Source organism: Spinacia oleracea, chromosome 4, assembly GCF_020520425.1.
Source record: "Spinacia oleracea cultivar Varoflay chromosome 4, BTI_SOV_V1, whole genome shotgun sequence".
Classification (NCBI taxonomy): domain Eukaryota; kingdom Viridiplantae; phylum Streptophyta; class Magnoliopsida; order Caryophyllales; family Amaranthaceae; genus Spinacia; species Spinacia oleracea.
In genome coordinates, this window is record NC_079490.1 from 72468890 (window position 1) to 72540978 (window position 72089).

Below are 72089 nucleotides of genomic sequence, written 5' to 3' on the forward strand. Positions count from 1 at the left end.
TTTTCGCTCTATTTTGTGTAGGGATAGTCATGTATATCAATGCCCAAGAGTTGGTTCTAGTTTTCTTACTATACTGTAACTAAAGCCATAAAACATCAACAATTCAGTCATTTAGTTATTCAAGCTTGCAATTAGAAAACCATAACATGATAACTATAAAAATGTTATTAACTAGAGAATTAGGGAAACTAACAAGCTTATTGGACACTTTGTCTTATATTCTCATAGATCTTCCACTCCTGTAAAACAGTACACGAGTAAAGTTTATAGGTCTTGCCTTTCAATCACGTTTGACGAGCTATAGGTCTAGCTTTTTAATCAGCTATCCTTACTCATACAACGAGTTTTTAAACTCGTATCATTTGTGGTATCAGAGCCAGGTTTGTAATTCTTACGAGCTAAAATGGATTTTGACGATCCTCACTTTCTACAACATCTCCAAGAAGCCTTGAAGAACGTTCGAGATGGGGGATTTCGAAGGCATCCTAGACGTTATCCACTACGGGTTGTGGATGAATTCAAAGTCATGGAACTTCCTGAATTTGTTGGTGGAACAGATCCGGAAACTTATTTGGAATGGGAGCGCAAGATAGAGCGAATGTTCGATTTCAAGGACATTAATGATGAGAAGCGTTGTAAGTATACCATATTGAAGCTAGGACGAGGAGCTTCATTGTGGTTCGAAGGACTGAAATCCAAGAGAATTCGAGATGGGAAGGAGAAAATCACCTCTTGAGAGTCTTTGAAACGTAAGCTACGTAAAAGGTATGTGCCAACAACTCATAGAATAACGACTTATCGTAAAATTGCTAAATTGAGGCAAGGGAAAATGAGTGTGGCTGAATATATTGATGAGTTTGAAAAGTTGTCCTTAATGGGGGAAATTGAGGAGATTGAGGAACAAAAACTGTCTAGATTTTTAAGGGGTTTAAACTACAATATTGCCAATACCGTAGACCTTTATCCATATTTTGATTTTGATACTCTTTGTGGACTTTTTTTAAAATTGGAAAACCAAGGGAAAGAAAAATATGGGGGAGGGTCAAGTATGGATAGTAAGGCCAAGTCTTGGTGTAAATCCGAACCTATCTTGAAACCAAACACATCACCTAGTACCGTAGGTTCAAGTAATTCTACGGCTGCCCAAAAATTAGTTAACTAAACCAAAGAAACAAGTCTGTTCAAGGTGCGTTGTTTTAAGTGTCAAGGGTTTGGGCATTATCAAAATGCGTGTCCAAATTAACGGGTAGTGACCTTGAGAGAAGTTGTTGAATGCCGTGAGGAGTTGTTTGAAGAGGAGAAGAGGTTGGGGGACGTATTTGTGTTTGATGAGAGTGGCGATGAAAAGGAGGAGGAGGTGTATGAGGCTCCAGTTCATGACACTAATCTGGTTCTTAGAGCTCTACAAACCCAAATTGCATCTACTGATTCGGACCAACGAGATCAGTTGTTTCATACTAAATGTCTAGTGAAAGATAAGTGGTGTAGTGTGATTGTTGATGGGGGGAGTTGCACCAATGTTGCTTCTAGTGAGATGGTTTCGAAATTAGGCTTAATCACTACAGCCCATCCTAGGCCATATGCACTCCATTGGCTCGATGATGGTAATAGTGTGAAGGTGTCGAAACAAGTAAGGGTTGGTTTGACTATGGGTTCGTATGTGGATGAGATTCTTTGTGATGTTATTCCTATGGATGCTTGTCATATTTTGTTGGGTTATCCTTGGCAGTTTGATAGGGACGTGGTTTACAAGGGGAGAAGCAACGAGTATGAATTGAGAGACAAAGGCAAGAAGATTGTGCTAAAGCATATGTCATCACAAGCGGTTCGATCCATGAGTGAGCAGCAAAAAAAGAAGTTGAATCTCACCATGTTGGCTTGTGAACGAGAGATTGAGCAAGCTCTAGATCATGGAGAGTTGGTGTATTTGCTCGTGGCTAAGGAAAGTTCGATCAAAAGAAAAAATTGGAAAGAAGGCAGTCCCATTGCTGAGTTGCTTTTTGAGTATAAGGATGTATTTCCCGACAAATTACCACCAGGTTTGCCTCCTATTCGTGGTATTGAACATCAAATTGATCTTGTTCCAGGAACTTCTTTGCCTAATAAGGCTGCTTATCGTTGCAATCCGGAGGAAGCAAAGGAATTGCAAAAACAAATTGATGAACTTGAGAGTCGAGGGTATGTTAGAGAGCTTAAGTCCATGTCTTGTTCCGGTGTTGCTTGTGCCTAAGCAAGAAAGGACATGGTGTATGTGTGTTGATAGTAGGGCTGTGAATAACATTACCATCAAGTATTGTTTTCCAATTCCGAGACTTGATGATATGTTAGATGAGCTCCATGGTTCGAAGTTGTTCTCAAAATTTTATTTGCGGAGTGGTTATCATCAGATTCGGATGCGTGAAGGAGATGAGTGGAAAAAGATTTTCAAGACAAAACATGGTTTGTATGAATGGACCGTCATGCCATGTGGTCTCACTAACGCTCCTAGTACGTTTATAAGGCTAATGAACGAAGTGCTTAAATCATTTTTGGGCAGATTCATTGTGGTATATCTCGATAACATCTTGGTGTAAAGTAAGAATGAAGAGGAGCATCTGATTCATTTGAGGGATGTTTTTGAAACCCTTAGAGCTCAAAAGCTCTATGGGAAGCTAGAGAAGTGTTCGTTCCTTGTTGATAATGTGGTATTCTTGGGCTATGTGGTTTCGAAGGATGGGGTGTCCGTGGATCAGTCCAAGATCGAGGCTATCAAATCATGGCCTAGTCCTAAAACTATAAGTGAGGTGCGTTCATTTCATGGTCTTGCTTCATTTTATAGACGTTTTGTTCGTGATTTCAGTACCATTACTAGTCCTATTACTATTTGTTTTAAGAAAGATGTGTTTGTATGGGGAGAGGACGCTCAAAAGGCATTTGATGTAATTAAGGAGCGTTTGTGTGCTGCTCCTATTTTGGCATTGCCGTATTTTTCTCAACCTTTCGAGGTCGAGTGTGATGCTAGTGGTGTGGGAATCGGTGCTGTTTTGATCCAAGGTAAGCGTCCCCCAGCTTATTTTTCGGAAAAGTTAGGGGGTGCTCGTTTGAATTATTGCACTTATGATAAAGAGTTTTATGCCATTGTTAGAGCTTTGGATCATTGGAGTCATTATTTGCGTTCTAGTCACTTTGTCTTTGCATTCTGACCATGAATGTTTGAAGTTTATTAATGGGCAACAAAAATTGAGTTCAAGGCATGCTAAATTGGTTGAGTTCTTGCAATCCTTTCATTTTACTTCGAAGTACAAAGAAGGTAAGAGCAATGTGGTGGTTGATGCATTATCACGGAGATATACTTTGCTTGCTACACTTGATGTTCGTCTATTGGGGTTTGAGACCTTGAAAGGCTGATGGTTACTTTGGAGATGCATTTGAGAAATGTGCAGTTGGTGCCTATGGAGAGTACATGTTGCAAGATGGGTTTCTTTTCAAAGGGAATCGTCTTTGTATTCCCAAGCACTCAATCAGCCAACCCTCCACCACGAACATTGTGGGTAAGTGCGTGACTTGTCATATGGCCAAGAGTTCTTTCAAGCCCGGTTTGTACTTACCATTACCAGTTCTGGTTCGTCCTTGGGAAGATGTTTCTATGGATTTTATAGTGGCTTTGCCTCGTACTCAAAGAGGTAAGGATGCTATCATGGTCGTTGTTGATAGATTTTCCAAGATGGCTTACTTTGTTTCTTGTCACAAAACGGATGATGCTTGTAATGTGGATGATTTATATTATAAACAGATTGTTCGTTTGCACGGAATTCACAAGACTATTGTTTCGGATCGTGATTCCAAGTTTTTGAGTTACTTTTGGAATACATTGTGGAGAAAGGTGGGAACCAATTTTTTCTTTAGCACTTCACATTACCCTCAAACTGATGGGAAAAGGAGGTTACAAATCGAACCTTGGGAACGTTGTTACGAGGGTTGGTAAGAAAGACGCAAAAGGATTGGGATGTCAAGCTGGCTCACGCTGAATTCGCTTATAATCGTTCTCCTACTTATGCTACTGGTCATTCTCCATTTGAAGTGGTATATGGGATTAATCCATATTTTCCATTGGATCTGATTCCATTGCCAAAAGATGAGTTGGTTCACAAAGATGCCGATGCCAAGTTGAAATCTATGATGAAATTGCACCAACAAGTTCGTGACCTTGTTGAAGCTATCAATGCCTTTTATAAACAGAAATCAAATAAGAATCGCAAGCCTCGGGTGTTTGTCGAAGGTGATTTGGTTTGGGTTTAATTGAGGAAAGCGTTTTACAAGCAAATGCAAGAACAAGCTTATGCCTAGGGCTGAAGGTCCTTACAAGGTGGTTGCTCGTGTGAATGATAATGCTTACAAGATTAAGCTTCCGGAAGATTATGGTGTCCATGCTACTTTCAATGTAGGAGACCTCTCACCCTATCTTGATGATGATGGCCTTGTTGAATTGAGGTCAATTCCTTTTAAAGGGGAAGGGGATGATAAGGTCATGGATGAAGGTGATGGTCAAGGTGTCGGTCTTATGCTAACAATTGGAACCAAAGCTGATTTAGATTTGATGGCTCATTTTGTGTGCATGGAGACTTGGATTGAGTGAGTCTTTTGATGGTCTGTTTAATCAAATGTGTTTGATGGTCCGTTTAATCATGTGCGTTTGATGGTCCGTTTAAGCTTATCTTTATTTGTTTTCGTTTAACTCAGTTCAATAAGGGGACAAATGTTTTAATCCCATTTAAATTCAGTCTTGTACTTAGCTTTAAATATTGTTGTTTGTAAGGAGGGTTTTAAGCCTTTGTAACCTCCAAATTGGTGACTGAATTAGGAGGCTTTTAGACCTTTGTAACCACCGGTTTTAAAGGCTCCTAAATGGCTTTTAAATGGCTGTTTAAAGCTCTTGTAACCACCGGTTTTTAGCTGAGTGTTTAGGCTATTTATAGCCAGCTTGTTGAATGGAATAAAACAACCAATTTTGAAGAATAAACACTTGTTTTCAGTTTACTTTGAATTATTGATTATTATTCAACCTTTTCTTTGTTTTGGACGTATTTCCTACTCAAAGAGCCGATTGTGAGTCAATAGGTCTTGCCTTTCAATCACGTTTGACGAACTATAGGTCTAGCTTGTTAATCAACTATCCTTACTCATACAACGAGTTTTCAAACTCGTATCATTTGTGGTATCAGAGCTGCTGTTCGTGATTCTTACGAGCTAAAATGGATTTTGACGATCCTGACTTTCTACCAGATCTCAAAGAAGCCTTAAAGAACGTTCGAGATGAGGGATTTTTTAGGCATCCTAGACGTGATCCACTACGGGTTGTGGATGAATTCAAAATCACGGAACTTCCTGAATTTGTTGGTGGAACAGATCGATGATCTTATTTGGAATGGGTGCGCAAGACAAAGCGAATGTTCGATTTCAAGGACATTGATGATGAGAAGCGTTGTAAGTATGCCATATTGAAGCTAGGACGGGGAGCTTCATTGTGGTTCGAAGGACTGAAATTCCAGAGAATTCATGATGCGAAGGAGAAAATCACCTCTTGGGGGTCTTTGAAACATAAGTTACGTAAAAGGTATGTGCCAACAACTCATAGAATAACGACCTATCGTAAAATTGCTGATTTGAGGCAAGGGAAAATGAGTGTGACTGAATATATTGATGATTTTGAAAAGTTGTCCTTAGTGGTGGAAATTGAGAAGGTATAGATTTTTAAGGGGTTTAAACTACAATATTGCCAATACCGTAGACCTTTATCCATATTCTGATTTTGATACTCTTTGTGGACTTTGTTTAAAATTGGAAAACCAAGGGAAAGCAAAATATGGGGGAGGGTCAAGTATGGATGGTAAGGCCGAGTGTTGGTCTAAATCCGAACCTATCTTGAAATCAAACACATCACCTAGTACCGTAGGTTCAAGTAATTCTACGGCTGCCCCAAAATTAGTTAACTCAACTAAAGAAACAAGTCTTTCCAAGGTGCGTTGTTTTAAGTGTCAAGGGTTTGGGCATTATCAAAATGCGTGTCCAAATAAACGGGTAGTGACCTTGAGAGAAGCTGTTGAATGCCGTGAGGAGTTGTTTGAAGAGGAGAAGAGGTTGGAGGACGTATTTGTGTTTGATGAGAGTGGCGATGAAGAGGAGGAGGAGGGGTATGAGGCTCCAGTTTATGACACAAATCTGGTTCTTAGAGCTCTACAAACCCAAATTGCATCTACTGATTCGAACCAACGAGATCAGTTGTTTCATACTAAATGTCTAGTGAAAGATAAGTGGTGTAGTGTGATTGTTGATGGGGGGAGTTGCACCAATGTTGCTTCTAGTGAGATGGTTTCGAAATTAGGCTTAATCACTATAGCCCATCCTATGCCATACGCACTCCATTGGCTCGATAATGGTAATAGTGTGAAGGTGTCGAAACAAGTAAGGGTTGGTTTGACTATGGGTTCGTATGTGGATGAGATTCTTTGTGATGTTTTTCCAATGGATGCTTGTCATATTTTGTTGGGTCGTCCTTGGCAGTTTGATAGGGACGTGGTTCACAAGGGGAGAAGCAACGAGTATGAATTGAGAGACAAAGGCAAAAAGATTGTGCTAAAGCCTATGTCATCACAAGCGGTTCGATCCATGAGTGTGCAGCAAAAAAAGAAGCCAAATCTCACCATGTTGGCTAGTGAACGAGAGATTGAGCAAGCTCTAGATCATGGTGAGTTGGTATATTTGCTCGTGGCTAAGGAAAGTTCGATCGAAGGCCAAAATTGAAAAGAAGGTAGTCCCATTGCCGAGTTTATTTTTGAGTTCAAGGATGTATTTCCCGACGAATTACCACCAGGTTTGCCTCCTATTCCCGGTATTGAACATCAAATTGATCTTGTTCCAGGAACTTCTTTGCCTAATAAGGCTGCTTATCGTTGCAATCCAGAGGAAACAAAGGAGTTGCAAAAACAAATTGATGAACTTGTGAGTCGAGGCTATGTTAGAGAAAGCTTGAGTCCATGTGTTGTTCCGGTGTTGCTTGTGCCTTAGAAAGATGGGACATGGCGTATGTGTGTTGATAGTAGGGCTGTGAATAACATTACCATCAAGTATCGTTTTCCAATTTTGAGACTTGATAATATGTTAGATGAGCTCCATGGTTCGAAGTTGTTCTCAAAAATTGATTTGCGGAATGGTTATCATCAGATTCGGATGCGTGAAGGAGATGAGTGGAAAACGGCTTTCAAGACAAAACATGGTTTGTATGAATGGACAGTCATGCCATTTGGTCTCACTAATGCTCCTAGTACGTTTATGAAGCTAATGAACGAAGTGCTTAAATCATTTTTGGGCAGATTCGTTGTGGTATATCTCGATGACGTCTTGGTGTATAGTAAGAACAAAAAGGAGCATCTGATTCATTTGAGGGATGTTTTTGAAACCCTTAGAGCTCAAAAGCTCAATGGGAAGCTAGTTCCTTGTTGATAATGTGGTATTCTTGGGCTATTTGGTTTCGAAGGATGGGGTGTCCGTGGATCAGTTCAAGATCGAGGCTATCAAATCATGGCCTAGTCCTAAAACTATAAGTGAGGTGCGTTCATTTCATGGTCTTGCTTCATTTTATAGACGTTTTATTCGTGATTTCAGTACCATTACTAGTCTTATAACTAGTTGTTTGAAGAAAGGTGTGTTTGTATGGGGAGAGGACGCTCAAAAGGCATTTGATGTAATTAAGGAGCATTTGTGTGCTGTTCCTATTTTGGCATTGCCAAATTTTTCTCAACCTTTCGAGGTCGAGTGTGATGCTAGTGGTGTGGGAATTGGTGCTGTTTTGATCCAAGGTAAGCTTCCCATAGCTTATTTTTCGGAAAAGTTAGGGGGTGCTCGTTTGAATTATTGCACTTATGATAAAGATTTCTATGCCATTGTTAGAGCCTTGGATCATTGGAGTCATTATTTGCGTTCTAGTCACTTTGTCTTGCATTCTGACCATGAATCTTTGAAGTATATTAATTGGCAACAAAAATTGAGTCCAAGGCATGCTAAATGGGTTGTGTTGTGGGGTTTTTCCGATGAGATACCTTGGAGGTTTTCCGGTAACTTTTGAGGATTTAACAAGATTGTATTTTTATAGAGAGAGAAAGTAGAGAGAAGGCAGAGCAGCAATTGCCCTTGAATGTATTGATTGTCACCCCTTTTCTAGGGAAGTGGGACTATTTATAGTACTAGGTTTTTGTGGGAATGACCTAATATTCCCTTAACATGATTGGCTGGGGAATGGGAGGAGGACATGTGTCCTTTCTCCTTACAATTCTTTGGCCCCTTTTGGCAATAGTGGGCTATTTGGGCCTATTGCTTAGTCATTCACTTGGGATACATACTAATTAAGCCCCTTTCCGGGTATAGGTATTATACATACATTTATACACACTTAAATACATACATTGTAGATACCTAGATTAATACTCATGCTCCGGAGTAGACTTCGTATGATTTCTGCTCAGGGGGCGTAATACGTGCCATGTGTCACATCCTCATTGGTACACGAAGGCATGGTAATTTTGCCCACAACATTTGCCCCTCAAGAAGGGCATTTCTGGAAACACTTTCCGGGTATCGCTTCTTGACCTTTGATTTGCATCTTCATCTTTGGGTCAGGTGTTGAGGTGGTGACACGTGTGACCTTTCTCCATTTTGCCCCTCCCTATATATAGAGGGGGGTAAATTTCATTTTTACGTTTCGTTTTCACAGAGCTGTCTCATAGGCGATTTCCGGCGTATTCCCACCACCATCAGGCGATTTCCGGCCACCGCAAGACTCAACCTTTTCTTCGTCAAACTCTTCCTGTTCTTCGCGAAACTCATCCTGTTCTTCGCGAAACTCATCCTGTTCTTCACCGAGTACTTCGCAGATCTTTCAAGGTTAGTTTTCGCCTTTCTTTCTTGTTTTTGTTATCCTCTCGTCATTTTTCTCTTTGTTAGCGGCCGACCTCTTAGTACTAGGTAAGGGTTTGAAGGTTTTATTTAAGATTTTTCCGCCGTTCATCTTTTGTCGGGGCGGACGTCCAATCGCGTCTTTTTCTTCATTGTTGGTCACTCCTAAGCCGTGCTTCGTTCACTATGCAGAAGGCATGGCTAGAACCAAGCAAACGGCAGATCCTACGCGCCTGCGCTTGCGGGAAGAAGCATCGACACCCCCTAGGGAGAGATATTCTTCCACCGCCCAGCAGTCGACGAAGAATATGCCGAACTCTTTCAAGAGATCGACGAGTATGTCGAGGCGGGGGAGCAAGCGGCAAGCTCGTCAGAGGGTACAACGAGCCAGGCAGTGGGGAGTCAAGCGTCGCTCCATTGTCATCGGCCGCCGAGGAGCAAGAGGCTGCTCCCCAGCCTATTAGGCCCAGAGGGCGGGAGGAGGCCCAATTGCTTCCGTCGGAGATTCACCCAGACGTGGGCTGGATGCGGTGGCTAGACAGGCACGGAGCCAAGATGAGGGATGACCTCTGCGTGGGGGAAGGGTACCAAATGCGCGTGCCGGCCGGTCTGGACTCGACCGTCAGCCTGCTTGCCGAGGGAGAATTCCCTGTGTATGCCGCGTCAATCAAACTCGGCATGAGATTCCCTCCACACCCCTTCGTTGTGGAGGTGTTAGATGGTTTTAACATTGGGGTGGCCCAGCTGACCCCCAACTCATGGGCGGATATCTTTGGCTATATTGCCAAATGTGCGCTGAACGACGTGGAGCCGTCTTTCAACGCTTTTCTGCATCTGGTCTCCCTCTCTCGTTCCCCCAGTGCCGCCAAAGGGTGGTTTAATCTGAGCAGCCGTGGTACCTACCAGACAGTGGTCGGCAAGCTCAGCAAATGGCATATGTGGAGGAAAAGGTGGGTCGTGTTTTACACGGACGACCAGGAGATGTATGAGAGGATGAGCCGCTGGAACTGCAACGCCAACTACATGGACCGTGACGAGCCCCTTCCACCCCTTACTGCCGAAGAGTGGGATCAGATAATGGTCATGTTCAGGGCCAACACTTACCACTTAACAGTGGACAAGAGTTTCCATGTGCCGGCCGAGTGGTTGCCGCACATTAGCCAGTTTCGGAACGAGGCCTTTCTAGCGGCCGTAGGCTTAGGATATTCTATGACTCGAGGTTGTATGCCAATTTATGTGTCGTTCCGCGTTGGTCTATTCATTTTTCTAACTTTGGATTTCTTTTGTTCACAGAGGAAGGAATGAGCAAGTTATCGGCGGCGGATACTGGGAAGGGCGATATGACCGATTGGATGGCGGACATCTATGAGGCCAAGATGCAGAAAGCCAAGGCCGAGTTGGAGGAGAAGGTGAGTATTCTCTTAGGTTGTTTTTGCAAGTTAAGCTTCTCCCGTCAGTGTCTACAGTGGACGTCTTTTTAGTGACGAGCCGATATCCTGACATGTGACCCGTGTTTGCTAAGGTAGGCCTCGTCACTTTTTAATGACGGGCCCCTTAGTTAGTGTTTTTCCTGCGGTTGCCAAGGTGCGCCTCGTCACCTTTTAAGACGGGCGTCCTCTTTTTTTTTTTTTTTTTTTTTTTTTTTTTTTTTTTTTTACAAGTGACTCGTGATTGATAGGGTACGCCTCGTCATTTTTGAGACGGGCGTCCTTTTTAATGACGAGCCACTATCTTGTGAGTGACTTGTGATTGATAGGGTACGCCTCGTCATTTTTGACACGGGCGTCCTTTTTAATGACGAGCCACTATCTTGCGAGTGACTTGTGATTGATAAGGTACGCCTCGTCATTTTTGAGACGGGCGTCCTTTTTAATGACGAGCCACTATCTTGTGAGTGACTTGTGATTGATAAGGTACGCCTCGTCATTTTTGAGACGGGCGTCCTTTTTAATGACGAGCCACTATCTTGTGAGTGACTTGTGATTGATAAGGTACGCCTCGTCATTTTTGAGACGGGCGTCCTTTTTAATGACGAGCCACTATCTTGTGAGTGACTTGTGATTGATAGAGTACGCCTCGTAATTTTTGAGACGGGCGTCCTTTTTAACGACGAGCCACTATCTTGTGAGTGACTTGTGATTGATGACGAGGCCCAATTTTTGACTGTCCTTTACGTTCTCTTTTTTTTTTTTTCTTTTTTTAGCAAGCTAAGGACGCGGCTAGGGCGTCAGGGAAGAAGAAGGGGACGACTCTGTCCCAGCTGAAGAAGAGAGCTGTGCCAGCTGGCTTGGAGACTCCGAGTACCTTCAAAAAGCCCAAACCCATACCCCGCCGTCTTGTGAAGAAGGAAGAGTCGAAGGTTGCTGAGGGGGGTTGCCCTGATGACGATGAGATTGGCGTGGACAAGCCGTCTCTGGTTGTGGACTTGGTGTCCAAATCGAAGTCCGGTGGGCATCCGGACGAGCTGGAGGACCCTCTTTCTGGAATCCCGGCCGACGTCCGTTCCCAAATACCTGCGGAGGTGGCCCGCCGAGCTAGGTCATCGGGCGGTAAGTATTATTCGAACGTCGTTCAGACGTATCGAGCCTCCTCTGGCAGTTCTTCTTACTCTCCGCGTCATCCTAAGGCCGTTGTTTTTCCTATAGCCAAAGACAAAGGGAAGGATGCAGCTGCTGCAGAGGACGAGAACGTACCCGCTACTCCCCACTATTCGTCAAAGGATAGGGTGGCTATATGCCGTAAGGTTTTTAAGGCCGTCCCCGCGGAGTATGTTGCTTCTCTTCCTGGCCGCAAGACTGACGCCCAGTTTGGTGCGATCCAGGCCACTCTTCTCGACGTAAGTCTATTTCCAACTTGCTTGTACTTGTTTTCTCTTTTCGAGTCATTTACTAACATGTAGCTCCTTTTGCAGTTGTTCTGCCGCATGGAATTCTGCAAGAGTTGGAAGACCCGCACTGCTGAGGAGCTCAAAGCTCAGGTGGCTGAGTCCACCCACCATGGCGACTATGCGTTCAAATCTATTGAAGAGGTCCGCCTGCAGATGCAGACGACCATAGACCTTCAAGCAAAGGAGGTAGCTTCGTTGAGGTCTGACAAGGCCGAGCTGCTTAAGAAGATCTTGGCGCAGGACAAAGACATGGTGGCAATGGTCGAGGAGGCCAAAACAGCGGCGGCGGAAATACGGACGCTTCAGGACCAGTTGCGGGAGTACCCTCAGGTCAAAGAGGCGGCTGAGGAAGCCGAGCATCTTCGTGGGGAGCTGGAGACAGCCAGATCGCAAGTTCGCACCTTGCGTGAGCGTCTTCTGGAATCCTATGATCAGGGGGAGCAAGCGACCAAGGACGCTGTTAAGCACGCCTGGGAGAGCCACATGTCAGAGTATGATCTTGCGTGGTTCCAGCGGCGAATGGAACACAGTGCCGCTGTGTTGGCTGCTGAGCGTCTCGGTCAGCCGCCCCCTGAGTTTGTATCATCTGATGATGAGGACGATGCGGCCGCTCCCTGATTTGCTTCCTTCCCCGCTCTTTAAAATTTTATTCAAGTGTTCCCGTGCCTAAGGGCAAAAAACAATTATTCTGTTTAAGTTTTGGCGCTGTTGGCGTCTGTACCATTGTGCCTGCTGAGCACACAACAATTTCTTTCTTTTTGTTTTTGAATTCTGAGCTACTTTTACACGCCTTTCTACGGGCGTTGTTTTATAAGTAAATAGGTTATTTTTGTTGCTTCTTTTATCTCGCATTTATTTGCTCTTCATAATTTGATTATTCCTTAATCAATAGGTATGGTAGCCAAGGTGCAACTGAGTGTACACTAAGCACGTTGGTGTCGCAGGCAACTGAGCATGCGCTAGGCACTACTGTGGTCGTCTCTTTCTTTGGCGAGCGTGTCTATAACGATATTGATTGACGCAAGTCAATCAATAGGTATGATTGCCGCTAGACATGCTCGTCAAATGGACTGGACGGCCAAACGTGCGTGCCGCCTAACTTCTGAGCAAACAACCTTTGTTTCAAAGTTAATCGTGCCGCTGAACTTTTGAGCAAACAACCTATGTTTCAAAGTTGTTGGTGCCGCTGGCAACTGAGCATGTGTTAGGCCCCACTGTGGTCGTCGCTTTCTTTGGCGAGCGTGTCTATAACGATATTGATTGACGCAAGTCAATCAATAGGTATGATTGCCGCTAGACATGCTCGTCAAATGGACTGGACGGCCAAACGTGCGTGCCGCCGCACTTTTGAGCAAACAACCTTTGTCTCAAAGATATTGGTGCCGCAGGCAACTGAGCATGCGCTAGGCACTACTGTGGTCGTCTCTTTCTTTGGCGAGCGTGTCTATACCGACATTGATTGACGCAAGTCAATCAATAGGTATGATTGCCGCTAGACATGCTCGTCAAATGGACTGGACGGCCAAATGTTCGTGCCGCCGCACTTTTGAGCAAGCAACCTTTGTCTCAAAGTTATTGGTGCCGCTGAGCTTTTGAGCAAACAACCTATGTTTCAAAGTTGTTCATGCCGCTGGGCTTTTGAACAAATAACTTATGATTTAAGTTTATTTGTGCCGCTGGCAATTACTATGCCGTACTGGTTGGCCAGCAGCTTGCTATACTGGGAAGGGAGTTGGATAGGTGATCAGCCTACAACTTGGTGCTAATCTGGGCCACTTCTTAGGCTTCAAACAATTAGTCTTGCTGAGAGTTTTTGCTAATCTGGGCCACTTCTCAGGCCGTCATATAATTAGGCTTTGGTTATGCATTGGAGTGTACATTTTTATATTCATTGTGCGAGCAATAAATATTACGAGACAAATAGAGTAGTATTATTTATAACTTTGCAAGGCGAATTTAGCCGGTTACAAAAGTAATTACTACCCTACTATGACCATTAGAGGCCGCCCCTTGGGCAATGGATCGTGGTAAGTAAGACAAAGCTTAGCACATATCTAGAAGAAATACTTCTTGAGATTGTCGGCATTCCAAGTGCGCAAAATAGACCGGCCTTGCATGTCTTGAATGCGGTAGGTTCCATCTCTAACCTCATCATAGATCTCATAAGGTCCCTCCCAAGTGGGCGTCAGCTTACCCTGTTCATTTGCTCGTCCTGTGGACTCCATTTTCCTGAGGACAGAATCTCCCACTTTGAGCACTCTATTAGAGACTCTCTTGTTGTATTCTCTGGCCATCCTTATCTTGTACAGATGTTGTCTGAGCGCTGCATTTCCTCTAACCTCGGGCAGGAAGTCCAAGGCTGCTTTCATTGTCTCCCAGTTAGCATTTTCGTCATACAGCATGACTCTCAACGTTGGTTCACACATTTCTATGGGTAGGACAGCCTCGGCGCCATAGGCTAGCAAGAAGGGTGTTTCACCGGTTGAATTCTTAGCCGTGGTGCGGATGGACCATAGGACATTTGGCAGCTCATCAGCCCATAGACCTTTGGCTTTGTCAAGCTTCTTTTTCATTCCTTCGGAGATAATTTTGTTGAACGCCTCAACCTGACCATTGGCTTGGGGTCATCCGACTGATGCAAAACAAGTGTGTATGCCGTGATCTGCCAGCCACTCTTTCAGCTTAGGCGTCTCAAACTGGGGCCCATTATCGAACACACACTTCTTAGGATTCAACCTCATGTTGTAAGCTCGAATAGTCTCAAATGTCTCCCTGAGATCAGTTATGTGCGCCGTCCTCAGCTTACTTTTTACGATCATATCATCAATGTAGGCTTCAATATTTCTGCCGAGCTGCTTAATGAACACAGTGTTAATAAGACGCTGAAAGGTGGCCGGTTCATTCTTTAACCCAAACGGCATCACCTTGTAGCAGTAAAGGCCTTGTTCAGTAACAAATGACGTTTTTTCCTGGTCGTCAGGCCACAACGGAATCTGATGAAACCCTGAGTATGCATCCATAAAGCTCATCATAGTATGCCCTGCTGTAGAGTCGACGAGCCGGTCAATCTTGGGCAATGGGAAACTGTCCTTTGGACATGCCTTATTGAGGTTGGTGTAGTCAACACACATTCTCCAGGTACCATTGGGCTTTTTGACGAGGACCACGTTAGCAACCCAGTCGGGGTACTGACTAGGCCTGACGAACCCAGCCTCCATCAACTTTTGTATTTCCGCGGCTGCCGCCTGATTTCTATCTTCCCCATGGTTCCTTTTCTTCTGACGAACCGGTTTGAAGTTTGGGTCCACATTCAGCTTATGGACGGCCACAGCAGGGTCAATACCCGGCATTTCGTCCACTGTGAAAGCAAAGATATCTTCAAATTCTCTCAAAAGGTGGACCAACTCCGCCGCCAGCGGGTCGTCAGGAGAAATCCCGATGGGCACTATTCTGTCAGGTTTATCTGTGTTTAATACCACATTGAAATGGGCCCCAACAGGCTCTGGGCGTCTCTCTTCCATGTGCCCTGCTGAGATAGTTAATGTTTCTTTGACGATCTTGGGTTGCGTGTCGCCACATTTTCGTTTGTTGCTCGATGTCCCTTTCTCTTCACCCGTCCCCCATGCTTCTGGACTCAAGGTGGTTAGGTAGCAATCTCTAGCTTGTTGCTGGTCACCATGTATAGTGCTGACACTCCCATCGTCACAAATGAACTTAAGAAGCATCAGATGAGTCACAATGACAGCCTTTGCCCTATTCAACGTGGGACGCCCCAAGATGATGTTATATGCCGTCAGGTCTTTCACTATGAGAAAACGGACATCCATTTGCCGAGATTCCTTTTTATTTCCCATCCTCAGAGGAAGGGTAATTATGCCGACTGGGGGGATGATACTACCTCCAAAGCCTATAATGGGATAGTGGATTTTCTCAATCTTTGAGGAATCATGTTGCAGCCGATTCAAGCACTCTAGACTAATTATGTCCGACGAACTTCCTGTATCAACCAAAATACGCCTAACCCTCAGGTTAGCAACTTTTAACTCAATTACCAAAGGATCGTCATGCGGGGTGGAGATTTTCCCACGGTCGGCCTCGCCGATTTCAACTTTTGGAAACGGGTCAGCTGTGGCCTTGCCGGACAGCATCACTTGCCCCAATCGCTTGGCATAATCCTTCTGGCCCCTCATGGTCGGCCCGCCGGCGGCCAATCCTCCTGAGATGACTGCTACGCACTCTGGGTCGGTACGATTCCCATCTTCCTCCGAGGGAGGGGATTTGTTTTTCTTGTAGAAGGGTTTGCCAGAACCTCCCGTGTTCCTGCTGATATAACTTTTTAAGAATCCCTTGGTGGCTAGGCCGTCCAATGCCCTTTTCAAGCTCTTACATTCATTGGTGTCATGCCCAATGTCACTGTGAAAGTGACAGTACAGTTTGGGGTCCCTACTTTCTGGTGGCGACTTCATGGGAAATGGACGATCAATGTCATATTTGGACCCGACGTCCATCAGAATTGTGTACATGTCTGTGTTATACTCAAATCGCTCCCGATCATAAGTTCTGGGCCGTTTCTGACCTGCCACTCCGGGGGCCCTGTCTGACTCTTTTGCAATAGCCCACGTCCCGTTAGGCCGGTTCTTCTTTTCGGATTTCTCCTTTTTTGCCGCTAGCTCGGCGGTATCACTCCCTCTGGGATCTTTCGGGACGCTACAAATCTCTGTTGCATGAATGAAGGCCTCGGCCTCATCCAGCACTTCTGCCATTGTTCGGACGCTTTTCTTTACCAGATCAAACTTGAAAGAGCCCTTTTTAAGTCCTCGAATGAAGTTATCGAATGCAACACCATCTGGAAAATCCAGAATTTGCCCTGCCTCTAGATTGAATCTCTTCACATAACTCCTCAGAGACTCGTCCTTCCCTTGCTGAATCCTACTCAGATGCATGCTCGTCTTCTTCTCTTCCTTGTGAGCCATGAACCGAGTAGAGAACAATAGCTCGAGCTCCGAAAAAGAGCGAATAGTTCCGGCTGGAAGTCTCTCGAACCACTTAGATGCTACTCCTTTGAGTGTGCCCGGAAAATACTTACACCAGGTTGAGTCAGTTGTTCCTTGGACATACATGTGATGCCGGTAAACCAAGAGGTGCATGTCTGGATCTGTGGTCCCATCGTAAGCATCAATGTTGGGCGGCTTGACTTTGGGTTCCCTCGGGGCTCTCATGATGGAGTCTGCAAAAGGGGTGGTGTGCCCTAGGGCCATGTTGGACACCCCCTCCTGAATGTGATACACAGGATCTTGACGCCTTGAGTAGGGTAGCCGCTGGGAAGACTCGCGTCCGCGAGTTTGACGGGTTGGACGGGTGACCCCTGGACGCGCCTGGCTCAGATGCGTATAAGTTGGATGAGGGAGAGGTCTATCCGGCATGACGGGGGTTGACCCAGTGTCAGAAAGTGCAGACTCAGAGTCAGGCAATCGCTCTGCGCGTGGCTGCTCACGTCCTCGGGACGTTTCTCCGATCAGCCGCCGTGGCAGTCGGCGTGGTAGGTAAGACATTGCCTGATTGGGCTGACTTGCTGGCGGCTGTCTCCTCAGGTCCTCGCCTGTCAGCCTGGTCCAGACGTTTGGGGGGCGCAAAGAAAGTGTTGGCCTATTGCTTGCCGGCCCCTCATGATTTGCAGCCACAGCAGTGGTGTAGATCAGCATACTCTTCTGCACCTCAGCATTAACTGTCTTTCCCACATCAGCTTGGAACTCAGCCAAAATAGCCCGAAGAGCACCCACAGAGACAGGCATATCAGGGTTCTCCTCTATTACCGTATCCACCCGAGGATCCAGGTGTCCTCCAGGGGGGGTGCGATTGACCTGGTCGTCCTCCTCGCTGAGCACCTCTACCTCGGCAGCGTGACGAGGGGTGTGCCCGGCCGCAAATATACGCGCGGCTTCTTCGGTGATTCTCGTGGCCGGCGTATGATGTTCAGTCGGCATTTCTCTTTCGAGGGGTGGCCGCTCTACTCGCGTAGGCCGCCCAGTATCGTTGTCCTGTCGTTGATCTTCCATGTTACCGTACCTCCCCACAGACGGCGCCAAATGTTGTGGGGTTTTTCCGGTGAGATACCTTGGAGGTTTTCCGGTAACTTTTGAGGATTTAACAAGATTGTATTTTTATAGAGAGAGAAAGTAGAGAGAAGGCAGAGCAGGAATTGCCCTTGAATGTATTAATTGTCACCCCTTTTCTAGGGAAGTGGGACTATTTATAGTACTAGGTTTTTGTGGGAATGACCTAATATTCCCTTAACATGATTGGCTGGGGAATGGGAGGAGGACATGTGTCCTTTCTCCTTACAATTCTTTGGCCCCTTTTGGCAATAGTGGGCTATTTGGGCCTATTGCTTAGTCATTCACTTGGGATACATACTAATTAAGCCCCTTTCCGGGTATAGGTATTATACATACATTTATACACACTTAAATACATACATTGTAGATACCTAGATTAATACTCATGCTCCGGAGTAGACTTCGTATGATTTCTGCTCAGGGGGCGTAATACGTGCCATGTGTCACATCCTCATTGGTACACGAAGGCATGGTAATTTTGCCCACAACAGGTTGAGTTCTTGCAATCCTTTTATTTTTCTTTGAAGTACAAAGATGCTAAGAGCAATGTGGTGGCTGATGCATTATCACGGAGATATACTTTGCTTGCTACACTTGATGTTCGTCTATTGGGGTTTGAGACCTTGAAAAACTGATGGTGACTTTGGAGTTGCATTTGAGAAATGTGCAGTTGGTGCCTATGGAGAGTACATGTTGCAAGATGGGTTTCTTTTCAAAGGCAATCGTCTTTGTATTCCCAAGCACTCAATTCGTGAGCTACTAGTTCGTGAGGCTCATGGTCGAGGGTTGGCTGGTCACTTTGGCATAGCTAAGACCTTGGACATATTAAGGGAGCATTTCTTTTGGCCTAAATGTTGGGCGATGTAACGAACATTGTGGGTAAGTGCGTGACTTGTCATATGGCCAAGAGTTCTTTCAAGCCCGGTTTGTACTCACCATTACCAGTTCCGGTTCGTCCTTGGGAAGATGTTTCTATGAATTTTATAGTGGCTTTGCCTCGTACTCAAAGAGGTAAGGATGCTATCATGGTCGTTGTTGATAGATTTTCCAAGATGGCTCACTTTGTTGCTTGTCACAAAACGGATGATGCTTGTAATGTGGCTGATTTGTATTATAAAGAGATTGTTCGTTTGCATGGAATTCCCAAGACTATTGTTTCTGATCGTGATTCCAAGTTTTTGAGTTACTTTTGGAATATATTGTGCAGAAAGTTGGGAACCAAATTGTTGTTTAGCACTTCACATCACCCTCAAACTGGTGGGCAAACGGAGGTTACAAATCGAACTTTGGGAACGTTGTTACGAGGGTTGGTAAGGAAGACGCAAAAGGATTAGGATGTCAAGCTTGCTCGCGCTGAATTTGCTTATAATCGTTCTCCTACTTATGTGTCATTCTCCATATTTTAAGTGGTATATGGGATTAATCCATATTTTCCATTGGATCTGATTCTATTGCCAAAAGATGAGTTGGTTCACAAAGATGCCGATGCCAAGTTGAAATCTATGATGAAATTGCACCAACAAGTTCGTGACCGTATTGAAGCTATCAATGCCTCTTATAAACAGAAATCAAATAAGAATTGCAAGCCTCAGGTGGTTGTCGAAGGTTATTTGGTTTGGGTTCATTTAAGGAAAGAGTGTTTTCCAAGCAAACGCAAGAACAAGCTTATGCCTAGGGCTGAAGGTCCTTACAAGGTGGTTGCACGTGTGAATGATAATGCTTACAAGATCAAGCTTCTGTGAGATTATGGTGTCCATGTTACTTTCAATGTAGGTGACCTCTCACCCTATCTTGATGATGATGGCCTTACTGAATTGTAGTCATTCCTTTTAAAGGGGGAGGGGATGATACCGTCATGGATGAAGGTGATGGTCAAGGTGACGGTCTTATGCTAACAATTGGATCCAAAGCTGATTTAGGTTCGATGGCTCATTTTGTGTGCATGGTGACTTGGATTGAGTGAGCCGTTTGATGGTCCGTTTAATCAAGTGCGTTTGATGGTCCGTTTAATCAAGTGCGTTTGATAGTCCGTTTAATCAAGTGCATTTAATGGTCCGTTTAATCTTATCTTTATTTGTTTTCGTTTAATTCAGTTTAATAAGGGGACAATTGTTTTATTCCCATTTAAATTCAGTCTTGTACTTAGCTTTAAATATTGGTGTTTGTAAGGAGGGTTTTAAGCCTTTGTAACCTCCAAATTGGTGACTGAATTAGAAGGCTTTTAGAGCTTTGTAGCCACCGGTTTTAAAGGCTCTCAAATGGCTTTTAAATGGCTGTTTAAAGCTCTTGTGACCACCGGTTTTTAGCTGAGTGTTTAGGCTATTTATAGCCAGCTTGTTGAATGGAATAAAACAACCAATTTTGAAGAATAAAACAACCACTTGTTTTCAGTTTACTTTGAATTATTGATTATAATTCAACCTTTTCTTTGTTTTTGGACGTGTTTCCTACTCAAAGAGCCGATTGTGAGTCAATAGGTCTTGCCTTTCAATCACGTTTGACGAGCTATAGGTCTAGCTTGTTAATTAACTATCCTTACTCATACAACGAGTTTTTAAACTCGTATCAGCTACATTGTAACTCAACAAGGAAAAAGAAATATAATTCCATGGTGAAAACAAGCTAAATAGCTAATAACCATTAAAACTGAACCGCAATGTAGGGAAACAATAATTTACCCGTCAATTTGTCATATAATTCTAGATTTTTTGTTACTACAATCCATGCATTATTTGCTCATAGAGGTAATTATTTGCATTTTACTCCAAGAGTACAAAACATTTAGAGAATGATTTCAATGCTTTGATACCTAATAACTAACTTAATTTCTGTAATTTTTCCTATTCTATAACATAATTAATTCTCACTAGGAAGAACACGTAGCTTAACAAATTCACTAGAAATATCAACAGATTTCAACAAAGTGGCCAACTTAACAATATAAACATCAAAATTCGACAACAAACAACATCGAAATTAGAATTAATCAACAAAATTAATCTAGTTAAAAATAATTACTTCGTGAAATATTTCTTGACTGGCATAAGTATAGAGAGAATGAAGAACCAGTGAATTGAGTGGCAGATGACCTCAGCTCGGCAACGTGGCAACCACCGAGGATGCGCTGGGGAGGAGGGGATATAAGAGTAGGGAACACAACCAGCGAGCATGTGGTGTACGTATAATATCGCACCATTTTAGCAACACATGTGGGGTCTTGAATTACTAATAATATCGCAACATAAGTAGAAGATTAAAGAGATTATCTAATTAAGTGGTGGGTTGTCGAAGATGGCAATTCAAGATCACCATCATCGGCGGTACGAGAGAGAGAGAGAGAGAGAGAGAGAGAGAGAGAGAGAGAGAGAGAGAGAGAGAGAGAGAGAGAGAGAGAAGCACCGCCAACAACAATAGTGCAACAACAAGAACCGTATCAATTACGACCAACCAGATGGAGAGGCGGGAAAGCAGTCGTTCCGGCGCGGCGACACAGAGGAAAAAGAAAATTTAATTCGAGAGGAAGTGAGGTGAATAAGGATTTAAATAAATTATTTTAGAGCAACAAAATCCATAATCATTATAAGAATTAATTTCCAAAAATATATATAAGATAAAACCCGAGATTTAAATTTCGAAGACTATCTTAAGAGTTAATAATAAAATTTTAAAATTCACTAACTAATTTTTAAAACTTGAAAACCATAATGTCACATTCATTTAGAAAGAAAATTTTAAGAGAAGCATTAAGAAAATATTTAGACTTAATGATCAAGTTAAAAGCTGCTCAAAATCTAGCATATTACACTATATCGAACTTACAACAAGTTTCGTCCTTGAAACTTCAAAATGTTAAACCTTAAGTCAATTGAATAAACTTAGTTACTAGTTACTTAGTTAATTATAAATAGCTGAAATAAGTAGAAACTTATAAATGTAACTATAAAAAGAGTTCAAGATTTATAAGCTTATAAACCTTACGTATGCAGCACGAGCAAGCTTTAATTACTTATAAAATTCTTGTGCACGATAGCTCTTATATATGTAGCAAAACTTGTGGCACAAGTGAAGGTTTGTAGTAATGCGTTCAATAATAAATTCAAACAAAGTTAAATTAAGGTTCTACCACGTCAATGAGTTTTAATAAATTTCCACCATTCAACATGTTTACTCTAACTCTATAGTTCACTCTCTTCCAAGCATGTATGAATAGGTCCAATTAGTTCAATTCAGGTCAATCAAATTCAAGGTTAATCAGTTCCAATAAGTCCAGTTAAGTTCATGTTTAGGGGTTAGAGTTTAGGGTTTTTGGGTTTTGGGTTTTGGCATAACTTATTTTTCAATTTTTTTATTTACGATAATAACAAGCGCATATTTAAGGCTATCAACTAAAATTTGTATTGTTTTAAATTAAAATTTTAGTGGGAAAATTTTCTCTACATACAATAAGGAATTGTTTGTCCAAACTTCTAGAAAGTAACTTCTTTTTTATTAATATTTCTAAAAAGTATAAATAATTGTACTTTAATTGGCCAATTGTATTAATAATAGTTTCATATTTATAGTCCACTATTTATATAATTTGATTTGTTTATGACAAAGAAAGTACAAAAACATTTTTTATAAAAGAACCCACCAATTCTTTTTACAAAAACATATCGAATTAGGTCATTTAGCTCAAATAAGTCAGATAATTTTCAATACTGTCTTTTAATTTTACTGTCTTGCCATGTGCATAACTTGTCAATTCCAATCAGATCATATAATTAAGTTTCAAATCTTACCAATCAGGTCCAATAAGATAAGTTCTAGTTAGAAGAAGTTCAAATGTTATAATTTTAGGTATATTTCAAATTAGATCAATTGTTTTAACAAAGTAAAACATAGCCACCCAAGCATATTACTACTAGAATTTCAATCTTTAAAGACAAAACAATAATGATAAACTAGACATTTTGTCGTAAATAGCTTTAGTGTACCACTTATAACGACAAACTTATCCGTTAATCATATAATCTGACAATCATCATAATATATTCCAAAAAAAAACATTAAAATAAAATAAAATAGTCATAATTTATGAAAGAGGACGCGGGATTAGAGCGCGGGCATTCAAATTCCCAAAAGAATTGAAAGGAACCCCTTCAGCTATTCGGGCGCTCTTCCTCTGCTCCTACCGAAACCCTTAATCTTAACTTTTCCTCCAAAAATTCTCTTCGAAATAGTCTCCTTAATTGGAATGTTATAATTCACTCAATAAAACCTGAAGCGAAAAATGATGGAAGGTATTGTCTTTGTTGATTCATCAAATTTCTCCAATTGATGGATTAATCTTCTAAATGTGTAAGTTTTCGACCTTAATTCCCTGTTTGCATTCCTTGTTTCTTTGGTTGTTTCTTTTACCCGAATTAACTGTGATTTATTTTCATAATTGAATTAATTGGGATTTATTCGTCAAATTCACGTTCTTTTATTTTTCATAATTGAATTTGTTTTCTTAATTTGATCGAGTCTTTTACAATTTCTGGCTAGATCTTAATATGAAAGTATGTAAATATGTTTCAAATCCAATACCCGATAATATCAATTGAATTCTTCGATTTTAAGGATTTGTAGATGTTAGTGCTAGAATTAATATCCTGAATTCTGGCGGGGTGTTCATTTTAGCGCATCAATTACACAATTACTACATTTGCGTGCCTTCCCAGAACAATAGTCGAGGATGTCTTTAGTTTAGGTAAACAACTCAGCAACTCCCTCCAATTTGACATCAAATTAATTTTTGTTCGACAAAATGTGGATGTTAAGTTGAACTTTTGAAGGGTTATTAATTTCTGAGGCAATCTAGTCGTTTAATTTGGTATCTTGCCTCTTAGAAATGCAGATAGGGTGTCCGAAAAAATGCTTCACTAAAGTTCCATGTTTTGGAATAAGAATGTTGTATGGGATTGAGCAGCTTAAATCCACGGTAGCTTTGAAAATAACGGATCTACAGGATGATAGATGCAAAGTTACATAAGGATCTTTTAATGGACTTTTCCCTCCTTGTATGGTCAGTTCACATGAGGCTTCGGTGTTGAAACTATAAGAGCATTCGATCAGTTGAGAGACAAGGCAAGATCATGTCAAAATTTACAGCAGACTCACCAACAATCTATACAGCATCCAAACCAAATAGCAACAACTGAACCAGACATCCTTGCATGACTCAGCCAGTTCTTACTAAATGGAAGTGTTTTTTTCCACTTATTCTTGTACAGTTGTCCATTAATTGGTTATGTGGAATCCACGCTGTCAAGCTTACTGTTTTGTTTTTGTTTTGAGTCTATAAGCACCAACATTCTTGATTAGATTATTATATAAGTATAGGAGGAGTGTTCCTATAAGTTTATTGCATTTATCAGGTTGGAACATAAGTAGATAAGCTCCATGTTCATGGAACATAAGGCCCCTTGGATTAACAAGCTAGTGTAATGATATATCTTATTCAGATTTGTTAGTATCTATTTCTAAGATATTAATTCTGGAGACATGACTTTAGGGGGTCATGGGTGTTTCTTGTGTTGTCTTTTTTTTTTTTACTACGGGGAGCTTGTGTGAGTAGTGTTGTTTATATGTGGTGTTGTTGTAGGGAGGTGTAGCTGGGAGCTGGATTTTTGTTTCAGGTTTCCTTGCAGTTGGGCTCTAGAAACTGCTGTCAAAGTGGATGATGCAGGTACCAGTTTGTGTTGGATTTTCTACAACTGTTCAGTCAGTTGGGAAGTGTTGTTTTTGTAGTGGCTTAAAGTTAAGTGCATACATGATGCTTTCTTGTTTTGGTTTCTGGTCAACTTTACTAGAGTTTACTTGCTGTTTTTGTGCGTGTTTTGTTGAGCGTTTTGTTGCTCAATTGGGCATGTATATTACACACTCCCATTGTGCATTCATCGTGTTCATGATTAGGACATGTATATTGTTTACAAGAATAAGTATTATGATCGGTTCTGACATGTAGGTAATGAATTACTACGGAGTTTGGTGGAGATAAACAACATATTTTTACCAAATAAGCTGAGTTTTGTGCAGTATCGAACATGTATAATGTTTACACAAACTAGAGAACTAGCAGGAACCCATAGGCCACTAGTCCAATATTGCTCGTTTTTTATCCACAACACAATGAACGCATTAAGATCACTCTCTATTGTAATTTTGCAGGTACTTGCCTATGTAATTTTCATATTCATGTTCTTTGGATGGCTTGCTACAGTACCAAACATTAAAGTGCCGGAGATGGCGACAAAGGGCCAAACACATGTGGAATAGGTGTATATTCGCTTGCACATGTGTTGACAAAAGAACTTCAATCTTTGGTGAAGAGTTCTATAGCTATTCCCACTATGAAAGGGATGGGAGAATAAGGTTACAAATTTTTGGGGTCGTATATGTCGGGCTTATGATTGAAAAGAAATTTGGACTTCCTATGCTTATTAAGTACAATGTCCAGTTTGGATACCAGAATGCCAGGTGAGTAGACAGTTAGTTGTTGTTAAGCTACTCGTTTGTTGATTGTAGAGTACTATAAATATTTGCATATAAGGACTGAAAATTGTATACATCTTATCTAAAAGATGTGGTTGTTCTTTGCTATTTGGGAAGTTAAAAGTTTGTAAAATTTAAGAATGATTCCAAGTAGCTTTCACACTATTATATATTTATACGAACAACAAGATTGATGATCTTATAAAATGACGAGTGATCACCTATTATTAAATCTGTGACCACTTATTCACACAACTTTTGATGATGTGTTTGGAATCGGATTTGGCACAAGTTTTTTTTGCTGCTTGTAGAGGTGATCTAACTGGAGTATCACTAAAATGGTCTCCTAGTTCTCCTATGGTAGTAATCATGGCCAACAAGGGATATCTCGGAAGCTATAAAAAGGAAACTGTGATATGTAATGTAGAAGCAACAGAAGAAGAGTATTACATGCAGGAACCGCTTTAGATTTTGAAGGCAACTTGATTTTTGCTGGCAGGGTTCTTGGAATTACAGCCAAGGGGGATGACCTTTAAGAAGCACGAGATAGTAGCCTGAAGGGTTTTATCGACAAGATATCGGCTGGAGAGCCCTCCCCAAAAGCAATTTTCATCAAGATGTTTCATTTTCGTTATTTAGAAATTTTGGATATATATCGTGAAACATTAAACTATAACACGTTAGGGAAGAAATAGAGATAAGAGTAGTTGTTTGAACTTTAGATAGCCCAATCTTGTTTTCTTATTACTTTTATGTATTAGATTTTCCCTTGCGTTATTGCTAATTGAGAATACATAAAGAAGTCTCCAAATGTTGTATATTTAGATATTGAATTTTACCATTTAATCACGATTCTTGAACTTTGGCTGGCTCATCCATGTACTTAAATTTGATGATCTCCTTTTGCTAATCTGTTTCACGACCATGCCTTTGTATGTGGTGCAAAAATTATAACTTTTTATTTGTATGGTTTTTGGGGCTGCATCACGTAGTACATACTGCACACAACGATGTACTTGTTTACAAGGTATCCTTTCTTGAAGTGGGTTGTTTATGTTGTGGCTAACGAGGAAGAAAGAGATGAAAATCGAATGTTATATTTATGTCAATCCTTAATGTAAATTCAATATAAATTGTATTGTTAAAATCAATCCTTTAATCGGTATATTTCTGTGACAGGAGAAGGCAGGGTTGTTGTTTAGGGCAACTTAAATTTCACTGATGCTAAAAGAAAGTTTTAGATGCAATCATTATTTCATTACTGCCAAAATGTAGTTTTCAGGGGCAACCTAAATTTCATTGATACTAAAAAGAAAGGTTTTTGAGGCAACCGCTATTTCAGATGCTAAAAATAGGTTTTAGTGGCAACCATTACTTCATTAATACTAAAAGGTACTTTTAGGGAAACATAATTTCACTAATGCTAAGAAAATGTTTTAGAGGCAGTTATTAATTCATTAATGCTAAAGATTACTTTTTAGGGGAAATTTAAATTTCGTTGACGCTAAAAACAAGTTTTAGAGGCAACTATTTTTTCATTAATGGTAAAAGGTACTTTTTAGGGGCAACTTAAATTTTGTTGATTCTAAAAAAATGTTTTAGAGGCAAACATTATTTTATTCATGCTAAAAGGTACATTTAGGGGCAGCCTAAATTTCTCCGACACTAAAAAAAATTTTAGAGGCTACCATAATTAATTAAGGCTAAAAGGCCTTTTAGAGGCCAAAATAATTAACCGCCTCAAGGTGTTGCTTCTAAATGTAAATTTCCATTTAGTGTTAGTCAATAGATCTGCGACGTTGTCGTCCATTCCAACCTTGCAAATCTAGGTTAACTTTCTCGAAGTATATGAAATTGCCGCAATACGTGTTTGAGTTTCTGGTGGCTCCTAGTCTCCTTATCCTTGGCAATGGCTCCACTAGTGTCACAATACAAAGCCTAGTCTTCCTTTATGGAGGGGACAACCTAAAGTTATTCGATGAACTTCCTTGTTGCTTCTGAGGCAACAATGTATTCTACTTTAGTTGTAGAATCCACATTAGTTATTTGGTTAGCACTTTTCCAACTTACTGTTCTGCCATTGAGGCAGAACACAAAACCGGAATGCAATCTGAAATCATCTTTGTCGGTTTAAAAACAGGCGCCCGTATGCCCTTGACAATCAACACCTCAGTTCCACCACAAACTTGGAATTGACCCTTTTTCCTTTTCAGGTAGTTTAAGATATTTTTGGCAGCATTCCAATGTACCTCTCCTGGGTATGACGGGTATATGCTTGTTGCACTGAGAACATCCAACCTTGTACAAATCATGGAATGCATGATAGAGTCAATTGCCGAAGCATATGGAATCGTACTTATCTTTCTACTCTCATCGGATGTTTAAGAAAATGAGTCTTTCTTAGATATATACCTTGTGTCATGGGTAGATGGCCTCTCTAGGCTTCCATCATATTCAACCGAGCTAGCACTTTGTCAATGTAAGTGCTTAGGCTTAGTCCAATCATCCTCTAAGATTTATCCCTATAGATCTTGATGCCCAAGATGTATTGTGCCTATCCTAAGCCCTTCATTGGGAAACACATTCCAAGCCAAGCCTTTACAGATTCCAACATAGGAATGTCATTTTCAGTAAGTAGTATGTCATCAACATACAAGACTCGCAATGCAATCTTACTCCCACTGAACTTCTTGTATATACAAGACTCATCAAGAGTCTTGATGAAGCCAATGCACTGTACTTCAAAAAATCGTATATTCTAACTCATGGATGCTTGCTTCAGTCCATAAATACATTTCTCGAGCTTGCATACCTTTCTTGCATTCTTTGGATCAATAAAACCCCATGGCTGTCTCATAAGCACAGTCTCTTCAAGAATACCATTCAAGAAGGAAGTTTTGACATCCATTTTCCATATTTCATAGTCATGTAAACGCAGTAATTGCAAAGATTCACTACTACAAAAATAGCCTAAAGAACCATTCATAGGGCACCGATTAAGTTAATCCAACGGTTCCTTAGATAAAGAAATCGTGTCTAAGTGATGTCTGGTTTCTTAGGTAAATAAATAAGAAACCAAATATCATTTTAGTTAGGTTTCTTAGCTCTAAGACACTGGTTATATGTAAAACCCGGTTTCCTATCTTATATTAGTAAATACTAGATATTAATTATTATTATTCATATATTATTTCCTTAAAAAAAAAAGCTTCATGATTCATATATTCTCGGACCTTGACAGTTTATCAGTTCATTCACAACACCATTGACGGAAAAACACCAACCCATACCAATTTATCGTCCACATCTAAATTCTTAAGCAACAACATATTCTAGTCATTTTTCGAGTTATATGCACAGATAACTTCTAATTTTCTCCTTTCTCCCTCCCATGTGTTCTAATTTAGATCTGGAATTTAAAATTTGTGAATTCCGATCTGTAACCACTAGATCTTCTCTCCTTTATTTTTCTTATCTCAATTGTTATTTTCTAAATCTCTCCAATTTAATGTATTTTTTTGCGAAATTGTTGAGGAATTTGCAAATTTTTCGATTTCTTGCGATGGGAAAAGAGAAGCAGGCTCGCTTGGCTTTTGAGTGATTGGTGGCGACAAGGTGGTGGAAGGAGGATATGCCTGATGCTGCAGATGCGGGTGTTGGAGGCTCCTCTTATGATCCGAATCCGGAACAACACGCCGTCGGCGCTTAGATCTGGATCGGGTTTTGGTTCATCTCCAAAGTCCAAATCCTCTATTGCATCAGCTTCATCTGCTGCGCCAGAGAATAATTAAACAATCCACTTCTCTTTTTTTTCATGCAAAACCATTAAATTAAAAAGCTAACATAATACAACCATAACAATCAGGGAGGTATCTCCTCCTGAATCAAAATAAAGACGACGTCGGCTTCACATTTTTGGGAAATTATATTAGGTACCATCATCAGCTTCATCTTAATGTAAGTTTTATTATTATTTTTGATTTGTTGCAGCTAGTTATTTAATTACGGAGTAGTATATATGTGTAATTCATAATTGTTGATTTCTCTCTTTTATTGAGTTTCTGATTGATTTTATTAGATTTAATGATGGTTGCATATCTGATATATTAACATCCTGCAATTTGGAATTTGCGGAATTGATTGATAAATATAGATTATGACTACAAGTTATAAAAATTGCTTTAGATGTTTTGAGTATTTAATCAAATCTTTTCCCTTACGAATGACAGAACATCATTATGAGTTTTTTTTTATTATAAATTTTTATCATATATTGGAATTCTACTAAGTTGGCAGTGTAATTGATGATTGCAGGTCACAACTCAAAAGAAAGTGATGTGGGCTTGAATATCTCCACCACAAAGCCCAAAGAGGATACAGTGATCAACACCGGCCAGCTGGGTCCAAACCTAGGAAGAAGGCCCAAACCTTGGTACCTAAACGAAATAAGAGCACAACCCCATTTTGGAAGGCCCATCCCCTCTGAGAAGGCAGGTCCAAATTGTAGAAGGTTCATCATGGCAGGCGAAATGACACGTGTCCTAAATCCCCAAGGGGCACACACCCAACATCTAGGGTTGAGGGAACAGTCCCCAATAAACCCTAGCACTATAAATAGCTCAGATCCCAAGGTAAAATGGCATTCAATTCATTCCCACCAACCAAAACTTATCTTTGCTCTGCCTTCTCTCTACAAATTACTTATCTCTCTAGCTTATACTTACTTAAGCATCGGAGGGAATATTCTTACGGGAATATTCTTGTTTTGCAGGTTGCCAGAAGTTCGTGCCAGGTCATACTTGATACCTCCGAGGAACGCGTGCCACGTCAGCGCCGTCTGTGGGGAGGTACAGTGTCATGGCTGAACTTCAAACTGACTGCGGAAAAACCAAGGACCAAACAGAACTCCCAGCCAGAGAAGGGGTGTCTAAAGATGGGTCCAATACTCATTGTGACGCGGCAGCTAGCCGGCCCGCTGCCGCCATTTCTGTGCGGCACTTGTTGAATGGTGCTCACGAAGTCAGTCCTAAGCACGATAATGGCAGGATGGTAGAGTCTTTGTCAGAAGATCCCGACTCACCTATGAAAAGACGCACCCTGGAGGAAGAGAGTCGGCATGTCAAAGAGGAACGTCCAGGAAGATGGACGAAACGAACTTCACTGAAGAAAAATGAGGCCCAGGGCCGTTACTCTCCAGAGGCTCCTAGAAGACAGCATGAGAGCGTCATCCGAAGAAAGAATGGCCGCGGCTCTGAGGAGAAAAGAGGGCGAAGGAAGTCGTCCTCTAGGGGCCCCTTTATGTTCAACAAGGCTCTTGAAAACATCCTCCTTGCTGAAGGACCGAGTCTGGGAATTGAACCGTCCCCCCGACGATTGACCACCTCCTGCCAACAAGCCCCTTTCTGTGCTTTCCACAACGACGAAGGACATGACACCCAAAATTGTCGGATGTTGAGGAAGATATTAACTGACCGCGTGGCTGAAGGACACCTCCGCCAGTACGTCCATTTAAAGGACGCGGACAAAGAAGTGAGCCCCACCTCTATATATTCAGACGAAAGAGTTATGGTAATATCAGGGGGAATAGCTGCAGGAGAACCATGTAAGGAAGGACGGCAAAAAGGTCCATCTCATCTTCGCCCAGCACAGAAGAATCTACCCTCTGTAGAAATTTCCAAAGACGATTACAGAAGGGCGGCAACGCCATATGATGATGACCCACTGGTTATAGAGATTAAGGTGGCTGATCTCAAGGTGAAGAGAGTACTGGTGGACACGTGGAGCTCGTCCGACATAATCAGTCTGCAATGTCTGCGGAAATTAAGACACAATCCGGAAGACATAGAAAAAGTGTACGGGCCCTTGGTAGGATTCGGAGGGAGCATCGTTCGTCCAATCGGCTCCATTTTGCTCCCGTCCTCTATTGGAGTTCCCCCAGTGACCAAAGAAGTTGTCATCAGGTTTATAATTGTAGCAAACCTCACCACATTCAACATCATACTTGGCCGTCCAACGCTCAACAACCTAAGAGCTGTGATCGTTCCTCATTTACTAATGGTCAAATTTGTCGGAAGTGACGGACGCGTTGGGTCTCTCTATGGAAATCAACAGCTGGCCAAGGACTGTTACTTCTCGACATTGGAGCCAGCGGCCTGGGGAGCCTCTCCGAAGGGAAAAGAGCAAGCTAAACCTCTGGCAAGCCGTCGTAAAACCCGGGAGATACCAACGGAGCACAATGCAGAAAGACGACCTGAGCCAGTGGGAGCACACTATGCTATAATTCTGGACTTAGCAGACCCGTCTCGAACGGTCCCCATTGGGGGTCCACCCTGACGGCCCCATGTCAGCAGCATTAGTGCAACTGCTCCGAGAATACAAGGAAATATTTGCCTTCACGGTAGAGGAGATGCCAGGCATAGATCCGGCGGTGGCCGTGCATAAGCTAAATGTGGACAGCGCTGTAAAGCCAGTACGACAAAAGAAGAGGAATCATGGAGAAGCAAGAAATTTGGCAGCCGCTGCCGAGGTTAAGAAACTAATGGATGCAGGCTTCATACGTCCGTGTCAGTACCCAGACTGGGTAGCTAACGTAGTACTGGTACCCAAGCCCAATGGGACATGGAGAATGTCTGTTGATTACACCGATCTCAATAAAGCTTGTCCTAAGGACAGTTTTCCACTGCCAAAGATAGACCGACTCGTCGACTCGACGGCCGGACATGCCATGATGAGCTTCATGGACGCCTACTCCGGATTTCACCAGATCCCATTATGGCCCGAAGATCAAGAGAAGACATCATTTGTCACGGAACATGGATTGTACTGCTACAAAGTAATGCCGTTCGGTTTAAAAAATGCCCCCGCCACCTTCCAACCGTTGGTGAACACAGTTTTTGCAAAACAGCTGGGGAGGAATATAGAAGCCTATATCGACGACATGATTGTAAAAAGCAAACAGAAGATGGATCACCGTGATGATTTGAGAGAAACCTTTGAGACCCTCGGGACATACCAGATGAGACTAAATCCCAAGAAGTTCATATTTGGGGTATCCTCTGGCAAGTTCCTTGGCTTCTTGATTGACGAAAGGGGCATTGAAGCAAATCCGGACAAGGTGCAGGCGGTCATCAATATGACGTCGCCAAGGACGGTCAAAGATGTGCAACGCCTAACTGGATGTCTTGCCGCCTTGGGACGATTTTTATCTAGATCTGGAGACAAGTGTCATTACTTTTTCAGTACCATCAAAAAAGGAACCCAGTTTGAGTGGACGTCGCAAGCTGAGGCCGCCTTCCTTCGCCTAAAAGAACACTTGCATACTTTGCCACGACTGGTCAGCCCTCTCTTAGGGGAAGTCTTGTATCTGTACCTTGCCATCTCAGAGTACGCACTAAGTGCCGTCTTGCTTACAGAAAGGGATGGGACGTAACTACCTGTCTACTTTGTCAGCCACATGCTGCAGAATGCTAAACTCAAATATCCAACAGTCGAAAAGTTCGGCTTCGCTCTGTTCTTGGCTAGTAAGAAGATTCGTCCATATTTCCTGGCTCATCGACTGGTAGTATACACGGATCAACCGCTAAAGCGGCCTTTCACCAATCTAGAAGCGTCCGGAAGAATGCTCAATTGGGCAATTGAGCTTAACGCGTTTGATATTTCGTATGAGCCGCGGAAGGCAATAAAGGGACAGGAATTTGCTGACTTCATTGCGGAACTGACCAAGCCACCCTATTTGAAGAATGAGAAAACCTAGTGGATAGTTCATGTGGACGGCTCTGCCACTCAGAACGGGTCAGGAGCCGGCATTATCTGCGAATCACCAGAAGGGGATATCTATGAATATGCAATGCGTTTTAACTTTCCGGCGTCAAACAACGAAGCTGAATACGAAGCCCTGATATGTGGAATTCAGATGAGCAAAGCCGCGGGGGCAACAGACGTCCTGGTTTTATCTGACTCGCAGTTAATCGTCAGTCAAGTAAAAGGAGAATATGAGGCCAAGGATGAGGCCATGATAAAGTATCTGGAAAGGGTCCGTCAAGAAGTTCAGCAGCTGTCTAACTTTGAAGTAAAACACATACCCCTGTCTGAAAATAACAAGGCAGACGCTTTATCCAAGCTGGCAAGCTCAGCATCCTGCGACACGCCACGTCATGTATTATGGGAGGTAAAACAGTCCTAAAGCATCGACGCCTCGAGAACAGACATCTTAGACCGAACAACCACCTGGATGGATCATATTGTCAACTTCAAAATGAATGGAGTACTCCCTGATGATCCCAAGCAAGCAGAAAGATTACAAAAGAAATGCACCTGGTTTGAGATATGGAATGGAACTCTATATAAAAAAGCTTTCTCACGGCCTCTTCTTCGCTGCGTAACCCCCGAAAAGGGGCAGGAGGTACTGGAAGATCTTCATCAGGGATTATGCAGCTCCCACATAGAAGGGAGGGCCCTGGCCGAAAAAGCTTTAAGAACCGGATACTATTGGCCCACTCTCAAAGAAGACGCTCTCAATTTGGTCAAGCGGTGTGATAAATGCCAACGATTTGCTCACCTAATTCGACGGCCAGCACAGAAACTGACGCCAATCACCAGCCCTATACCATTCGCCAAATGGGGGATGGACTTATTAGGCCCCTATACGACGGCACCAGGAGGACTGCGTTATGTAATAGTAGCCGTCGGCTACTTCACTAAATGGGTAGAAGCTGAAGCTTTAAAGAACACTAAGGCACAAGATGTGAGAGCATTCATCTGGAAAAACTTAATCACAAGATTTGGCGTGCCTCAGTCTATTGTCTTCGACAATGGGCCACAATTCAAGACGCCCAAATTGGAAGATTGGTTAGCTGACCATGGTATCACAACATGTTTTGCATCAGTAGGACGCCCCCAAGCTAACGGACAAGTAGAAGCATTCAACAAAATCATCTCTGAAGGGATGAAGAAGAAGCTTGATGAGGCAAAGGGCTTATGGGCCGACGAGTTACCCAATGTTTTATGGTCTATACGAACCACGGCAAAAAATTCCACAGGAGAAACACCATTCTTGTTAGCTTATGGGGCTGAAGCCGTCCTACCCATTGAAATGTGTGAACCAACCCTGCGCGTCATGTTGTTTAATGAAGATGTCAATTGGGAAATGATGAAGGCGGCCTTGGATTTCTTACCAGAAACCAGAGGGAACGCGGCTCTACGACAGCGGCTATACAAACTCCGAATGACGAGGGAGTACAACAAAAGGGTTTCTAGAAGAATACTAAAAGTTGGAGATTTTGTACTTAGGAAAATGGAAGCCGTCGGACGCGCCAATGAACAAGGGAAACTCACCCCTACTTGGGAAGGTCCATATGAGATTTACGAGCCTCTTCATGCACCAAAGCAGTGCGCCACTTTTTCAGTGAGTCCAGCAGAATGAACATCTGCACAAAAATAGCAAGAGTAAAACAAAGAGAAACGAGTGTATAAAAATAAAGGCATAATGAAACTCACATCCAGTGCCGAGGACTGCATGGCGGCAAGCATATTCTCGGCCGCCTCGGGGAGAGTCTCGGCATATTCGGGAGGAATGGCATTGCGCATCAACGTCATTATCTTCCTGCGGTCATGAGAATTGAATCCGCCTTAAGAAGGGATCTGATCCAATTCAGCATCAATGTCTTTCTGAGGGTCGGGAATTTCTATGGGAAAAACAACGGCCTTTGAATCCCTGGGGGTAACTAGAGAACTGCTAGACGAGGAACGACAGGTGGTTACGATGTTGGAGTAAAACTTACCCCCAGAATTCCTAGCTCTTTCCGCCGCCTTCAGAGGAATGTTTCGGCGGACGGCTTCAGGAATCCCCGCAAGAAGATCAGCCGTCTCTCCAGCTTTTTGGAAGCTAGGAGAAGCGGATGCAGCCTTGGGGACGGCAAACACCTTAGGAGCCTTCGAAGCCGCTGACTTGAAGACGGGTTTCCCTGTGCCGCCAGCCCTGCGCTTAGAAGAAGGAGCCGCGTCTGTGGCCGTCTTCCTCGCCTTCTGAAGAAATGAGAACATATAAGTTGCAAACAATAAAGGGAATTACATAGGAAGCTTTGATTAATACCTTCTCCTCAGCAGGAGGGGGAGCCATTTGCTCTGGGATGGCTTGCTCGGCCGCCGGCTGACGCTGCCAAGCCTTATAGGTGTTGGCGTCGAGTACCTTCGCCAGCCAAGACGGCATATCCACTTGGCCTTTGGAGGTGTCGTCCAGCTTATCCATGGCCTCGTCTGAAAAAATAAACAAAGACATTAGTCCAGTTTTGATAAAACAGTGAAGGATTGGAAGTATAGATACATTACCTATCGGCATATACGGACACAAGCCCACAGCCGAGAGGAAAACGGGATCGCCCAGTTGATCCAGATGAGGCAACCACCCCTCGGGTATGTAGGTCGTCTTGTCCTTAATAACGAGTGGCTTGGCCTTGAACAATGGCGAGATCCGTTCCCAGAGAACGGCGGAGACCGGAGGGAAAGAGATGCCTTTTCCAACCAAGTTGGGCTTGGCGCTCCAACGTCTCATCCGCTCGCACATCTCCAGATTTGTGGTTTTGATGATCACCCACTTCTTCCTCCAGTGATGCCATTTAGACGCCTTCCCCATCACTGTCCGATAAGCCCCCTTGTATGTAAGAATTAGCCAACCCGCGGCGGCTTTTGAAACTTGGGGCATGGAGGCGATCCTTAGGAACGTCGGGAAGGAAGGAGTGATACCGGCGAGCTCACAACGAGCGATATAGCCAAACACACCCGCCCAAGAGTTGGGGGACATTTGGTTCAAGCCAATGTTGAAGCCGTCCAGCAACTCCACCACAAAGGGGTGAGGGGGGAATCTCATACCCAGCTTCAGAAAAGAGCCGTACACGGCGAATTCTCCTTCCACCAGTCCAAAGCTGGTGCAGTCCATACCAGCCGGCATACAAAACTTGTACTCTGAGCCTAGATTCAGAGACCTCCCATAAACCTTCCCCTTGAGGGTGAGGAAGTTCAGCCACGTCTGAAGTGGGAAGATTGCGCTGGGATGAAGGTGACCTTCCTCCCCACCTGACGTGCTCGTCGGCGCGACATCGGTGCACTCGGGGACGTCCTCCTCTATAGGAGAAGAGGATTCTCCTTCGAATTGCTCTTCGTCTATCTGCGCCATTAAATCCTGCACAGGCTGGAGACTTATCTCAAGACATGGGCATACTTGAAAAGAAAAGGCGTCAAAGGGACAAATTGACGCCCTCAGTTTGACGGGACCCTCGCATGATTAAGAAAAGAGAATTGGGAAGGATCAAAATCAACAAACAAATTTTTCCAAAGAAAACATTACCTGATAGATCAAAGAGAGTTTGTGAAAGAACTTTGATGAAAAACTGCAAGAACAGGGCTTTGAAGATTGTGGCGGCGCTACAGTGGATTTCAGTGGATGTTAGACGCCGGAAATCGCCTTCTCTTATTGCTCTCAAATGATCACTAGAAATGAGGGGGGAAATCACTCAAATTGGCCACTTATTTATAGAGGGGTAAGAAATGATTACCCCTGCCACGCGTCATCACCTCATTGAACACTCCAAGAGCAGTGAAAACTAACGTCTGTTTTCACTTCTCATGAGGGGCAAATGATGTGGGCTTGAATATCTCCACCACAAAGCCCAAAGAGGATACAGTGATCAACACCGGCCAGCTGGGTCCAAACCTAGGAAGAAGGCCCAAACCTTGGTACCTAAACGAAATAAGAGCACAACCCCATTTTGGAAGGCCCATCCCCTCTGAGAAGGCAGGTCCAAATTGTAGAAGGTTCATCATGGCAGGCGAAATGACACGTGTCCTAAATCCCCAAGGGGCACACACCCCACAGCTAGGGTTGAGGGAACAGTCCCCAATAAACCCTAGCACTATAAATAGCTCAGATCCCAAGGTAAAAGGGCATTCAATTCATTCCCACCAACCAAAACTTATCTTTGCTCTGCCTTCTCTCTACAAATTACTTATCTCTCTAGCTTATACTTACTTAAGCATCGGAGGGAATATTCTTACGGGAATATTCTTGTTTTGCAGGTTGCCAGAAGTTCGTGCCAGGTCATACTTGATACCTCCGAGGAACGCGTGCCACGTCAGCACCGTAAAAGATCCCACAACAGAAAGAATCATGTTTTGTTCGTGATTATGTTCAAAGATCCATCTTGTATTTGCTTCTTTGTTTTTCTATCATTCAAATTAATTTCATTTTGTATACTGGAATACTTGTATCATTTTCAGATGAATGAATTATATTTTTCCATTTTATTGATTGCTTTTAAATTTCATTTTCTTCAGCAGTTATTATTGAGCTCTAATGGTGGGTACGATTGTACAACAATATCGTGATGCCAAAAAAAAAACAAGATATAATTATGATATAATTGTTTTAATAAGAAAAAAAAAATCGTGATATAATTGTTTTAATATAAAAACCAGCAAAGAAACCTGGTAATATGAAATAAGGTTCCATACATGATGCCAAAGAAACTGGACTTCTATAGTATCCGGTTTCCTAGCCTCTGTATATTATTGGTTTAGAACCCATCAAAGAAACCGAATATGTTGTAAAACTGGTCTCTTCATAATATCTAAGAAACCGTACCAAAATTCTAGTCTCTTAGGCTAAGAGACCTACTACCTAGGCACCGTATAATCTCCGGTCTCCTTGGCTTGTTTCGCCCGGTCTCTTAGGCTATTTTTGTAGTAGTGATTATACGAACAGACTTAAGCATTGCAACTGGAAAAAAGGTTTCACCATAGTCAGCGATGTGAACTTGTCTGGAACAATTTTCTACCAATCTAGCTTTGTATACATATCTATTTTTATCTTTGTCTTTCTTCAACTTGAAGACCCATTTTCTTCTAATAGGTGTAAACCCACTCGACAAATCAACCAAATCCCAGATTTGATTTTCAGACATGGAGTTTATTTCAGATTTCATGGCCTCAAACCATTTTGTGGAGCTTGGACTAGTCATATATTTCTTGTAGAAAATAGGTTCTTCATTATGCAATATGAAAACTTCTAAGATTTCAGTCAAGAGGACTCCAATTCATCTATCTTCCTGAACCTTAGTTCTGTGTGATCTACGAGGGGAAACAACGTCTTGAGGAACTACTCCCACTGGCTCTTCCAAAGACCTTGGAGGTTCTCATCTTGAACTTCTTCCAAAGAGTTCTCGATTTATTGATCGTCTCGAATCTCTTCGAGGTTTATTTTTCTCCAACTTGTCATTTAGGAAATGTGATTTCTTTCCAAAAGACACAATCACGAACAATAAAGACCTTGTTCTTATAACCATAGATTATTTTGGATACCCAATGAAGAAACATTTTAATCGCTTGACATATGCTTCGCAACCCCAAATCTTGAGAAAAGACAACTTTGGTAGTTTCCAGTCCATAATCCGTATAGAGTCTTTTCAACGGCTTATGATGGAGCATGATTTAGTGTGATTGTTGTTGTTTCCAACGCATGTCCCTAAAATTATAAAGGAAGTTTGGCTTGACCCGTAATTGACCTGACCATATCAAGTGAGGTCTTGTTTCTCCGTCCCGACACACCTTTCTATTGAGGTGTCTCCGGAGCTGCCAATTCAGATAGAATGCCACATTCTCTAAGATGGTCATCAAACTCATGGTTAAGATATTCACCTCCTCGATCCGATCGTAGAGCTTTGATTTTCTTTCCAACTTGAGTCTCTACTATAAAAAAAATTCCTTGAATTTCTCAAACGATTCGGACTTGTGTTTCATTAGGTAGACATAGCCATATCTATTGAAATCGTCTGTGAACGTGATGAAGTAACTGAAATCACCTCTAGCTTTCGAACTAATAGGCCCATATACGTTCGTATGTATTTTCCCTAGTAGTTCGCTTGCTCTTTCTCCCAACTACGAGAAAGGTTGCTTTGTCATTTTTCCAAGCAAACATGATTCCCATTGATTAGCTTATCTAAGTCAAATGATTCTACAAGTACCTTCTTTTGAAGTCGCTCTATGCGCTTTATGTTTATATGGCTTAATCGACAAGGCCACATATATGTGAGATCCGAGTCACTAGTTATAGCCTTTTTGGTATTTATGCTAAAGAATTGATTGTTCATATCAAGCACATATAGACCATTTTCTTGTTGTGCGGAACCATAAAACATACCATTCAAGAAAAAAGAACAACCATTGTGTTTAAACTGAAAACTAAAACCTTTAGAATCCAAACATGAAACTTAAATGATGTTTCTTAGAAATGTCGTAGCAGTTTTTTTGTTCCAAAACAAAACCATTAGGCAAAGATATGAAAATAAGATCCTACGGCTAATGCAACATTTCGTGCTCCATTTCCCATGCGTAGATCCTTCTCTCCTTTATCTAGATTTCTACTTCTCCTTAGTCCCTGTAAATTGGAACATTAGTGTGAGAAACAACGAGTATCCAATACCCAAGAAGTAGAGTTAGCAAGATTACAATATATGACATACATACCTGAAGTAGAAGCAGCGTTTCCGCTCTTCACATCTTCCTTTTTCTTTGGTGAATCTCTTCTGTAATGACCAATTTCATCAAAATAGAAGCATTGCGCCTTAGAAGGAGAAGTATTTCTCTTCATCATCCTCTTGGAAGGGGCCACTTGCCCTTCTAAAATGGATGAAGATGTAGCCTTGCATTTCTTATCCCCTTTTAGTTTCTTGAATTTCTTTCACTTCACAGTCTGTGGCGCTTGCTCAATCTTTTCAAGTTATAGTTCGTAGCTTTCAAGCATCTCCAACAGCTTCCTGAATGTGTTTTCTTTCAGATTAAATAAATTGTGCATCTTGAATCTCTCATAGTCCTTATGTGGAGAATTTAGCATAAAACTATAGCTATTGGCTTTGAAACGAAACAACCAAGTACCTTAATGCGATGAAATAGTCCAACCATTTTTTTCACATGAGACCGAACTTGTGTGTTCTTTTTCATCTTAGATTGGATGATGCATTTTTGTGCCTCGTGAATCTCAAAATTGAAACACATGCCTTGTGAAGTAACGAGCTTTAAATCGCTCATTGAATTAGCCAATTCATCACCCCGTATCCAATTGCTTGGCCATTAAGTTGATCTTTACTCGACACCTATCCCTGAGATGCCTTAGGAGTGAATAAGGCTCGATAATGTCGAACGTTTACCTTCATTCTGAAGAGATTGAGCAAAGGATAAGATCCATGACAAGACACTTGTGAATAGCCCATCTTCTGTGCATTTCAAAGTCATATCTGTTGTGGGATCTGTTACGGTGATGACGTGTCACGCGTTCCTCGGAGGTATCAAGTATGAGCTGGCACGAACTTCTGGCAACCTGCAAAACAAGAATATTCCCGTAGGAATATTCCCTCCGATGCTTAAGTAAGTATAAGCTAGAGAGAGAAGTAATTTGTAGAGAGAAGGCAGAGCAAAGATAGTTTTAGGTTGGTGGAAAGGAATTGATTGATCCGTTTACCTAGGGATCTGCACTATTTATAGTGCTAGGGTTTCTTGGGAATTGGTCCTACATTGATTGGATGTTTGTGTATGATCAGGACACGTATCCTGCTGAGAATTTGATTTGAACTTGGTGGGCTTTTTAAGCGTTTGGGTTTCTTGAAAGCCTCAGAGATGGGCTCCTCCTGAGCAGGTGGTCCCAGGATCTTCCGATGGGCCTTTTAGGCCTTCTTTTTGGGCCTTCATGGTACAGCCTAGGTGGCGTTTGTTTTAGGCCACATCATTTGCCCCTCAAGGAGGATGCCTCTCGCTCATGTGGGGTAGGCTGCTTGTCCTGAGGGAGTGCCACGTGAGATGGCTTTTTAGAGCTTGGTTTCTACTTTAAAACCTTTAGAAATTCTCTCATTTTCCTTTTGTTACCTCAGAGCAATTTTTCTAGAGAGAGAAAGCGAATTTGGTTTGCCAAAGATCTGCCTGTGCTTGCGTTGAGTGTTCTTGGATTCTTGTTGTGTGTTCTTGAGGCTTTAGACGATTTGCCTAGACTTCTCATCAGATTGATCATCTTGGTAAGTTCTTTATCAAAAACTCTTGTTTTTCTGCATACTTGTGGGTCTTCTTCTCTTGTCGTGTATAGTATCTTGGGGAGGCGTCCTGTTGGTTTTCGACGCTCTTTTCTTTCTTTTTGCTAAAGTCAGACGTCCTGTTCCTTATGCAGGACGGCATGGCTCGAACTAGGCAAACGGCCAATGTGGGTGCATGGGCAGCACCACGAGAGAGGGACAACAGGGTTCCTTTTTCGAACCCGTCTCAGGGAGATAGGAGTGGAGTCAGCTCCTCTCGTCATTCAGGAGACGGAGCCGTAAGGACGGCTCATTCTTCTAGGCGAAGGAAAAGCGTGGCTTGCCGTCCTCGCGTTCCGCGCGAGGATTTTGAAGATGACTCCTCCAGCTCTCCTGACGAGGATTTTGCAAAAAATCTTCCTCCTATGGTCCGGGGGAGAGAAGATGTCGATTTGTTTCCTTCTGACATCTTTCCCAGCATGAAATGGCTGAGGTATCTGAGGGAGCAAGGGCACGATTTTGAGCGTTTTCTGCTTCTGCCCCCAGGCTTTAGTCTTAGGAGCCCTCGGCCCCATAATTCTGTGGACCAATTCTCTCAAGGAGAGGTCGCTGTCTACACAGCTGCCTTTAGATTGGGCCTTAGGTTTCCTTTGCATCCCTTTGTGATGGATGTCCTGGAAGGATATGATATTGACCTTGCTGAGCTGACCCCTAACTCTTGGGCAAACATCACTCCTTCTTTTCCTGCTTTCCTCCGACTTGTAGTGATTGCCCCTTCCTCTCGCTCTCCACAGGGATGGTTCACCCTTTATAGCCGTCGGGGATATAAGACGGTAGTAGGTAAGACCTCTAGCTAGGTTTGGTGGAGGAAGAAGTGGTCTGTTGTTCGAATGGAGGACCTCTCCCTTTCAAGGCGTCTTTCTAGGTGTAACCATCGAACCCGCTACTTATCTAGGGTTGACGCCTTCCCCCGCCTTTCGTCAAGGGATTGGGGGCTCATAAAGCCCTTATTTCAGGCCGAGATGTATCGGCTGTCTTCAAAGAACCATGCATGGGTGCCTAACGCTTGGCTTCCCCATGTGGGCCAGTTCACCAACATAGTTTTCCTTTCGGCCGTCGGTCTTTGTCCCTATTTGAGTAGAGGTAGTTTCCCATAGATTTTCATTCAACACCTTTGTTCTTTTTCTTCTACTAACTCCCTTGGTTCTGTAGATTCTGCCATGGATCGTTTATCCTCCGAGGACAAGGGCGTAGTGGACGTACCCACTTGGTTGTCTGAAGTGTATACTGAGGACATTCTCAAGGCCGTGGAGGCCAAGAGAAGGACTCCTCCAAGAAGTCTGACGAGGGTGCCTCTGGTGACATTGCCAAGGTATATATTTTTTGCCTTTAATATGCTTGTGTATTCCTTTCAGATCTAGACTTGGTCGTTTTACTTGTTGCATTTTTCAGGAGCCCACTTCGTCAGCTACGAAAAAGCGTCCTGCGTCTTCGACGGCGGCTCCCAAGCCAAAACGACCTTTCTTTAAGAAGCTGAGTACCGCCGACGCTGCAACAAAGCCGTCGCTGGCAAAACCATCTGCTCCTCTGACTAGGGAAGAGGTTCCCCTTTACCAGGCGTCTATCCCTCTGCCTGAGCACAAGGAAGTCTCTCCCCAGGTGGACACCGAAGGAGATTTTGCGGCCCAGGCGGCTGCTGACGAAGTAGCGGCCGACCAGGCTGATGCCGCTGGAGCTACCACTTCGTCCAAGGAGAGCAAGGGTAAGGGCAAGGAGACTGACGTTCCTTCTGCTGGTGACGCCTCCATGCCTCCTCCTGCTCCGTCGAGTGGTTAGTGTTTCTATTCTTTTAATCTGTCATGACAACTTGGTATTGTATGGTATTTAATATCTTTGACATTGATTTAGTTGATATGTTCAAACGGATGCGGCGTGCTGAGGTGGCGAACATCCCCCCGTCAGACGGTTTTAGCTCAGAGGCAAAGGATAAGATCCTTTCGGACGTCTATGCGGCCATTCCTGAGGAGTATGTGAGGTCGCTTCCCGGGATTGACTTGGGGTACTTTGGGTCCATTCAGTCCCTCGTACTCGATGTGAGATACTTATTCCTGGTCTTCTTTCTTCTTTTTTCTTTTTTCTTTTTTTTTTCCATCCGTTGTGCCGAGAGTAGGCACTACCGCTTTGATATGCATACAGAAATGTTCAAGCATAAGGACCAGATTGAGAATCATGTGAAGTACGCTGAGAGGACAGTCAGATTGATCAACGTGGACGCGGACAAGAAGATTAAGTCCGAGATGGACTCTCTGAAAAAGGCTGAGGAGGACGCCCAGAATTATGAAAAGAAATTGCTAGAGCATGAGGAGAGGTTGGCCGTGGTGAGGAAGGAGTATTCCTCCGTCTCGGAGCGGGTGACCAATTTCTCCTCCAAAGTGGACGCCTTGGAGGGTCAGCTTAAGGCTACGCAGGGCGAGACTGAAGCCGTGCGCAGAGAGGCGCGAGCTCTTTCAAGTTAGGCGAAGAGTCCATTTTGGAGAATGCTCGAAGGGCGTGGGATCAGTCTATGGATGGGAAGGACTTTTCCTGGTTTAAACGTCGTATCTCCTACCAGATGGCCGTCTCGACGGCTAGACGCCTTGGCCTAGATCCCCCTGAATTTGTTAGCGAGGGGGAGGATGAGGACATGGAGGAAGATGAAGTGAACTCCCCAGAAGGCCAAGACGTTCAGGACGGGAGTTCCACCGCCCCTCATCCTTAAGTAACTTTTTGTGCAATTGATTTGAATGGCGCCATGGGCACTTGTAATAACTTTGTTGCCTTTTGGCATTTATTTGTTTTTGGTTTGTTTGCGCCATGAGCGCATCTATAAACATTTTGTGCCTTCGTGCACTTGTTTTATTTTAATTCCATTTCAGTTCGTTACTGATTTCGTAGGAATTCTTTTTATGGGTCCATTTGATGGACGGGAACCTCGGTGTTTTAGGTGATCAGCCTAATTTGAGGCGCTAATCTAGGCCACTTCTCAGGCCGTCAACCTTTTAGACGCCTTCCAAGGAGGAGGCGTCATGTTGAATGTCTGCTCTTGTTGAGTCTTACTTTGCGTTTTTGTTAGTACATGGTACTTTTAGGGCCGTCGTTTGTTTAGTAAATATTGACGCCACCGTTTGGAGTTTGTTTTTCTTTGTGGGGTTCTCCACCCCTTAGTGTTTTAAGGGGTGTATTTGTCAGATAAGAAAACATTCATTTTACTAAGTTGCAAACTAAACTCACCGCGTCGTAGGCATGCATTTACAGGCCGTTTTGTAGGCTCTAGTACAATAGTTAGGTCGTTTTGTAGGCTTAAGTTACATGAGTTATCCTAATGTCATTCTATTTTCAGCCACTTTCCTCTATCTTAACAGTTTCTGTTTTGGCTGGTTTACTCTCCTTGGCGGCTGGCAGTTCGTCTTCGTGCTTTCTTTTGCCTCTGGCTTCGGCGGAATCTTGCTTCCATGCTGACGGGTTGAGGGTGATGAGGTAACAGTCTCTAGCTTGTTGTTGGTCTCCATGTATGGTGCCTATCGCCCCATCATTGCACACAAACTTCAAAAGCATCAGATGGGTGACGACTACGGCTTTAATCTTGTTCAAGGTGGGTCGTCCCAGGATGACATTATATGCTGTTAAGTCCTTAACAATCAGGAAATTCACATCCATCTTCCGTCCATTTTTCCTGTCCCCAATTCGAACCGGCAGAGTGATGACGCCTACAGGGTGTATGATGCTCCCTCCGAAACCAATGATGGGATAGTGTATACTATCCATGGTTTTGGGATCATGTGCTAGGCGATTGAGACATTCCAGGCTCATTATGTCGGACGAGCTTCCCGTATCTATTAGGATACGCTTTACCCTCATATTGGATATCTTGAATTAGACCACAAGAGGATCATCATGCGGAGTGGCTATTCGTCCACCATCCGACTCACATATCTCTATCCATGGGAATGGATTCAAAGGTGACTTTGCTGACAGCATTACTTGGCCCAGGCGGCGAGCATAATCTTTTTGCCCCCTCATGGTGGGTCCTCCAGCGGATGGTCCTCCAGATATGACGGCTGTTCTTTGTTTCATGTCCTATGTCCTCATGGAACTAGAAATACAACTTGGGGTCTCGACTCTCAGCAGGAGATTTCATGGGGAAAGGTCATTCAAGGTCAAACCTAGTTCCGACGTCTTTCAGCATCGTGAGGAGATCTGTGTTATACTCAAAATATTCCCTTTCTTGTGGACGCTCTCTCTTGTGTCCAGGAGAGTTAGCATCATGTTCTTTTGAGAGGGCCCATGTGCCATTTACTCGTGGGGCTTTCCAGTCCATTTTGTCTTTCTTTCCTGAGGAATCTGTTGTTTCTCCAATCCTTCCTTCCTTTGACGCGCTGCATATCTCTGTTGCATGGATAAATGCTTCAGCTTTGTCCAAAACCTCGGCCATAGTTCTCACGCTTTTCTTGACCAGGTCAAACTTAAAGGATCCCTTCTTCAATCCTCTGATAAAATTATCGAAAGAGACGCCATCAGGCAAATCTGGGATCTGTCCGGCCTTTAGGTTGAAACGCTTCACATAGCTTCTTAGTGATTCATCTTTCCCCTGTTGAATTCGTCCCAAATGCATACTCGTTTTCCTTTCTTCCTTGTGTGCCATGAATCTAGTGGAGAACAGGGTTTGCAGTTCGTTGAAAGAGGCAATTGACCCTGGGGGCAGTCATTCAAACCACTTAGACGCCACTCCTTTGAGAGTGGCCGAGAAATATTTGCACCAAGTGGCTTCGTTGGTTCCTTGAACATACATGGATGACGGTATGCGACTAAGTGCATATCAGGATCGGTGGTCCCGTCATAGGCTTCAATGGTAGGGGTTTTTACCTTGGGTTCTTTCGGGGCGTTCATGATATCCTCGGAGAAGGGGGTACTTATGTGCCTTAGCATCAGATTATTAAACCCTTGCTGAATGTGATAAGTTGGTTCACGGCGGCTGGGTAGCAGGCGAGGGCGCTAGCTTACCCTGTTGGGCGTCATATGAGTCTGTCCTCGAGTAGAGGGGTAAAATGGTGGATCTTCCATCACAAGGGTGGACCCAGTGTCCGATAGTTCAGATTCAGCTTCATAATGCTCTTGACGCCTTGAGGCGGGCCGAAAGACGGCTGGTGGTTTCCCCTAGACGGTGGTCGTATGACCTGGTCCCTTTGAAGTAAGGAAGTTGGGGGGTCGCGGCCAATCCCCGAGCGTTCAGGCACAGGGCTGAGTCCCCGACTAGCTTGTGGACGGGAGCCCTCTCCAGCCCTCCACACATTGGATCTAAGTGGCATTCTGTTTATCCGGTTGACGCCTAGGCTGAGGGGTCTGTGTGGAGCCGTCCTCTCAGTGCTGTAGATTAGCATATTTTTCCGAATTTCATCTTGCAATGTGGTGCTCATTTGCTGTCGAAAGGTTAGATTCATTTGTTGTTGGAATCCTGCTAAGATTTTGCGTAGCGACCCTACCGAGACTAGCAAATCTAAATTCTCATCTAGCACGGCGTTTCGGGCGTTGGGGCTTAGATGGCCGCCTGGCGGATACGCTTCTACCATTGGCTCTTCTTCTACGACCACCTCAACTTCCTGCACCCGACGTGGTGTGCTTCCTGCGTTTGTGATTCGATTGGCTTCTTCCATATGACGTTGACTCCTCTCGAGAGGCCGTCTCTCTTCTCCCTCACTAGCATACTCTCTGTCAGAGTGCAGTTCGGCCATGATACTGTACCTCCCCACAGACGGTGCCAAATGTTGTGGGATCTTTTACGGTGATGACGTGTCACGCGTTCCTCGGAGGTATCAAGTATGAGCTAGCACGAACTTCTGGCAACCTGCAAAACAAGAATATTCCCGTAGGAATATTCCCTCTGATGCTTAAGTAAGTATAAGCTAGAGAGAGAAGTAATTTGTAGAGAGAAGGCAGAGCAAAGATAGTTTTAGGTTGGTGGAAAGGAATTGATTGATCTGTTTACCTAGGGATCTGCACTATTTATAGTGCTAGGGTTTCTTGGGAATTGGTCCTACATTGATTGGATGTTTGTGTAGGATCAGGACACGTGTCCTGCTGAGGATTTGATTTGAACTTGGTGGGCTTTTTAAGCGTTTGGGTTTCTTGAAAGCCTCAGAGATGGGCTCCTCCTGAGCAGGTGGGTCCCAGGATCTTCCGATGGGCCTTTTAGGCCTTCTTTTTGGGCCTTCATGGTACAGCCTAGGCGGCGTTTGTTTTAGGCCACATCAATATCCTTTAAGTAATAGCTAGGAAAATAATGCTCCATGTAGGCACCTAATTCGTGTCTCACAAACTCACGAATTTTATTTTTTTGAGGGGACACAAACTCACAAAATGGACACCACCTTTGGTATCCGAAGCCGTTTTCCAATCAAAATTCCATTAAGCATTACGAATTCGGGTGCTGACCCACAAAACCGAGCATTCCGGGCTCCGACTTGTAAAACCGAGTTCAAACTGTACAAAAATATCGAAAATGACGCGCTTAATTCGTAAAAATCCAACCTTAATCTCCAAGAAAAGAATCTTTTGCAATCATCCAAAAAGGTACAATAGTACAGATGTCAACGCTCCCAAAAGGATGATGTCATCGTCTTTCTTTTTGGCAGTTTGTGACGTGTCAGGCGCCAACAAGGCACCTCCGCCAGGTGCAAGCCTTTTTGGATTTTTTCCAGCTTCTTTCCTTTCTAAGCCCCCATTTTTTTATAATTCTGGGAGGAGAAAATAATCAGGATACAATAAATGTCGTAATGCAAAAATCACTCCTTACATAATAATCCTCTCCAAAATTCAATCTTTCAAAAAAAGAAACAATTTCTAAATACAAAAGCAATTTGGAAAACATCATGGAAGCGTCAACCTAGAAAATCTAGATAATCTGAGTCCCTAAATCCTATTAATTCTAACTTTCATGCTTTAATCTTCAAGCTTTTTCAATAATCCAAGGATGTTTAGTGAGTTCATAACTCATGAAAATTTGGATTTGTACAAAAGGAGTAACCATTAAGGAGTTTCATACTTGAATCCCCCTCAAATGGTCTTACATATTCCATTTCCCAAGTTTCAATCTTTAAGCTTTGTTTTCAATAAAACATGATTAATAAGTTGAGGCTTTCACTCTTGAAAGTGTTCCTTATAATAATCATTATTCAATTCTTCAAAAAAATCTAATTTTATGCAAGTTCAAGGATGTTTGGAAAAGTCCAAACCCTTTTCCAAACTAGAACATATGAACATGCAAATTTCTATGTTCAAAAATACAATTTCTATGTCCAATATTAATTCATGTTTAAATGAGATCAACTTCTCTTTAAACTAGAATCAATTTCAAGTCATGAAACTTATTAATGATGAGACTTTTAGATCGAAAGTTCTAAACTTTAAGGGTTTAGCCTCCTAATTTCAACATTGAAGTTCTATATTCAAGTTCTATATTCAAGTTCAAATTCAATATTCAAGCTTTATTTCAATATTCAAGTACAAAATCGATGATACTTTTTAATGAGCAAACTGATTTCAAAGTTATATTCTTTCCAAGTTGAATCCATGAGGGGCCAAGTCATACTTGAATAAGTGTCTCTCGTTTGGAATTCCAACATCATTTATACAAGTTCTATTATTGCAATTTCAATACTTTATTGCTTATATTATTGCTTCTTTCAATATTGCACCTTTAAATTCCGCACCTTTCAATTTGGCACCTTTAATATTCATTTGGTTTACACCTAATCCTTTTTCTAGGTGGTGATGTATAATCATTAAAAAAAATCACTTTATTTTCTATTGTGATGCTTTGCTTTATTTGTTATTGCTTTCTTCACCCAACATGATAGATCAATAATTTACAAGTTCTAATCATGCTTAACAAATATAATTTTTGGACAACTAGACTAGGTTCCCTAAATTGGAATTAAAGCAAAGTGATCACATGCAAAGTTTCAATTTAGATGTTCTAAAAATTCATGATCACCGACCTAAACTTAGTACCATGATTAGATTATGCACGAAAATGATCCTTGTCTTGTTTGAACCAACTTGTCAAATCAACTCAAATAAGTGTGTCGTTCCCTTACCCGAGTCTCAATCGCTTTCAAGTCATAGTCGTATCCCAAGTCATCTTTGGTCTTTCCAAACCGAACCCATAATCTTGTTTGATGAAGACTCCTTCGAAACCCAATATTCGATAACAGTAGGGGTACTTTCTAGCATATTCCGTTTTATTTGGGTTACCTATTTTCTAAATGTTCAAATAAATTACTATCACCAAGTTCAACCTTCGAATTTTACTCCCCTTTATGGGGCGGGCTTGCAAAAATCAAGTCGAATCCAAGTGTTGGGCTTCTTGATTTCATTGACCAAGTTTGAGTTCTTGGCATGTCCTAAATGGGACATGTCAAGGTACCAAACTTGCATTTACAAAATCTGAAATACGAAAGAAACAAGGCTCATATACAAAAAAAAAAAAAAAAAACCTTACAATATGGCGACTCCACCGGGGACTCCTAATTTTTCATTTCGAGCACGAAGATAATTCAGGAAAACTGACACTAACCTTCTGAAGCACATGGCACAGGTCAGCAGCGCCTGGCGCACCCTGTTGCGCATCGTGCAGCTGTCTTGCATCCTGCGCAGTGGCTTGTAGTGGCATAAGCCAAATTCGGTTCAAATGTTTGAAATGGGAGTTTAGCTCGAATATTGTCTTTCGAAAGAGTCTTTCCCAAACTTTGAGAACGAGCGCCGAAACGGTTGATTTTTCAAGTATTGGCTCATACAATTGTATTTAGGCATTGCATGCATGTTATTTCGAAAATACAAAATCAAATTTTCTAGCTTCACCTCATACGGATGTGTTCTACATTCGAGGTAAACCATGGGGGCACAGACTTGGTCATTCTCTATACGGCTCCAGGCCAAAGTTTTTGATAATTTCCGAGCCTACCAAACCTTGACATTTGCTATCTTTTCTTCCGACATTGTGTGCATGGAGGGTGTTCGCAAACATACGTTCCCCTTGGGGGGAGGCGCCTTGTCCCGGATTCCCCTCTTAGTCAAGGACCCGTTTGACACCCTAAACCGACCATTGCATCATCCAAAACTTAGACCGACCTTAGGTCGAGAACTTTGCTTGTCGCATTCATATCCATGTTAGTGTGACAACGTGCTTATATATGCATTTTGTGCGGGCGCCTTTGCACGCGTAAATGACTAACCTTCGCGTTCTTACTTTGCCAAAAACGTAGCCTTCAAATTAAGAAAACCAAACCTCCTAGTAGCATCATCAAAACCTCATGCCTTAAAATCGCTGATTTAGGGTCATCATTTAGGAGTACCACTCCGTTTGGTTCAAAAATCCCTAAAACACGCCTCACGCAAAAGAGTCTAAACCTCTTACTATGTCCAAATTCAATAGTCCAATCCATGGCATCATAATGCTGGATTTTCAAATTTCCATATGCATATTCAAAAGTCTAAACCATGGCGTCATAATGCTGGATTTCAAAGTCAAAATCTCCATATCCAAATTCAAGAGTCCAACTCATGGCATCATAATGCTGGATTTTCAAGTCAAAATTTCCATATCCAAATTCAAGAGTCCAACCCAAGGCATCATAACGCCAGATTTTCATGTTCAAAATTTCCATATCAAAATTAAAGAATCCAACCCATGGTGTCGTAATATTGTAGTCCAATTTCTACTCCCAAATTACCAAATTCAAGAGTCCAAAAGACAATTAGTAGTGTACTCACGTCAAGCACAAGGGACTGCATGGCCCCGAAGAACCCTTCGTCAATTCCAGTAAGAGATTTCACGTACTCCTTGGGAATAGCTGCGTAGACTGTAGAAAGGATTTTGTCCTTTTCCTTCGAGCTAAAACCACTAGATGGAGGAATCTAAGCCACCTCGGCCCGCTTCATCCTCTCGAAGACACCACCTGGGCCAACATATAAACATCAATCAGTAATAAACTACAAAGTTAACAAGCCGTCCTAACTATTACGAAGTTTACCGGCTGGCGAAGCAGGTGGGGGCATCGACGCGTCCCCAGCGGGAGAAGGGTCCCTTGACTCCCTGCTCACCTTCTCCCTAGACGATGGAGCAGAAACACGGTCAGCAGCACGGTCGATATCTGCAGCCGCCTCGGTAGAAGCCTCCTTGGCCACAGAACCACCTTCATCTGCCACTAAGGGAGACGTCTCCTTGGATACAGTACGTGCAGGAAGGTCTTCCACTCGTGGGACAGAGACCCCCACACCCCTAGCCGGTGTAGTTGACGGCTTAGACCCGGGTGTCACTACAGCATCTACGCTGCTCAGCTTCTTGAAGAAGGGACGCTTTGCTTTAGGGGCAGCCGACGAAGGGGCATGACACTTCCCCGTAACCGATGCAGTAGGCCCCTAGAGACGAAGAGATCAAAGTTAGCATAAACCCAAAAGACTTTGGGACGTGTCCAAATAAATAGAGAGTACCTTAGGAAGGTCGCCAGAGGCCGCAACCTTAGGGAGGTCACCAGTAGCCACCTCATCCGACTTCTTTGAGGATTCCTTCTTCTTTGCCTCTGCGGCTTTGAGAACGTCGTCCGTATACACCTAGGACAACCATTCAGGCATCTCCACCAATCCCTTGTCTTCTAGGGACAAGCGATCCATAGTAGAGTCTACACAAGCCAAAGAGATTAGCGAAGGACAAGAAAAACAACGTTATTAACGAGAACAAATTAACGTAATACTACCTCTACGTAAATAGGGACAAAGACCAACGGCCGCAAGGAAGACCATATTGGTGAACTGCCCCACATGGGGAAGCCAACTGTTGGGGACCCATGCGTGACTCTTTGCAGACAGCCGATACATCTCGGCCTGAAACAAAGGTTTTACAAGCCTCCATTCCCTTGAAAGAAGGCGAGGGTAGGTATCAGTCCTAGACAGGAAGCGCGACCTGTAATTCCAGCGAGAAAGACGCCCTGAGAGGGAAAGATCCTCCATTCGTATAATGGACCACTTGGTCCTCCACCATACCCAGCTCGATGACTTACCTACTACCGTCTTATAACCCCGTCGACTATAAAGGGTAAACCATCCCTGGGGAGAACGAGAAGATGGGGCGATATCTACGAGCCTAACGAAAGAGGAAAAGGAAGGGGTGACGTCACTTAATGCACATTTGGCGATATAAACCAAAAACATTTGCCCAAGAATTATGGGTCATCTGGGCCAGCAAAAGTACTCAATGAATTAATTAGTTAAATTTGGAAACTTTTTCAATTAATTGCTCGACCTAATGAACTCGGAATTAATTAAAATTTTTCCCTAATGTTCTTGGGTATATTATGGACTTATGTTAATTTTGTCTTCTATGAATATTAACTATGAACCCTAATTTTATTTTTGCCTAATTTCATTTAGATCGAAAGTTAATTTATTAATTGGTTAGATCTAAAAATTAATTTTATTAGTTGGTAAGATCTGAAAATGGCAGATTTAAAAATTCATGGATTAAAATTTTGATTGGATTCGTTAATTTTAATCGATCACCTAAACCAAATTTGATAAAAATCTAATTTTTAAAGTTTTAGAACGATTTAAAGTTTTGGATTGAATTATCAAAATCATTCAAATTTTTGTTGATGTTCATCGTACGTTAAATTTGAATATATGTTAGCCAAGATTTATAAATTTCACGAATAGGATTGTTTGAAATTTAATAAAATCACTAAGTACATTATTTTTTGTAAGTAAAACGATTAATTTTGTTAATATTATGAAAAGTAATTTTTCGTGAAATTTTCGTTTGGGACATTAGAAATTGAATTTTTTTCTTTAATAATGATCGGACAGCAAGCCACTTGCACAAAGCAAGGGTTGCTGCTCGTGCGAGACGAAAGGGGAATCGCGCACACGAAGGAAGCATAGATGATGGCCTTGTGTGTGTTGCGTGCTTGGTGCGACAAGGCAGTGGGTGCACGCAGAGCTGCGCGAAGCCCTCGGGCGAGCTCGCGACACGCCACACGCCAAGGCCAGCAGGCTAGGCCGAGGCATTGAGCAGCGGGCACGGGCGAGCAAGCCTAGGCGTTGTTGTGATGCTTCGTGCCTGCACGTTGGGCCTTTCTGCCTCGCGTGGGTGCGATGCTACGATGGCACTGCGCATCGATGGGTTGGGCACTCGCCTAGCCCACGATTCACATGATTGTACGGTTTTTGCTTCCTTACATTTCAGACCCAATTTTGGGCTTTGGGCTTATTTTTGCACGAAGGGGTTAACGGTGGACTTTTTGATTATTTTATTTTATTTGACTTGGGCCGGGCCGTGAGTTTAAATATTTAAAATTAAAGGTCCAAATTAAATAATGGTTTAAGTGGGAGTCGTTTAATTGAAATTATTCAAAATAATTAATTTTAATTATTTTTGTAAGGCACCATTATTTTAATTAAATTTAATTTTGATTAGAATTATTCTAAGGATTAATAATTTGAAATTGATTAATCTTTTAGGACGCGTTTTACATGAACGTGAATTTTTATTAAATCATATAAATACTTGCATATTTACTTGGGCCATTCATTTTAGGACACGAATGGATGAATGCATAGATATTATTTTATGTATTGAAGGTATTGAAGGTGACTAGTATGGCCAATCTAGGATAGTTAAATACGGTATGCATACCGTTTTATCTTTGAATGTAAAGTTTTAAATATGGTATGCGTACCATTGAAGTTTTGATGTAATAATTAGGTTTTTATTATTTCAAATTCTTCTAGATTATTTAAAATTTTAAGTTAGCTTTTGAATGGAGTTCAAGACGATGCCAAGCTAACAAGGTGAAGGGACGATTGGATGCTGAAAGACAAAGTTATATGGGAGGCGCCATTTTCTTCAAATAGGACTTTGCAATAATTAAACTAGTTACAACAAATTGATGGTACGCAGACCATATTTAAATAAGAACTATGGTGCATTAGACCATATTTACATTCAAATTAATGGTACATATACCATATTTACTATCATATTTGGGCCATACTAGTCACTTTCTGCAACCAGCAAAACAGCACATTTACAATATACCATTCATCCATTCATTTATCAATGAATGGCCCACTTAGCAAGTTAGCAGACAAATATGCATCACATAAACATTTGCAACAATTAATCAAGGTTCCAACCATCTACAAATTATTCAACCTTATTAGTTCTAATAGAGTTGTTTAACCTTAAAGGAATAAGTACCTAATCAAGAGTTTAGAAATTTTGAATAAAACTCCCACTCAAACCAAGAATTTACATGCTTTACTAATTTTAAACATAAAATGTATTTCCTAGTCCAACCAGAAACTACAATTTTAATTAAAATTTAAAGTTCATATAAAATAATTTTAAATCCCATAATTATTTTTGTTGATTAAAATCAATTAATTATAATTTTATCAAGGTTTTAATTTTATTAAATAATTAGTATAAAGTTAATTATAATAATTAAACTAACAAAATTAAATTCCGAGAAAAATTATAAGCACGAAATTAAAATTAATTAAATCGTTGCTCAACAAAAAATTAAAATTAAAACAAGTCATTGAGCCGAGGCAAGGCTCATGGGCGTAAGGGCTATGCCTCGCCAAGGCTGCAGTGTTGCAAGGAAGAGACCGCATGCATGGCCGAAGCCATCGCACAACCATCCCCTCGCCAATACTCCTTGGCTCGAAACCATCGCTCGTTGGGGCGCTGCTGCTTGTTGGGCGTAAGTGCGCACATGGCACGAGGGAATCGTTCGATGCCTCGTCGCCATCGCTCGTTGGGCGCAAAACAGGCCTGGCAGAAGCGCATGGCCCGCTTGCCATCGCTAGCTGGTCTTGTGGGCAAGCTACCCCTTTCTCCTTGCTCGCACCTCACACACACTGCAACAGGCCATGCCTGCGCGCGTGCTCGTGCTTGCTTGCTGCCACAGTACCGCATGGGCGACTAGCTCCCAGGCTCGTCGTCGCATGCCAACACCATTGCAACATCCCTTAAGGGTAACACTTAGCTATTCATTTCTTCGTGCGTGCATGATTGTGCACGATTTATATAAAAATCGAAACTTTCATAATCAAATTTAACGGCAAATTAATAATCCATATTAATTTCATAAATTTAGGTGATAAATCGAAAATTTATTAATCAAATCAATTTCCGATTACATGATTTCTAGGCATTAAAATCTAGGTCATAAAATTTTAAAATTTCCAAACTTTAACAAATTTTATGGTGGTTTTTAATCATAGGATCCCAATTAATTATCAATTAATTATGAAAATCAAAACAAATTCTAAATTAATTGAAATTCAACAAATTAATTATAGTTACAAATTAGGTTGTATAATTAAAAATTTAGACCTTAAAATTTTTAAACATATAAAGTAGGTCAATTATAAATTCAAGATTTACATACAAGACTCGCAACTATTTACTTTAACATCATAAAAATTACAAATTTTGCATTCGAAAAACTAAAACCTCTGAAACGTCATAATTAGGCTTCGAATTTGGGAATTCTGGATTCGGCCACAAATCTATGATGTTTGTCAAAATTTTAAAACGTGATTTACATGCGAAATTCACTAGAAAAACATAAGATTTCGACCATTATTGACAAAACTGCTGAAAATCCTGCGAACATATAATTAAATAATCGCACGAATTTGCAATTAATTACAATCACGAAATTAATCACCCCTTAAATTCATTGCAAATTTATAAAATTTAATCCACGTTAACTATAATTGAGTATGGAATTAATTAGAGGCTCGTGATACCACTGTAAGGTTATGAACAATATAATTAATGCGGAAAAACCTTAAAAGTCAGGAATCCAAATTAATTGCCACATAGTCAATTAGCATAATTAAGTATACATACTATGTGATGTGTGCCTTTCCTAGCTGCTCCCGAACCGAACAAGAACAAGTAAAGGACACCAAGTGTCGTCCCTCCATAGCAAGTCTACAACACGTTCAGATCCGCCTTAGATTCAACCGACTAGAATATTCTCTAAGGTTTTTGTGCACTCAGGAAACTCACAAATGTGATAGGCAAATATTAAACTCTCCCTTGAATTTAATGTATTGTATGTGATGTATAAATTGTGATCATGAACCACATATTCATAAGGTGGGAAATAGATAATTGTAATCCTACTAGGAATCAAATAACTAAACCTATTAGGATTCTAATTACCTATTTCTATTAGAATTCTAGGAATAATTAAGTACCTAGAAGTCCAATTATTGTAGGATTTAGGAAAACGAACAACTTACGGCGCAAGTAACTTGGCGCCTAAGTCATGCATGTGGGACATCGAGCTTGTCGCGCAAGGCTTTCTTGCCGCCCACGAAGCCTTGCAGGCCACGCTTGGCTGGCGCGCACTGCAGGCCTTGGTCGCTGGCCCATTGCCTTGTCGTCTGCCCCTTTGCTGCCTACGCTATGCGCTGGGCGTAGCACTCGCGCTGGGCTTCCTGCTTGGTGTTGGCGCTGGGCCTTGTGCCTGGCGTTGGCTCGTCGAGCGATGGGTTGGCTCGCTTGCCGGCCTATCGCTCGTCGTGCTTCCAATTCGTTTTCTAATTCCTGAATTTATTTCCGATTCGAACAATATTTACGTTTCCGTTAATATTTCCGATTCTGATAATATTTTTCCGATTTCGACAATATTTCCGGTTCTTGTAATATTTCCATTTCCGGCAATATTTCTGATTCTGGCAATATTTCTATTTCTGATAATATTTTCCGATACGAACCATATTTTCATTTCCAGTAATATCTTCGACTTGGATAATATTTTTATTTCCGTTCTGAACCATATTTCCATTTTGGGGTAATATCTTCATTTCCGGTAATACCCTTTCTTTGCCTTGTGATGATTTTAGCTCTCACTGGAACCAAGATCCATCATTTCCGAATGACCATAAATAGAGTACTTAATGAATATTACATTCACTTAAATACTTGATCCGTTTACGCACTATTTGTGTGACCCTACGGGTTCAGTCAAGAGTAAGTTGTGGATTAATATTATTAATTCCACTTGAACTGAAGCGGCCTCTAGCCAGGCATTCATATCACTTGATCTCACTGAATTATTAACTTGTTAATAAATACTGAACCACATTTATTAGACTTAGAATTAAATGCATTAAATGCAAACTTGGACCAAGGGAATTATTTCCTTCAATAGGGATTCAAGGTTTCTTTCAAACTTCTGGAAAAGTGTGCAGAAGAAGTTTGGTACAACATTGAAAATGAGTATAGCGTTCCATCCAGCCACATATGGACAAACTGAGAGAACCATTCAGACACTTGAGGATATGCTTCGTGCATGTGTGATTGATTTCCAAGGAAGTTGGAAAGATAGCTTAGATTTGATTGAATTTTCCTATAACAATGGCTATCATGACAATATAGGAATGACACCATTTGAGGCCTTGTATGGAAGGAAATGTAGAAGTCCACTATGTTGGAGCGACAATAGTGAGACAGTCGTGTTAGGACCTCAAATGATAGAGGACACCATTAACTAGATGAGAACTATTCTATCCAAGATTCAAGCAGCGCAAGATCGCCAAAAGAGCTATACGGACTTGAAACGTGTGGATGAAGAATTCCAAGTGGGTGACAAGGTGTTACTCAAAGTTTCACCAATGAAAGGCGTGATGAGATTTGAAAAGAAGGGAAAGCCCAAAGTACATAGGTCCTTATGAGATCCTAGAACGGATAGGAAAGGTAGCTTATATACTAGCCTTACCTATGGACTTGGATAGAGTACATAATGTGTTCCACATCTCTTAATTGAGAAAGAATGTTCCGGATAAGTCACATGTGTTGCAACCGGAAACCATTGAATTAGACCAAAGTTTATCTTTCAAGGAAAGACCAGTTAAAATCCTAGATAGTGAAGTTCTGAAGGAAATAATGCCCTTGGTCCAAGTATGCATATAATGATAAGTCTAATAAATGCGGTTCAGTATTAATTAACAAGTTAATAATTGTAGACACCTACTTTTGTCCCCATTCCCGAAAGGGAAGGTTCGATGATGAGAACATAAATCTCCACTTGGCAACGCATCTCCTATAAAATAACGAATCTCAATCGCCCTTTTCATTTCAACCAAAACTGTTATTTATAGAAACCTGCTAAAAATAGTAACTGCCGTAACGGGTAGTTGCTAAAAGTGGCAAGACATAAAAGATAGAAACCTGTCAGAATTAGGTGTTGCACTCCAACATAAATCCTAAAAGAGATAGAATTTGCAAGAGGAATCTTGTTCCTAGTATAATTCGAAAATAAGAGTTACGTATTAATTAAAATCCTAACGAACCTAGGGTTCGTAACGGGCCCAGACGCATTTCGTCCTAAAGTTAATACGCACTAAAAGACTCGGATAAGTCTCAAAGACTCATTGACGATAATTGCATTCCCTTTATGTCACGGGCCCAGTTATTTTTTTTTTACGAAGAGTTTTTCACGATGATGATGCTGAGGATGTCTACCTATCTCAAGTATCGGGCCAGGACCTCTTTACCGAAACTTGGCCCGGGTATGCTCTCATTGACACCACCCCTCAAGATCCCGAAGTCGACAATCTCACCCGATCCGGAAGGATATACCAACCGGATATTCGCCCACTTCCCATGGACGATATCCCAGTCAGACAAACTCCTGAGAATGGACGGCACACCACCGTCGCAGAAGTCATTGAAAATCCTCTCTTGAAGCAACTAAAAAGAACTAAGGCCGAGATTACCATCTGGGATCTCATGTGTACTTCAAAGGAGCATCGCGAAAAACTTATTCGCTCACTTGACCTCATCTCAGTACCTACGGATATCACACCTGACTCATTGGTCAACCACGTCACAAGAGATGCTGGAGAAAAGGCTATAGTTTTTACTGACAAAGACTTGCCCAAAGAAGGGGGTGCCCACAATAAGGCCCTCTATTTAGTGGTTGGATGCAAGGGACAAAACATCCCCCTAGCGCTCGTAGATAACGGTTCGGCAGTTAACGTTTTCCCATTACGAACCGCCCATTGCTTGGGGCTAGGAAACGATGACTTCCAAACCTCCACGCAAGGAGTACGAGCTTATGATAACTCTCGAAGGCATGTGTTGGGAAAAAACAACCTTACAATACAAACCGGGCATGTGGCACGCACCACGGAGTTTCAAATAATCGACATCAAGCCCACTTTCAACCTCCTCTTGGGGCGACCTTGGCTCCACGAGGTGTGGCTTCTACCTTGCACCAAATGGTTAAACTTAACCATAACGGGGTAATTATGGAAATCCGCGCCCCTCCTCTCGACATCAGTTGTACTATGGTTGGAACGCCCGAAACTGCGGACGACCTTTACGATTTTCAAATGGATGAAGCCATCCAGTTCATCGAGGACTATGATTCAGCATTCCTAGACCCGCGCGCATCCCGAGTCATCCCTAAAATGCTGTTAGCTCAAGGTTATTTCCCAGGAACCCCATTTCGCATAAGGAAGAAGGAATGCACGTTCCATCCTCTACCCAACAAATCTACTCCCTTTAGCCTAGGCTATGAACCAACGGAGGAAGATATTGCTGACCGCTTGTCTGGGCTACGCCTTAACCCAGCTAAGGCCAAACAAACCACCCATCTTCCCCCGTATCAAAGAACTCTTAATGGAATGTTCGTTCGGGAAGGAGAAGAACACCCATGCTGTGATTTCCCTGAACCCTTCGTTCAGGATGGCTTGCTAAAACCCGGATTTGAAATTTTCCATGACTGCCATACCTTGGATGAGGAACCTCACCTCACCAAGACCACAACAGCTGAAATATTGGACAACCAAGCTCTATGGACATTGTTTAACGAATCGAGGCCTATGGAGGACGAGACTGTGATGACTACCCTAGCTTTACAAGATGAAGGTTTCGATCCAACCCAGTTAATCTCTCCTGCATCAACACTAGAAGAGGCCGAGAACGGATGGGTGAAGACATGTCAGTGGGTCAACACAAAGGGAATAGAATTCAAGATGAGTACCGGCGAAGGACCAAATTTTAACGAGGCTAAACCCAAGGTTTGAGCCATAGAGATCACCTTAGTAAAGAAAAACGCCTAGTAGTTCTTTAGATTGATAGAAAAAAAATAAAGGCTTTAGATGGTCCTAAGACCCCTTAGAATATAGGCAAATTTTATTTCAGTGTGTTTTCCTTACTTTCCAAATTAATAAAGGCGTAAGATTTCTCCTAAAAACTGTTATTCTAACACTAAATAAGCACCAAACATACTTGCAAATACAAAAACAAAGAAGCGGCCCACTCTAGGCCCAATAAACAAGGCCCACTCGGTCTTGAATCATGACATTGAAATTCAAAAAAAAAATCCCAAAATGAACCACACTATCATATTGCCAAAACATAAGGGTCTAACCCATGCAACCCAAAGAAATCAAAAAGAAATCAAATCCAAACAATGCAAATGTTGCTCAAAAAAAATTCATAAAAAAATAAACACCGCCCCCCACGTCAACGCGCACCTCGTCCCACTCAAAAAGCCTACACAAAGATCTTCATATCTTCCGCACACTAACCCCATTCTCAAAACCGTTTCGAGTCATGAATAGAAAAAATTAATCCGGACAAAAATGTGTCTCACGCTAACAGTCAAAAAAGCCTCCGAAATAGCGTCAAAATTGATTTCAATGCGAGTAAAAAAGTAAAACAAAAAAAAGAAAAAAGAAATAAATGCAAAAACATGTGAAGCAAAGCGTCGAAAAAAGACCGCCCATAAATCATTTTCAACGCCCAGGGCTGGGCGCCGAAAACTTTGACGCCCCAGCCTGGGCGTTGAAACTCTCTGCCTGCCAAATTTTGCCCAGAAGTGCTCGTCATTTTATCCGCACATAACGGAAAAATAACGAACACTTGGGGGGTACAGCACGTATTCAGATATGCGTACAAAAAATAGCCGTACAAAAAAGAAAAAAAGAAAAAAAACACATGGAATTTCGTTTTTATGTGTAGATACACGGCTCACGGAAAGAACAACAGATTAAAATAATGATAAAACTTCACTCATTTCACCGATCAAATAATATGTTTCCACCTCATAGCATATCTATTAAAATTCGGCATCCTAGAATTTATTCTAGCTAGAACTACGCGCGACCTGATTCTAAGTTAAAATTATTTAACAAAGATACGTAGGAAATCCTATTTGTGGATTCGGTCCAATCAAGTAAAAAATATATACGTTGTGCAAAAGTGTTAGACATGAGCAAATATATAAAAAGTGGAAAAAAGAGGAGAAGCAAAAAATGAAAGTAAAAATAAAATACGCCTTTATTAAAAAATGATAAGAAGGAAAACAAAAGTGCTAAGGAATAAAAAACAAACACAACTGAAATAAATAAAGGGCACCTGCACCCTAGCAAGAATTACACTACTCTAGTTCTTCCGGATCATCAAATAAAGTCTTGTAGAGGGCAATGTTTTACGTCCGTTTTACGTCCCATAAAAAACAAGGGGGTTTTCTCGTTTAGCTAACCCTGAAAATGAGAATCTTTAAAAAACATTTCTACCTCGTGATTGGGCTTGGCCAGGCCCAATTACACTTTATAGCTTTGATTTCGAAAACATCTGTAGCTACTTCCAATGACAAAGTGAGGGAGTTTCTACACATCTTTAGATACTTCCAATGACAAAGTGAGGGAGTTTCTATACTATCCGTTGACAAATCCCAATGACACGTGAGGGATATGTCGACACTTCAAGTGATGACCCTTAAGTCAAATGTTATCACTCGGGGGCTCGTGAGACCCTCGCAAAACAAGTCACATACACTATGGCTTGTGTGACGCACTCCGTCCAGTACTTTGACCATCGTCTCATCCCGAGACTCAATCAAAGTGGGGGCTAACTGTAGACACCTACTTTTGTCCCCATTCCCGAAAGGGAAGGTTCGATGATGAGAACATAAATCTCCACTTGGCAACGCATCTCCTATAAAATAACGAATCTCAATCGCCCTTTTCATTTCAACCAAAACTGCTATTTATAGAAACCTGCTAAAAATAGTAACTGTCGTAACGGGTAGTTGCTAAAAGTGGCAAGACATAAAAGATAGAAACTTGTCAGAATTAGGTGTTGCACTCCAACATAAATCCTAAAAGAGATAGAATTTGCAAGAGGAATCCTGTTCCTAGTATAATTCGAAAATAAGAGTTACGTATTAATTAAAATCCTAACGAACCTAGAGTTCGTAACGGGCCCAGGCGCATTCCGTCCTAAAGTTAATACGCACTAAAAGACTCGGATAAGTCTCAAAGACTCAGTATTCCACGAGTCCAAATCTGACAAGGAAATACGGCCCAGACCCTATTTTCAACGCCTGGCTCTGGGCGCCGAAATCTTCCCTGGGTACGTGTTCTCTCCTAATTCTTCTTGGATTAGTGCTCTAAAATTCTATCTTTCCACGAACTCTTCCCTATAAATACAGCCCCAAATTCGACGTGAAAAGGACACACACAATTCATATTCTGAGTATTGACTCCAACCCCTAAGCCTAAGCCTCACACTGCGAAATTGATCCCGCGTTCTGTCGCAATCGATCCAAAAATCGAACAGAACGTATCCTGTCCCTTGTAGCTGAAGAATTAAGCCCGGAAACTTGAGATTCGTTAAATAAAAGGAGAAATAGCAAAGCCAAAGTGGTTAGTTTTCTGAGAACCGTGACGCACCTCTCAAGGGTGCGTCGTAATGTGTCCCTTCGCATGATTTAATCGCTTTCATCACCCTTTTATAAAATTGTTAAAATATTAATCTGATTGTTCTATCACGCCTAACAAGGATAATATCTGGGACAATTAAACTATCATGCTAGGTCCCTTAAATCAATCTAAACCAGATAATCACGATCAATCTAGTATTATGTGTTGCATATTGCTAAAATCAATTCAGATTAGTTTAATAGTTAACGCATGTCCCTTCAATTATTTATGCTGAGCTAGTAAGGATATCCTGCCTCTGGAGTTATCGAAGAGCGAGTACTCCTCTCGGTAGTTACGGTCCCCCGAACCCTCAATCTCTGCCCTGCGGGTGTACGTTGAGCGATCCCCACACCAGGGATCACAAGGGAACCTATGGCTGTCGTGGTCAAACATAATTGCACTCCCTTTATCTCACGATAACCGGGTTTTGTCAGTTTTTCTCATTGTCGTTAAAAACTGAATGGCGACTCCTATATTACTAGTCAATTGGGTGTAAACTCACAGGAAATCCAATTACACTTGATTTGACAAAAAGAAACGTCACGCCCACGAGGGACGAGGTCACGCATTAGCCTCGTGCATTTTCGACCCCCTCACAATAATTCAGTGAGATCAAGTGAGCTGAATGCCTAGCTAGAGGCCGCTTAAGTTCAAGTGGAATTAATGATATTAATCCACAGCTTACTCTTGACTGAACCCGTAGGGTCACACAAATAGTACGTAAACGGATCAAGTATTTAATGGCATTAAATACTTTATCCATGGATATTCGGAATCGACGGATCTTGGTTTCAGTGGGAGCTGAGATCGTCAAAGGCAAGTAAATGAATACTCCGGAAACGATGATATTGCCGGAAACGGAAATATGGATCGTATCGGAAATATAAATATTATCCAAGTCGTAGATGTTGCCGGAAACGGAAACATGGTACGTATCGGAAAATATTATCGGAAATGGAAATATTGCCGGAATCGGAAATATTGCCGGAAACGGAAATATTGTCAGAATCGGAAATATTATCGAAATCGGAAAATTATTTCCGGAAACGGAAATATTAAATATTTGTTCGAAACGTAAATTAATTCCAGAATCGAAAATATTAAATATTGTTCGTATCGGAAATGAATTCCGAAATCGAGAATTTAATCGGAAGCGTATCGTACGAATTAGCATCGGACGAGACCTGCCAGACGAAGGCCCAGCACGAAGCCGGGCCATCGCCCAACAAAGCCACACGCATCACACACAGCCAAGCCTCGCCAGGCCCAGCGCAAGGCCAGGCCCAGCAAGGCCTTGGCGCGCGCGGAGCAATCAAGTGGGCTGCGACATTGGGCTGCGACATTGGGCTGCGAGCGAGTGCAGACTCGCGTGGGCCGTAAGGCTTGCGCGGGTGGTGCTCGTGCTGGTGCTCGTGTACGGTTGTGTGCAATACAAATCCTAAGGCTATTAGAATTTGTTCTACGATTAAATCCTAATCCTAGTAGATAGATTTATTTAATAAGAGTCCTAACAGGATTCTAATTAAACTAAATTGGTATTCTAATTGGATTATAATTCCTTTCCATAAACTCTATAAATAAGGGCCTAGGGTCACATATTTAGGGAGATGATTTGAAATATTCAAAGGTAAGATTTTGGAGAAAAAATCAGCCAAACACTTGTAGCCTATTAGCCGAAATTCTTAGTACCTTAAGGGCGATTCTAGTTGGTCAAGCTTAAGGCGGATCTGGACGTGCTGTGGACTATCTACGGAGGAACGACACTTGGAGTCCTAAAGACTTGTTCTTGTTCGGTTCGGGCGCAGCTAGGGAGGGCACGCTACAAAGTGTATGCATCTGAATTATGCTAAATGATTATGTGTTAATAATATGTTTCCTGGCTTTATGGTTTTTCCGCATGATTTATGTTTATTCATATGTATCATAACGTAACAGTGGTATCACGAGCCTCTTATTATTTTCATAATCTAAAATTGCATGAACATGGTTAAATTTTACAAATTTGCAAGGAATAAAAGGGGTGATTAGTTTTCGTATTTAATTGCAAATTGCGTTTATTTAATTATATGTACGCAGTTTTTCGGCAGAATATTCGTTACTCAACCAAATCGAGTGATTTTTGTGTCAATTTCGCATGTAAAAGGCACTCTAAAATTTTGACAAAAACAATATTTTTCGGCCGAACCCAGGATTCCCAAATTCGAAGCCTAACTATGACTTTTCGGAGGTTTAAGTTTTTCGAACGCAAAAGTTTGTAAATTTAAGATGTTAAATTGAATATTTGCGATTCTTGTTGATAAATCTTGAATTTTTTATTGACCTAGAGTATATGTTTAACAAGTTTGAATGCCTAGGCTTGTTAATTATACAACCTAATTTGTAATTATGATTAATTTGCTGAAATTCGAATAATTTAGAATTCATTTGATTTTCATAATTAATTAATAATTTAATTAGGTACCCATGATTAAAAACCACCATAAAAATTGTTAATTTATGTTAAATTTTAAATTTTTATGACCTAGATTTGAATCCATGTTAATCGGAAATTAATTGATTAATAAATTTTCGATTTTTAGCCCTAAAAATTTATGAAATTATATGATTTATTAATTTGTCATTAATTTTAAATTAAAAATTTTAAATTTTTATGAAAACGCCCATAAATGTTGCACGCACAAAGCAATGGAAGCTACGTGTTACCCTTAAGGGGTGTTGTATAGTGCGGGCACGCGACGACGAGCAAGGGAGCTCGTCGCCCGTGCGGTACGAATGCAACGAGCAACGAGCTATGCGGCACGCAAGGCCCTGCGCCTAGGCGTGCGTGCAGGGCGATGGGCGAGGGCATGGGCACACAACGATGAGCTAGATGCGTGTGGGCAGCAATAAGCTGCGCCACGACGCACCAAGCTCGTTAAGGGGCAGCAGCCACGACGCAACACGAGGCTGCGCGCAGCGTAGCCCGCAAGGCTGCGTGTGTGCGTGGCATGGGCGTGGGTGCGTATGGCTGTGCGGGCTATGTGCGACGATCAATAGGCATGGGACATGGGCCTCGTAGCTCGATGGGGCTTGGGCGCAAGCCCAAGTGCCTCGTCTTGCAAAGTATTGATGCGTTTCGTTTTAATTTTAAATTTTCAGTTCGGAAATAATTTTATTTAAATTTAAAATTAATTATTTAAATTGTTTTCTCGGATTTTAATTTTGAATATTATAATTATTATAAATTTTAATTTATACTAATTATTTTACTAAAATTAAACCTTGAATTAATTTAAATTCATTTAATTCAACTGAAAAATAAATTAAAGCAATGGATTCAATTATAATTTTATATGAGCTTTAAATTTTAATTAAATTTGTATGTTTCCGATTAGACTAGAAATACATTTTTATGTTTAAAATTAGTAAAGCATATAAAGTTATTGGTTTAAGTGGGAGTATTTTTAGTCATAAACTCTTGATTAGGTCTACAAATCCTTTTAGGTTAAACAACTTGATTAGAATTAATAAGGACTGAATAATTGGTAGATTATTGGTGCCCTTGATTAATTGCTGCAAATATTTATGTGATGCATACAACGTGTTTTTACTAACCAGCTATGTGGGCCATTCATGATAATTAATGGGTGAATGGTATATATTGTATATGTACTGTTTTGCAGGTTATGAAGTGACTAGTATGGCCCAAATAGGATAGAAAATATGGTCTGCGTACCATTAATTTGAATGTAATTGGTCTAAAGCACCAAATTTTATTTTCAATTCAAAATGGTCTGCGTACCATCAAATAGTTGTAATTAGTTTAATTATAGCTTATCCTATTTGAAGAAAATGGCGCCTTCCAAGGTGAAATTCAAGACGGAGTTTCCAATCCATTTTCAAGACGGACTTTGAAGTTCAAGCTTCAAGATGAAGTCGGGCCATACTAGATCACAATTATCTTATGCATGCTTTAAGTTATTTATTGGTTTTAAATATGTCTTAAATATGCATGAGATTGTGGCTTGATTATGTTGCATGATTAAGGATTTTAGTTCACTTAAAATCTAACCAACATAGTAAGAGCCTTAAGTTCCAAACTTAAAAATTGAGTTAAAAGGTGCCATGCCAAAATCGATCTTAGTAATAGGTTCCCGCCATAGCGAGGTGTTACTTATCGATACTAAAGGGTTGGTACACAAATAATTGTGAGTACATGTTAGTTTTGGTGAAACTCAACGATATAAGTAAGGAGTCCTTTTATGTCGTGGCAAAATCGATAGGTTTACCTAATAAGTTCTTAGACGTACCTATCAACCAAGAGTAGTTTCTAGACTATTAGCAAAAGGCTTTTGCTTACCTAAAATGTTTTAGAATTGAGTCAAAATACATAATGTGCTTAATTCTTCAATGATTTTAGAGTCTTGGAATCATTTTATTCACACCTGCCTGAATAATAAATTCGAATAAAATGCTAATAACTTGTTTAAATTGCATGAATGCTATAATTTCAAGTTATTACTCATGATAAATGTTTAGACTTTGCATGCTTCAATGTATGGTTTAATTATTGTTCATAATTAAATATCTTGCACTGCAGTAAATCCTTTTAGAAAGGTAACAGTAAATTTCCTCGATTGGTAGTGAATCCAAGAACGATTCACGGAAATGAGAGAAAATGAGCAATTTAAAATGTACGTTTCTTTTAGCGACTTTTATGGTTGTTTTCGAGTATCAAAGTCGAATGGTGAACCAATTGGTGCTTGTAGATTCAAAATACAATGTAATTTTGAGATCATAAAGCATTGAGTTTAAACGCTCAGCCTTACCAATGGTTAACAACATTAATCTTTGTCCATTTAATTCTCGAATGAGTCTAGTCCCTAGACATTCGAATAGATCGATGCTTAGAGAACTTTAGAAGCTTCTGGTAAGATCATCTAGTTGAAACAGAATATTCAACATAAATTAAATGGTAAGAACCTTGTTGGAGTGACATTGGACATGTCTAACAAAGTATAAAAGTCAACACTAGAGAATTCAATTCTTAAGGCTATAAGAAAGGGTACAAGAAATAGGAAAACAAAGGAACAGATGAAAGGAATTTACAATTCCATTTCTACCTATAAGTTTATGTTTAAAGAGAAGTGACCTAGCAATCAAACTTCTATGGTATCATATACCGCTTGAGGTTCTTACTTCGGTAATAACTCAAACAATGGAAGCTAGGCTACACTAATGGCCTACAAGTGGGAAATGAAGCATGGCAATGCTACATTAGTTGTAGGGTCATATGGTTTGTTTTAAGTCCTTTCAAGGCTGGAACTTAATGGCTATTTTGTTCCATAATCAGCATACCTAAATTTCTGTTGACAAACACAGAAAGACTCACATTCAAGAAAAACAAAAAACAATGTTTGTTTGTTTATTTGAATAAAATGGTCAATTACGAGTTGAGTCAATATGCTTGATTAAAACAAACAACTCTTTAACAATAAAAACTTTACTAGGTTCAAATCAATCTTTTGATATGAGTTCCACTAATCTTTGGCATTGTTGCTTAGACCATATCAACAAGTTAACATTCAAAAGCTCTATTTTGATGGACTTTTGAAAGTTGATTGATTTCTAGATCAATTCAAGACAAGCTAGTCTTACTTGTTGAAAGTAACAAAAGATATGAACTATTGTTAGAACGCCTAGACAGTACAGTTCAAAGCTAAAGAAAGATTTTATGACTTTATTATTTCACCTAGATTTGAGTGAATATTGGTTTATTTACTCAAAGTGATATAAGTTTGAATCCGTTTGGCTAGTTCAAAGATTCAAAAGTATAAAATCCATATGGCAAGAAATCATTAAGATCTAGGTTAGATCATGACGATGATTACTTTAAGACCAAATATGATCATCAATGATTGTGTGTTGTAATTTCACAATCTAGCTCCATAAGATATGGCATATCTAAGTTGGAATGGTTGAAGTCAATTTGTACTTGATTCGATCAATGATGAATCGTAAAAGCTTTTCCTATAATTTCTAAAACAAAATGCTCAACTTCCACCAAACTAAACCAAATTCGTCAAAGCTATTGAAAAGTAATTTCAGGATATCTTTTCAATTATATATATCTAAAGAGTTGCTAAACTCAGTGGGAGCTTAGTGTTTTTTATTCAACAAACTAAGGCCCAGGTCATGTGATTTATTCAAATGAGACACAAGGGTATTGTTTCTACCACGAATTTTTGAGAACATAATGTTTGTTTGCTCGAAATAATGTCCTTTTGGAGATACGTTTTCAAAATGACAAGTGGGAGAAAATGGACCTCGAAAGTCTTCGAGGCGAACAACAAACACAAACGGACATTCTGGAGGCTTTTCGAAGTTCTTTAGAAAAATCCGAACATGTATTCTTTAAGGACTTTAGAAGTGGCTTTAAAGAATAGACATCTCTTAGAAGACTTTACAAGTGCTTCAAGGAGAACAGAATATTCAAAGGACTTTCAAGTAGCTATTGATATTCTATTGTTTGATGTTCTATACCCAAGTAGGCATAGAGTTCAAGTCAATGAAACTATGAGATTCTTCTACTAGATAGTGAAGAAACATGGAGTTCATGTCACTGAAGCTATGCGATTCTTCTATTAGATAGTGAAGAAACCTACAACTTGCAGTCAAACTATTATCATGAGTTTGTGACCTGTGAGAAAGCTATGACGAAACCCAGATTCCCTAAAATGGTTAGAGGCCATATATAGACTCAAATGTTTTAAATGGTTAGAGGCCATAAAACGTACTCAATGTTTTGATGACAAAATTAAAATTTTGTTGATTTGCAAGAATAGTTTCACACCTATTGGTTGCAAGTTTGTTTTAAGGATAAAAACCATCAAACATGAAATTGTGTTCACACACAAAGCTAGATTAGTTGCTAAAGGTTACAAGCAAATTCACGGTGTGGATTGTGTTGAAACCTCATGCAAAATCGTAATGCTTAAGTATATAATTCAAGCAATGATTGCATATTGGTACATATGGCAATTGGATGACAAAACGTATTCCTCAATAAAATGTTGGAAGAAACTATGTACATGGCATGTCATAGGATTTGTGGATCCAAATAATGCTTGAAATGAATGCTAGCTTATGAAATCTAAGTACAGATTTAAGCAAGCAATTGGGAATTGGAATTGTATTTTAGTGAAGCTAGTAAGTATTTTAGTTTCATAAAATGTACATGATTCTTATAGATGTATAAGAAGTTTAGTGGGAGTACATAAAACTTAATTAGTCCTATGTGTATCACACACATATCTCTCTATTGTGAAATAACATTCAAATGCTAATGACTTAGATTTGAAATCATTCATCAATGATGGACCAAGGCGAAACTTAGTACATATTGGGTATTAAGATCTATTTACAAAGATCTTATAATATTGTTTTGGATTAAGTAATGGCATTTACTAAATCAAACACGAAAGACTCCATTGGAGACATTCGACCCATATGAATAAATCTAAGTAAAGGATGTTTGAACTATGTATAAGCATTTACTAAGTTAAACATCAAAGGATCTGAATAGATTCTTAACCTATATTATATGTCAAAGAATTTAGCTGGATTTAGTATCTACTGAAAATGAATGAGCTAAAGTTACATGAATAGAATTCAATTGGGAATTATTCTGCAAAGAATTTATCATGTATAATATAATATGAGGATCGCCAAAAATGTATCGAACATATACCAATCTCTATTGATCTAAATGAAGATCAACTAGATTGAGATCAAGAAAAACTTATGATACTTGAAAAAATACATAGGAATAGTTTTTTATTCAAGGAAATAAAGATATGCTAAATATTGATGCTACACGCATAAACGCTGGCAAAGGATCAAGCAAGATTCCTTTGGAGTTAACCATTGACAAGGACGAGCTATAGCATCGTGTTTTGAAATGGCAACATGGATCGGAGACCATGAGTTGTTGCGTGGGAAATTAAATATTAATTTCTATGTTCTAAGATACAGTTGGAAAGTCTTCCACATATCTGTGAACTGCTTGGATAAGTAAATCCAAACAAAGCATCACTAGCAACTTAAACAGTTGAAGTAAAAGTACTTGTTGCCTAAGAAGCAATAAAACAGAGTTGTTTATATTAATGAGTTCTTCATTGAACTTGGGAAGATCACGTGTCTGTTGACTTAATGGTTCTTCATTGCAAAATGCGTAGAACCACTAATGTAGCAAGAAAGACTAGATCACAAAATGAACATACTCAAAAGATCTTATCATCATATCTCGAAGAACATTCGCTGAAAAGGACATTAAGATTGGCAAAGCATGATAACTAAACCTATGCAACAAGTGAGAAGCAACACTCACGTTGTAGCATTGGAAATCAAGCATAGCTTCGAATTCCATGAACTGTTTTAAAGATGGGTTTGAGGCCCATGGTTGTAAAACAATGGGGTTGAACATTTATCATACACGAAATGTATTTTTATATTCCATTTAATCTTGGTTTAGTATTAAATGACGAGTCCCTTCAATTTGACGAAATATTCAAGATAGACTGTCAGGACCAGTCCTGTGACTAAGAAATGTCTATCAAGTGAACTTGAAAGTCAAAAGTTGAAAATGGTCCTTGGTCGGAGTTTTCTATAAAGATGGACGCATAGAAAACGTTAGACGACTAGAATGCAAGATGACTAGTAGTTCTGTTTCTTGAACTATGTGGACATGGCAATGTCATAATCATTTGCATAGATACTTACTTT

The 72089-nt window shown here is 41.3% G+C and overlaps 1 protein-coding gene and 1 long non-coding RNA gene across 7 annotated transcripts; both read left to right on the forward strand.

Moving 5' to 3' along the window:
* The first annotated feature begins 22802 nt into the window (after positions 1-22802).
* Positions 22803-26323, forward strand: LOC110779506 (uncharacterized). Of its 4 annotated transcripts, none has more exons than XR_008919156.1 (4): positions 22803-23271; positions 23813-24643; positions 25126-25434; positions 25949-26323. It is a non-coding gene; the product is annotated as an uncharacterized lncRNA (long non-coding RNA). The 4 variants fall into 4 exon arrangements; XR_008919157.1 differs by having other exon boundaries at positions 22952-23271; positions 23986-24643; XR_002534632.2 differs by having other exon boundaries at positions 22980-23271; positions 24560-24643.
* Positions 26324-28659: 2336 nt separating this feature from the next.
* On the forward strand, positions 28660-37746 carry LOC130472492 (uncharacterized). Of its 3 annotated transcripts, XR_008932892.1 has the most exons (4): positions 28661-29406; positions 29764-30080; positions 30221-37378; positions 37519-37746. XR_008932892.1 is itself a non-coding variant. In XM_056843662.1 (3 exons), exon 3 carries the CDS (start codon positions 30307-30309, stop codon positions 31780-31782), a length of 1476 nt encoding a protein of 491 aa, XP_056699640.1. In that variant the 5' UTR covers positions 28660-29381; positions 29764-30080; positions 30221-30306; the 3' UTR covers positions 31783-37746. The 3 variants fall into 3 exon arrangements, 2 of the variants coding, with proteins under 2 accessions (XP_056699640.1, XP_056699639.1); XM_056843662.1 differs by having other exon boundaries at positions 28660-29381; positions 30221-37746; XM_056843661.1 differs by having other exon boundaries at positions 30221-37746.
* Positions 37747-72089: the final 34343 nt, after the last annotated feature.

What these genes read in the sequence shown, in the direction of transcription:
- LOC130472492 (XM_056843662.1), top strand. Translation starts at nt 30,307, where the DNA reads ATGGCTGAACTTCAAACTGACTGCGGAAAAACCAAGGACCAAACAGAA.